Raw genomic sequence first — 70,739 nt, 5'->3', positions numbered from 1 at the left:
TGTCAAATAAAAGGTCTGGAATGCTACAAATAAAATTGCAGTGCCCGTTCCTAAGGGACTGGGGAAGTTGGAAGGATGTATTACAGTTTACTTTCAACTTAAAAAAAAAGCCACCCACACATTTCTTTTGTAATTTAAAAATATTTTTAAAAAAATAACTTAAAAGCAGGTACTTTGTTTAGTGATTACAATTTACAAAAGTCATACATTCTAAGTTTATAGTATAAGAAATCTTGCAATTCTTAGTTTTCATTTTAGTGATCAAATTCTTAAATTCAGTTTTCCAAGCCCATTTAACATTAAGTATACCAACTGGCAACTGACTTAACACCTAGTGGAGGCATGTTGAGTATTGCCCAAACTAAACAAAAGGGTCTACTTCAAGCAGGGTTGGGGTCCGGAGAGCTACCTTACCTCAGATCTTCCCTGTGAAATGATTGGGTGATTTGGGGTATTGGCTAGATGTTTTGCCTATTCTGTATTCTAAATGAAACAAGCTTCTGGACCCTAAGCCATACGAGGGACTTCCAAGAATATCTAATAATGCAATCTTCTCTGATATTTGTATCCTTTCTATAAAACTAAGTTCCTGAGTATCTCCAGGATACTCCATACCCAACAAAGAATCCTATTCCCTTTCAGACAGGTACTCCTAAATATTAGAAAGCTGGAACCCCAATGTCCCAGGACTCACAAAACTTCCTTTTTTTTTTTTTTTTTCTGCGGTACGTGGGCCTCTCACTGCTGTGGCCTCTCCTGTTGCGGAGCACAGGCTCCGGACGCGCAGGCTCAGCGGCCATGGCTCACGGGCCCAGCCGCTCTGCGGCACGTGGGATCCTTCCGGACCGGGGCACAAACCCGGGTCCCCTGCATCAGCAGGCGGACTCTCAACCACTGCGCCACCAGGGAAGCCCCACAACACTTCCTTTTAAGACTTGAATTTACAGCATAAGCCTCCCCTGGCCTGATTGCTGGGAATGTCCAAGCATACATCTTGTCCTTTCGTCCTCCATTTCTCTTTCAGTCAGTCACTTCGAATTCCCCTCCTGAGCTCAGTCCTTTATCAGGACTAGACTATGTGCAGCCCTATCCCGTTTCTCTAACCCCAGTTCTTTGCCTTATAAAAACCTGCAGCACGCTTCGGCAAATTATTCTTCCTAAGGGTCTGTTTTACTTCCCTGCTGCTACTGCAAGAGTAAAATCTAGGCCCAACGTTTGAGGCCCCTAGCTCTCTGGTCCTGATGTAACCTTCCAGCTTCATCTCCAGCCATCTCTAACCTTCTACTCACTCTTAAGCTCCTTCTTCGTCCCTTTTATAGACTGAAATTGTGCCCTTTCCAAATTCATATGTTGAGGTCCTAACCCTCAGTACCTCAGAATGTGACTGTATTTAGAGATAGGACCTTTAAAGAGACTATTAAATTAAAATAAGGCAATTAAAGTAGGTCCTAATGCAGTCTGACTGGTGTCCTTACATGAAAAACTTTGGACATACAAAGGGATACCGGGGGTGCATGTGAACAGACAAAAGACCATAAGGAACACAGCAAAAACGCAGCCATCTGCAAACAAAGGAGAGAGGACTCAGAATGAAATCAGCCCTGCTGACGCTTTGATCTTGGACTTCTAGCCGCCAGAACTTTGAGAAATAATTTTCTGTTGTTTAAGCCACCCAGTTTGTAGTATTTCGTTATGGCAGCCCTGGCAAACTAATACAATCCCTAACTCTACCCAACATTTTGTTTATACTACCGGGAATGTTCCCATCTGTCCATCTATGTCCATCTTTGAGCCCTCTCCTCATATATGACCTCCTGGGCTGCTTTCTCAGGCCAAGCACTTAATATTTACTGCTTGGTATTAGTTCTCTTTCAATGGCTCATCTCCCTCAAGTAGCTGGAAAACTTGTCGAGGTCAGGTTTAGGGTTTTGCACTTTGTGTTTCTAATAAAATATCTCAAACATACTAGATACTCAAGAAGTATCAGTCAGGGTGTTTTCAAGTATGATAACAGAAAACCATACTCATAATGGAAAATGTATTATTTCATATATTAAGTCCAGAGGTAGGAATTTGGGGGTTGGTTAATTCTTTAATTCAACAATATCATGATTGTTTCCATCTTTCTTCCAGCTCCCTTCACAGTGCCGAGATGGCTCTGCTGTTATAGGCAGGTGTACATGCAGAAACAGCATTATTAGAAGAAGGAAGGAAAATTTTCTTCCAATGCACGTCTTTTGGGAAGAAACCTTCCCTGAACACCACCACCCCAGGAAATTGTATGTCATTAGACAAAATTGTGCCATCTGCTTGTTCCAAAGCAGTCACTAGCCAGGGAAGTGGTTTGACTGGCTGCGAGAAGTAAGTACATGCCCATGTGCGGGAAAGTAGTCAGATGTACAAACTCCACACTGCCAGTTAGGAAAAAACCCTGGGGCTTCCCTGGCAGCGCAGTGGTTAAGAATCCGCCTGCCAATGCAGAGGACACAGGTTCAAGCCCTGGTCCAGGAAGATCCCACATGCCTCGGAGCAACTAAGCCCGTGCACCACAACTACTGAGCCTGCGCCCCAGAGCCCACGAGCCACAGCTACTGAGCCGGCGTGCCGCAACTACTGAAGCCCACACACCTAGAGCCCGTGCTCTGCAACAAGAGAAGCCACCGCAGTGAGAAGCCCGTGCACCACAACGAAGGGTCATCCCTGCTCACCACTAGAGAAAGCCCATGTTCAGCAACGAAGACCCAACACAGCCAAAAATAAATAAATAAATTTATTTTAAAAAAAAAAAAACCTGTGTAAGGCAGGGGCAGGGGTGGGGTAAGAGCTAATATTTATTGAGCACTTAACATATACCAGTCATTGTTATAAGCACTTCCGATGTGTTAACTCATTTAATATTCACCACACCCTATGAGGTAGGAAATATCTGCATTTTATAGATGAGGAAACTGAGGTATAGGATGAAGTAACTTGGCCCAAAGTCACACAGCTACCAAGTGGTAGAGCTGGGATTCGAACCTGGTCATCTGGCTTCACAACTCATGCTGTTAGGTATCATATATTTCCTCTGTCTCAACCAAAATTATCTGCCTAAAAATATGTTATGATTAAAACTGTGAACATCACTCTGAGTGACAGTGACCCTACTTCTGCCACCTACACATTCTGAGGTGTCAGTGTTTGCTCACTTTGGTGGATGACAGGCAGGACAGACGGAGATACTCATTGGTAGAAAATGGAATACAGAAGTCTTACTGGAAGAGTTTCAATATGAATACATTAGTATCTGCTCTTGGGCTCTCTCCTTTTCAATCTAGGGAGTTTCAGGCATAAAGAATGTGTAAAGTTTATTCATCTGAGATATTGCCCAAACTCAATTTTCACAGAAAACTACCTTGTTAATTGAATGCATGTGCCCATAGAACTTGTATTTTAAGTCCCTTTGGATTCTCAAGACTGTGAGGGCTGATAGCACGTAACCTCCACGTGTATTTCTTTGGACTCCCTCGTCTTCTATTTCTTCTCATCTCATGTGGTAAGTTTCTGCTTAAACTTTTTTTTTTTAATGAAATCACAGAAATGTATTTAGAATTATGTACTTTTCTTTGTAGTTACATTTTTTTAAACATCTTTATTGGAGTATAGTTGGTTTACAATAGTGTGTTAGTTTCTGCTGTATAACAAAGTGAATCAGCTATATGTATACATATATCCCCATATCCCCTCCCTCTTGTGTCTCCTTCCCACCCTCCCTATCCCACCCCTCTAGGTGGTCACAAAGCACCGAGCTGATCTCCCTGTGCTATGCAGCTGCTTCCCACTAGCTATCTATTTTACATTTGGTAGTGTATATATGTCCACACCACTCTCACTTTGTCCCAACTTACCCTTCCCCCTTCCCATGTCCTCAAGTCCATTCTCTACGTCTGCATCTTTATTCCTGTCCTGCCCTTACGTTCATCAGAGCCCCCCCTTTTTTTTTTTAGATTCTATATATATGTGTTATCTGCTTAAACTTAATCATAATGTTTTCATGTCCCCAGTTCTCTTACCACCTAAATAAGAGGAGCAGAATTTGAGGCCATGTCAAATCAAGTCGCCTCCATTTAAAGTCCCGAGTAAAAGCTACATAGTTAACTTCTAGATTCCTTGGACATATTTGTAAGTTCATATTCTTTCATTTAGGCTACTCTGCTAGGGACTTTAAAGTAGGAACAGTAGATGCAAACATTTGAAGCTGTAATGTAAAGAGTGGTACTTCTAAAGGTTAAAGCAGTTAACATTTCTGTTTTTCGCTGTTCACAAGACACCTTGAAGTTCAATGGCATTGTGGCTGAGATATGACGTTGGCTCATGTCCTTCAAAGCTGGAGGCAAGGAAGTGGTAAGGCAAGTCACCTAGCTGGTGGGTGAGCCTCGCCAATCCCCCAGCATATTCATCTCAGCACAGCTTTTTTGTTCTCTGTTCATTACTGCCTACTCATTAACTGTCGTGAAATGATTAAACGAAACAAAAACTATGTTTCTATATCTCTTGGGTAAAAATGGCCCCAAAAGCAATGCTGGTGATGGAAATGAAGAGGTTTAAGAAAATATTGGTTCTCAATGTCTTGTAATAACCTATAATTGAAAAGAATCTGAAAAAGAATATAGGGCTTCCCTGGTGGCACAGTGGTTGAGAGTCCGCCTGCCAATGCAGGGAACACGGGTTCGTGCCCCGGTCTGGGAGGATCCCACATGCCGCGGAGCGGCTGGGCCCATGAGCCATGGCCACTGAGCCTGCGCGTCCGGAGCCTGTGCTCCACAACGGGAGGGGCCGCGACAGTGAGAGGCCCGCGTACCTCAAAAAAAAAAAAAAATATATATATATATATATATACACATATATATACACATATATAATATATATTGTATATATTATATATATAATTCCTTGAAACTAATACACCATTATAAATCAACTATACTTCAATTTTTTTAAAAAGGAAAGAAAAAAAAATGTTGGTTCTCAGCCAAATAAAAAACCAGGGTGAAAAAAGGAGTAAACAGTGAAATTTGGAAGAGCTTAGCTCTGTGCCACGAATGATTATGTGTAGTAATGTAAACCAGAGAGCCCTAAGTCTCTGTAGCCGTGCATCTCCTTTTCCTTTAGAAGCCAAGTAGAATGACTTGAGTCCCTCAGTCAATGTACAGGGCAAAGCCCACCACCTCCCTGACTTTAGGTACCCCTGTTGTTCTACATTTTCCCAAGAATGGGCTCTCCCATTGTAGCTGCTTTCCTTTCTTTCTTTTTTTTAGATTTTTTTGATGTGGACCATTTTTTAAGTCTTTATTGAATCTGTTACAATATTGCTTCTATTTTATGTTTTCGTCTTTTGGCCCCGGAGGCATGTGGGATCTTAGCTCCCCAACCAGGGATCAAACCCGCACCCCGTGCGTTGGAAGGGGAAGTCCCAACCACTGGACCGCCGGGGAAGTCCCTGTAGCTGCTTTTCTCTGAAATTCGATCAGCAAGCCGGTCAGCTTGGTACCTGGGCATTGCTCGCAGCCACTAGTGCTGTCCTCACCCCCAAATCTCTCTACCGCATGCTAATCTCACCCCCCTGGTCCTTCCCCCAAAGCCCCACCCACCCCCGCTCTTGTGGCGCAGGCTTCACTGAAGGCTTGGTGGTAAAGGGAAAGGAGTGATAGCACAGCACAGCAAACAACCTAAGGTTGACTGGACATGACCCCTACCACAGGGAATTTCTCCTCAAGGATGTTCTCTTTAGACCCTGCTCTGGCTGAAGCAGTATAGGGCGGTGGGTATGAGCGCAGACTCACCTGACATCCTGGCTCCACCACTCACTGGTTATGGAACCTTGTGACCCTCCCTAGGTCTCACTCCATGTCTGAAATGGAGCTACCAAGGTGCCTCCCTCCTGAGATGTTCCTGAGAATTAAATGAGATAATCTGTGCAAAGCGGGCATCCCAGTGGCTGGCACATAGTAGCTTTTGTTTCTGTGAGGAGTAAGTTACCAGGCTCCCCCCTTTCTCTGTAAACCTCTGATTAACAACGCTGCTGCATCACACACACACACACACACACACACACACACACACACACACACACACACACACACACACACACACACACACACACACACACACACACACCACCCCTATATCCATAACAGCAGAATCTTTGAGAATGTCTGGGCATCAGTAATGACTTAAGCTCCCCAAGTGATTGTAATACGCAGCCAGGCTGAGACCTACATCTATAGACTCTTTCTACATCTTCCCCTTGGCTTTCTTTCCTGAGCCACCTATCACCTTTCTCCAGGCCCATGAGAGAAACTCAGTGTTCTCCTATGCTTTCCTCATTGTATTAGAAGCATAGCATTTGGGCTCTGTGACTCAATTCTGCCCATCTAGGCTCTGCTCAGGGCACCTTGGCTTTCTCACCATAAAAATATTCTTGTAGGTGTTTTCCACTCCAGCCATGAAGTATAAGAGATTACATTCAGTTGTTGCTTTAAATGACATTTTTTAAAAAACAAGAGCAAAAAGCTACTATAGTTCACCACAAATCGAGTTACACATGTCCCTTCCAGACTAGGAGATCAAGAGTTGCAGCTGAGGGATCCAAGAAGCTGGACACCACTGGAGCACAACCTAGCAATATACTTGGAGTACTGATAAAATCTTTCCACAGACCTTAGGGGGTTTTCAGCCTTGGCTGATCATGAAAATCACCTGAGGAACTTTAAAACTGGCCCAAATCCAGGACCCACTGGCAGAGATTCTAATTTCATTGATCTGGAATCTGTGCATCTCGGCATCAGTACTTTTTAAATCTCCCCCAGATGACTCCAATGAGCAGCCACTGACCTCGGGCACCTGCTCTTATCACTTCAGTTTTCTCTTTCCCACCATCAATCACTGCATTAACCTTGTGTTTCCAATGCTGCCCCATTAAAAGAGTCAACCTGGGATGCTTCTTTAAAATACAGATTCCTGGGCCCTACTCCAGGCTTACTGAATCAAAACCTTCAGGGAATTTTTTTGACAGCTGCATAGGTGATTCTTATAAGGCAAATGTGGGAAACACTACATTAATCCAAGTTATCTTAGCCCATTTTCAGTTGATTAATATGTATTTTATTCATTTATTTAACAAATATTTAATGAGCACCTAATGTGTGTTCAACATGGTTTTAGGTGCTAGGAATACAGCAAAGAACATGACAAATTCCATGTCCTCATGGTTATTATGTCTTGAGTATGTCTAGAGTAAACAAGCAAACATTTAATTTAATAATTAAATTCAAAAAAATTTAATTTCAGATAGTGATAAATGTCATAAAGCCATATCAGGATAAAGGGCTAGAAGGTGATATGGAGGTGGGGCAAGCCATTGTTTTTAAAAGGGGAGCCAGGAGGGCCTGGTTTTGAAAAGTTGCATCTGAACAGATAACTGAGTGATGAGAAACTGCTTACAAATCTCATTTGTAGTCTCACTTATACCATGTTTACTCTATATGTCTCATGTCTCCTAAATTAAATGGGATTTTCTTCAAGGTCAGGGACTGTCTTATATTTTTGTATTCTTCCATAGCAACCAGTGCGGCATTTTGCACAAGCAAGAATTCAGTGAATCACACTAGTTGCAAAAGAATTTCATCCTTAAATATACCTTTAAAGACTCAGCCAGAAGAGAATTTGGCAAGTTACCTGCTTGCTAAGTAAAGGAAAATCCAGGGAAACATATTAAGCATCAGACTTTCAGCCCAAGGCTAGACTTCCTGCTTGCTTCCAGTTGGTAGCCATAGTTACAAATTCTGATTAGAAAGGCTCCAAAACACACCAAGATCTGGTCATCTGTGTATGACTCCACGCTGGTGAGCCCAGACCCAGAGCTTCGATTATCAGTTTCTGCTGCCTTACCACCTTGTGATGTAATTTGTCTTTTGTACGCAACTTCCCCTCAACTTCTTACCAATGTCTCTGCATGCCTTCAAGTTCCAATTCAGCCCCTATTTCCTTAAGATAAACAGCTGAGTTCTGCAGAAGGCTACTGGATCATATAATGTTTCTGAAGGCCAAAGAAGGCTTTTTACTACATTAGAAATTCCTCAGAAGTTTTCGTGAAACCAATTCAGATGGCTTGGGAGGGTTTTTCACAATTCCAATTTGGGATTTATATGGCTTTTAGGAGCCTTTCTATTTCTTGCAGGATTACTCTGTTCTTCAAATGCTTTCCTTGGGCCAAGAACAACACAATCAGTACTGGAAGGTTGACCCAGGAGGCAACATCATTTCGTGGGGAAATTCCTGAATGAGGAATAGCGAGACCCGTGTGTTTCCTACCAGTTCTACAACTGATTTGCTGATTGACCTGGACAAGTTACTTGACCTTTGAGCCCCAGGATCCTTGGTTATATGATAACACTCAGGATTGTCATTTTGAAGACCAAATAAAATTAATGAACGAGAGGCCACTTCACAACATGCTAATTGCTGCAGCATTACAGCATACTATTATTATAGCCAAAGTAACTCACCATGTTCTTCTACTCCATATGGTAGTTATTTGCATCCTTTCAGCCTCTCATTTCTACAGCAAAACTTCAGAAGTAAGATTCTGCCAGGCACACCTTCCCCCTTGGAGCGGTGCTTTTGATAAGCCCTCCTTACTTATCTTTGCTTTTCCTACTTTTCCTTCAAGGATCTCCTTGGAACTCACCACCACCCGCCCTGCCCCTCTGAGTGAAATCTTTTAGTGGTGTCCTCAGTGACTGTGTCCCCTTGGCTGAATTCCTCTGGCATGGCTGCCATTTGGCCCCAGTCAGTTGACTCTAAGCATCCCCTATCTTGTTGGTGATTTATGTTCCGAGTGCAGGGACCACCTCTGTAACTACAGTGTCTTTCTTTGAGGGCAAGGTCTGTGATTTACGCCTCTTTGCATCCTTAGCTCAAGCAATGCATTTTCACTGATGATGACTTTTGGGGATTGGACTGGGTTGACTAGTGTCTCCTCAAAGTTCATGTCTTTGCATATGTATTGTAATCAAGTTAAGATGAGGTCATACTGGACTTAAGTGACCCTAAATCCAATGTCTGGTGTCCGTAAAGAAGAGAGAAACTTGGACACAGAGGAGACACAGGAAAAGAAGCTCATGTAATGACAGGGCAGAGATTGGAGTGATGCAGCTAAAAGCCAAGGAATGCCAAGGACTGCCAGCAACCACCAGAAGCTAGGAAGAGGCAGAGAAGGATTCTGTCCTAGATCCTTCAGAGGGATCACAGCCTTGCCAATGCCTTGATTTCAGGCTTTTAGCCTCCAAATTGTGAAAGAATAAATTTCTGCTGTTTTAAGTCACCCAGTTTGTGGTAATTTGTTAGGCAGCCCTGGGAAACTAATACCCTGGGGATGCTAAGTACACTGTAGAGTGTAGCAGAGGCCTTAGGGGGCCACCATCCAGCCTAGAGGCATCCTTTCTGAAGACCTAGGATGCTGATCAGGGCAAGGTTTTAAGGGAAGAGAGTAACTAACTGAAGGAGACAGGGAATGAGCTGAATATGGTCTGAGTAGGAAAAAAAAAAATTTGCAAACTTTATGGTAAAGGTATTTTTTTAAGGTCCCATCATAGAAACAATTTGCTTTATGACAAAAAGGTTGATCTGGGAGTTGGAAACAGGGGAGCAAGTAAGTGAATGGACAACTACTTTATGATATGATATATTCGAACTTTTCAATTGACCAACTTGGGAGGAATTGTGTGTGTATAGATTTCATAGCACCCCTTGCCTAGGTAACTGGAATCTATGGTGTGAGCCAGGCTGATGATGGCTGGTGGACTATTTGGATTCCAGCCCTGGAAGCCTCCATTTCCTCAGCTTTTAATGGCATGAACACTGAGAGAACAGACCCACCCGGGTCTGAGTTCTGGCTCTGTCCCTTACAGGTTCGTTATTACACCTCACTTACCTCTCTCTGGTCCTCCGTAAAATCAGAATAGAAATGGCCTCTCCCTCATAAAGTTGTGGGTATTGAAAGATGAATCTGCATAAACTGCTTAGAACAGTGCTCACAGTGGATAATAGAAGCCTTAGTTGTTTTTATCATCATCATCATCATGAGGGAGACCAGAAGGGTGAATAATGTGACCTTTAATGACCCTTCCAGAAAGAGGAGGTCGCACTAGAGAGAAGGAGATGAATGCAAAGCTGGTCATTTGCTTGAAAATAAGTCTGCAAGGTGGATGTTAAAATACTTGCTTTCCCGAACACAAGGGATGTTTTTTAAAGGCAGGGTGGCCTCAGAGTGTCTAGTACTGTGGGCAGACTGCAGATCCTGGGAGTAAAGGATATGGGGTCCCATGCAGCGCTCCCTCTTTGGGATTCCCTGGGTCTCAAGGCCTAACACGTTTTACCTGGTCCTCTCTGGCTCCTCACCAACGCATCTGGCATACAGCAGGCTGTCAGCCAACATGAGTTGACTGAGGACGGAAGGAAGAAACCGGCTGGGATTGACTTCCCTGGCGCATCCCCTGACTGTGAAGCGGGGCCCAGGAGCCTCTGGCCCCCAAGGACTTGGAGCGCCACGGGAGACGTCTGGAAGGTCGGGAATTACAAGCACAGCACAGGGCATCTACTTCACAGAGTTAGTATAGTCCCAAGAGCCCGCTACCAAGGCTGAGGCGTAGATATTGCCCAGTTGGTTAAGGAGGCGTGTGCTTGCTTTCAGGCAATTATTGGGTGAGCAGAATTGGGACCGGATACCGTGCCGGCACGGCCCGCCACCTTCACCCCCGCTTGAGGGTAAAGAGGAAGCTTTAGAATGTCTATTTGAAATGTAGGCACAGACTGAAACACAACTTCGTACTATTGGACATACAGCTCCCCCTTCCCACGCTGCTCCTAGATGATATTTCTCCAGGCTGCGTGGGACACTATCCTGGTCTTACCAATGAGAGCGAGGCGATTCCTGCAGGACCGGAGCCTCGCAGAGGGAAAAGCAAGGAGTCGCAGATGTGTTTGGTTTGTCACCGCCCCCTGAGCATCTCTGGGCAAGTCACTTAGCTCTCCAGACCTCGACTTTCTTGCTGTTTAATGTGGGGAGGGAACCGAACCTGGCTGACGCTCAGGGCAGCGGCAGAGAGCGGAACGCGCCGCCTGGGAACTTTGTCTCGAGCGCGAAGCCTAGACCCCCGAGTGCAGGGGCGGGAGCTCCCTCTGCGGGAGCGCGGCGGAGGCGGTCCTCCTTCCCCTCCACGTCACGGGGGCCGCTCGGCGCTCTCCAGTCCCCGGCCGAGGGAGAGCAACTGTCTAGCAGGGCGAGCCGCCGAGGTGGCGGCGGAGGACCAGGAGGAGGAGGAGGCGGGAGCCAGTCGCCGCCGCCGCCGCGGGACCCGGAGTCCGCAGCGCAGCTCGCGGCTCCGTCGCAGCGGCTCCTGCACCCGCGGGGACCCCGCGCTCGGGGCTCCCCCCGCTCCCTTTCGTAAGTCCACTTGGCCACGCAGTCCAGCAAGGAGCGCGCGGGGCCGGGGTGCGGGGCTCCTGGCCCAGCCGCGGATGGCCGGGACGCCCGGACCCCCTCCTCGCGACTTTCACTTTCCAGCGGGGGAAGACTTGGGCGCCGCGTCCCTTGCGAGGTGGGGGAGGGGGGAGGGAGGGAAGGACGGAGGGAGGCTGCCCGGGGCAGCCGCAGCGGGTTAGCGGGCTGAGCCTTGGCCTGGCTGCACGCCCTTTTTGACTTCGGGGCCCCGCCGGCGGCCGGACGCTGTAAAGTTGTCCGAGGTCCGCGGGCTGCCGGGCGACCAGCGCGTGTCAGCGTGAGGGTGTCCTGGGAGACGGAGCCACGGCGCCCGCATCCCGGGCTCTCGGGGCAGGGCGGGCGGGGAGGCCGGGAGCAGCGGGGCGAGGCCGGGAGCCCCGGGGCGCGTCCGCCCCAGGGTTTTCCTGGGACTCTCCCCGAGCGGTGAGAACGCGGCTCCCGGACGCGCCCTTTCCGGGGTCAGGGGTCCCGCTGTCTCGGTCTCCTGGCCACTTGGAGCCGCCCAGGTGAGGGGCGCAGAGGGGCGGGCTCCGCGAGGAACGTGCCGAGCCGGAATCGCGACGCCTGCTTCTCCGCAGCCCTGCACCCGCGGGGCCGGGCCACGCTGCCTGTGGGCGGCGGAGGCGAGTGTGCGGGAGCCGGACGCGTGGCGCGGGAACGGGCTGCTGGCGTGGCTTCTCCTTTAGGGCCAGGTGGGAGTGGGGTGTCTCTTAATAGTTTGGGGATCAGAAGCTGCGGAGCAGTCCCCCCGGCCGCGCCTTCCGCTGGGACGAGCTTCTGCGCTTTTTAAGGTCAAGTTTTCTGCCGCAGAGCTGGCCCGGATCGTCCCCCTGTGAGGTGGCGGCACCTCTTCCATCGAGCTGGGAGCCTCCGAGGATCCGAGCCACGAGGTCTGGGCTCTCGAGTCAGTTTACCATCTTAACTTAGGCTAGAAGTGCTAGTGGGTGGGTATTGTTTTGTAAATTTCAGAGCTTTCCTGCCTGGGGGAGGTTTTCCTTGTTTTAGCCGGGAACCGTGTATTTCCCTCTCTGGGTAAGGGAGAGTGGCCTTAGCCCTTAGGCACTTGTCTTTTCCTCTTCTCTTCCTTTAAACTGAAAAGCAGCAAACCAGAAGATTAAGGGAATTGGGGATGATATTAAATTAAGTGTCCATGTGATTTGGTAGACAGGAGTCACCCCTTCTGATCTTCCAGAAGCATGCCCTTATTATTAAACCACCTATCAGTCTAAGACAATCTAGAACCTAGCTGTCCGTTTTGATAGCTTTTGTTGATGGTGTCTTGAGGAAGTAAAATCTTTAAAAGTAAGTGGGTTGTTGCAGAGAGCAGTTCCTCTGCTGCACTTTCTAAGAATCAATTGTCTATGAGAAATGACCGATTAAGATGCTATTGAATCATATCTTATATCTTGTATTTGCAGAGAATCTATAGCCATAGAATCAGGTTGTGTGGCACTGAGTGAAAGGAGAGTTTCTTTGGGAGAGGAGGGTTGGTGAGAAGTGTTCCTTTGAGAAGCAGATTTACTAAATACTGCAATGTCTGCCCAGAGGGGTATAGGAGTGAATGGCGGAGTTGGGCAATAAGTCAAGTTGGCACTTGATGGCATCACATTAAGTACCCTTGGGATAGGCAGGCAGTAAATAGTTATCATCCTGACTTTGAATGAGCTCGGTCATGGGAGGGGGGGGCAGGTGGAGACTGTACGTGGCAGTGCCCAGTATCTGCTCCCTTCAGAATGACTGACAGCAGAGCCACCACTGTTGGGAGTATGACTTGGTGACCTGGGCCTTTGTAGGTTTGAATGCAGGAAGAAAGCAATAAGACAGATTGTATGATGTGAGGTTGAAAAGCCAATCCGTCCATCCAAATTTAGTGAGCACTTACTGTGTGCCAGGCCCGTACTAGGGTGCAGTGGGAGCACAGAGGTAGCTCACTGGTCTGGGGGGAGGCAGGAAGCCTTCTTGGGGAGATTTAAGGTGGACCCGAAGGATGAGTAGGAGCTGCATAAACTAAGCAGGCGGAGGCGAAAGGGCAAGTATTCTCACCCCGGGAAAGAGGGCACCCCAAGACCAGAGGAGGGCAGAGCAGGGAGAGTCCAAGGAAAGGAGAGGTCCAGTGTGACCTGAGGGGAGAATGGCGCCAGGCGAGGTCAGCAGGTGCCAGGGCTGCTTGATGCCAAGCCTTGGGGCCATTTTGTGGGCTTGATTCTCAAGACGGTTTCACACCTGAAAGTATCCTGATGAGTTTTAGATTCAAAACAAAACTGCAGGTGCTGTGTGGAGAATGGATTTGAGGAGCCCCTGAAGTAGGCACGGCTAGTTTGGGTGGGACGTATGAGGGGCCTGGAGGTCTCTCTGAGGCAGTGGCAGTGAGGATGACACAAGTGGGTAGATTCAGGATAGACTCTGGAGTGACTTGACTAGTTGACTGTAAGGTATGAGAGGGCAGGGGGACTCCCTCTAAGTTTGGACTTACAGCACTTGGGTAGGTGGGTGCTGCCATTCACAAAGGAATGTGGAGGAGGTGCAGCTTGGGGGAGGAAAGACACATTTGCTTTTGTTGAGTCTGAGCTGCTTTTGAGGCTCCTGAGCGAACATACTTAATAAGTGGCTGGAGAAAGCAGACCCTCCAAAGAAGCTGGGGGTCATCTGTATTGGGTGTTATTTTAAGGCTGGGGTAAATTGGGGGGGTGACCTGGAAAAGAGCCCCTATCTTTATGGGGAGAGGTGGGAGGAAAACCAGGGCAGCGGTGCTGAGTCTCAGCCCAAACCGTAGTGGGAGTGAGCACCTCGCGTGATGCCAGTGTGTGTGTGCTGGGGGGCTGAGGACTAACGGCGGCCACCGCACTTAACTCCCTGGAAGCAACTCCTCCAGTGAGAAGTGGGATGGAGGGATGGCTTTTTGAAGATGAGAGAGCCTCGTGCATATTTATATGTGAATGGGATGGAGCAAGTTAGGAGGAGAAGTGGAACACACAGGATATCTCTGGACCCACCCTTCCACTCGTGGAGTAGTAGGTAAAAAACGAGTATGATTGCGCTGCCTTTCTGATATCAAACTCATGTAACATAAACCATCACCATCTACTGAAACCATATTTTGAAGCCCAAATGACGGTGAAATTTGAAGTTTTACTTTGTAGATCGTGAAAATTTAATGATTAGGAGAAACATAGATGGAAATCATGAAACAGAGCTGCAGTGTAGCTAAGAGTGGCCCCTGGAGTGTGACTGCCGAGGGCCCCTGGCTCTGGCCCTGCCACTCCCTAGCTTATGACCTTGTGCAAGTTTCCTGTCCTTTTTCTGCCTTGGTTTCCTAGTCTCTGAAATGGCACCACATCTAAGGGGTACACGTTCTATGGTACCTTCCTGTGGGTGGTTGTGAGGATTGCCTGTGTGCACGATGTATGCACAAGGTAGGCATGTGTGCATCGTGTGTGCACAACATGTGTGTGTGCATCATTATGTATAGTGTGTGCCTGTGTGCATTGTACCTGGCACATAATGATGCTCAGTAAGCCTTAGTGCTGGTGGTTTTATGATGATGATGTCATTTCCATCATTTCCAGATGCAGAATCTGAGACTCAGAATTTTGAAAACCTGTCCAAGGCCTTAGAGCCAAATAGTGGCAAAGTTAAGGCCAGGATCCCGTTTGCCTGACTCACAGACAGGGTCACCTCCCACTTAGCATGTCAACAAGTGTCAGGTGCTGGATGCTGCATAACATTAACTGTAGTAAAAGGATCCAGTCACTGCTTGTCAGAGTACAAGAAGCGAAACAGATAATATCAATGTCAAGGCTTACAGCGTTTTCCCAAGCAATTTAGAGATGTATGTTTTATATTAATTTGCATTGCTTTGCATGTCATTTTATATGCATTTCCATATGCTGGTAATTTTCCTAGTGGGATCTAAAGGCTGAAGCTTCACGTATATAAGATCAAATTAAATTAATCAGGAATTGAATGTAGCTGCTTCAAAATCTAATGGGCCCCTGGGCACAGTGTGCTCAGGTGGGCTTTGGGGGAAAGGATTGGGTCGACATTTACTATTTTAGAAGATGTGGGAAATCAGATACCATTTGATAAAAGCAGGTCACATCTTAATATGTAATGAAGCTTGGTTTGCTGAACACAATAGAAAAATACAGGAAAAGTGGAAGAAGACCAGAGGGAAACTACCTATTATATAAAATGCCAGAAACGGAAGCAGAAGCAGAAGTCTGCTTTATGAAGCTGAACTAATAAGAAACACTAAGGGTCAGAAAGTAAAGGTGGAACTTCTGCTAAACAATATGAAATTTTAAAAAGAGCATAATCTTAAATACGAATGTGTGGTGTTTTAGAACCAATAAATTCTCCCTAATTTGGACTTACTGGGAAATAAGCCATTGTATCTTAGTAAAATCTTAGAAATATATGTATATTACAAAACAAAAACAATGATTTTGTTACTTAGAACAGTGATTCTCAAAGTGTGGTCCCTGGACCAGCTGCATGTCACCTGGGAACTTGTTAGAAATGCAAATTCTGCGACCATCAGACCTGCTGAAACAGAACCTCTGGGGATGGGGCCCAGCAGCCCACGATTTAATATTTGGAGCCAGCTTTCATTCCTGTTGAGTTTTCACCTCTTTCGTCTTAAACTTCCATTTCCATCCTGTGGTCACTCACTTCTCACTGTGCTGCTTACCTTCTGTGAGACAGTATCCTAGTAGAGGGTAGTACCCAGACACAGACCCATCCGGTCCTCTGTCCCACAGTCTACGCTGATGGAAGATGCTCTCTAAGATCCCTTTAGGCTCTCACGTTCTGCAACTCTGTGGTTCTCACGCTGTCCAGGACCACACTGGTTTGGTTTCTGGTTTGGTTTTTCTGCCTTTTAAAAATCTTTTGGGGCTTCCCTGGTGGCGCAGTGGTTGAGAGTCCGCCTGCCGATTCAGGGAACACGGGTTCGTGCCCCGGTCCAGGAAGATCCCACATGCTGCGGAGTGGCTGGGCCCGTGAGCCATGGCCGCTGAGCCTGCGCGTCCAGAGCCTGTGCTCCGCAACGGGAGAGGCGCAACAGTGAGAGGCCCGCGTACCGCAAAAAAAAAAAAAATCTTTTGGCAGTCTCATACCAAACGAACTGGGACTCCTCCCAAGCAGGGTCAGCCAGAACACTGGACTGTTCTCTCCAGATGCTCCTGTTAAATCACATTTCTCCATCTGGTGTGACGCAGTTAATTTCTTGGACCTAAGTGTTAGCCTTTGTATTTATCTCTGTTAAATTTCGTCTTACTAGATCCAAGTCTGTCCAGATCTATTTGAGTCCCATTTCTGTCCTTTTTCACGTAAACCTTTGAGTCCTCTGCCAATGTGTCTGCTGATGTCCTGGCCTGAGGAATTTAATAATATGAGCTTCTTTGTCAGAGGCCTTCGTCACAGTTAATGAGGCTTAAAAGCTTGGCATCTTTTGCAGACCTTGTGGGGCTAAAATCAGAAGAATAATTATCATCAGTCCCATCGTTGTTTGCATTTAAATTACTGCTGTTCTGATGTGCCCCTCGCACGGTTTCCCCGTGTGGCACCGTGTTCTCTAACTCCATCCTCAGTGCCCGTCACAGAACAACCTCCATAGCATGTCGGCAGGAGCAGTTGGACTGTGACGATTGCTTCTCTCTGTTATGTTTAATACCATCAGCTTGGGGTTTTTTTCGTAGGTGACACAGAGGTAAGTTTCATCTTATTTATGGTCAGATTAAGATGAATTCAGAAATTTCCAAATAATAGGAAGCAAAAATTGTGCCTTGTCGTTCCTCTCTGCCTCACAGCCCTTCCCAGCCAGGCTCTAGAACTCAAGAATTTTGTGCTCAAGTCCATATTTCACCAAGAGATTCGGGTTATTTAATGTTTTTTTTTTAATGTAAAATTGTGCTCATACGTGATTCTTAAAGGAGTACACTTAGATAATATAATCACACCAAAAAAAAGTTTAAAAAGTCAAAAAGCAAAACAATTTTATGGCAAGAATGCTCTTGAGCCATGATTGCTAGGGCATGAAAAAGTGCCTGGAATCCTGCACTTTTCCGTCATTCATGATCCTTATCCAATCCTACCCAAGCCCTCTCCCTCCTCCCTTACCCTGGTTTGAAAGACCAGGGTTAAACCAAACTGCAAAAAATCCCAATAAAATCCAAGCCGGGCTTTCCTGGTGGCACAGTGGTTGAGAGTCCGCCTGCCGATGCAGGGGGCACGGGTTCGTGCCCCGGTGCGGGAGGATCCCACATGCCACGGAGCGGCTGGGCCCGTGAGCCATGGCTGCTGAGCCTGCGCGTCCGGAGCCTGTGCTCCGCAAAGGGAGAGGCCACACAGTGAGAGGCCCGCGTACCGCAAAAAAAAAAAAAAAAAAAAAAAAAAAAAAAGTCCAAGCCTACTTTTCTCCTCCAGCATGCTACCAAACCGCTTTTGATGTGACATTCTCCCTTACCATGACAAGCAAAAACAAAAAAGTGCCGGGTGATAAGGGCACTTATTTTTGTAATTTATAAAATTTGTAATTTCTAGTAAATCTCCATGAACACTCTGTATTTCTGACTCTTTGATTGCTTTTCCTTCTCCCCCACCCCCTCTGTTTTTCTAATCTAGTTCAGGGGAGAATAGACGAGGTTGTCCCTTTGAAGGAGGGCTTCCTGGCTATGCTCAGACTCAGACAGTCAGCCTATCTGCTCTTGGATAGGTTGGACTTGTTTCCAAAGGCTCTGCAAAGCTTGGTATTTCTCCTGGTCATCTACCAGACGGCAGCAGAGGGCGAGCATGTGCCCCCAGGATCAGGAAGAACGAGGCCTAGCATAGCTCCTGTGCTTGCCAAGGTTGCTTTTCTCTTCCTTCTTCTCTGCATCACTGTGGCGTAGCTGGACTATTTGCACTGTGGCAGCCTTTCCCCACCTGCCCACATTCCGCCTGGGGGCAACAAGGGGGTCTCTCTCTGCCAGCCATCATCTTTTCCGGGTTCTCCCTTACTTCAGCCTTTATAGCCACCACCCTGCCCTACTCTCAGGCAGGTGGAGACAGAAAGATGTTGTATCAGATGGGTCGGGAGAGAGGAGCGGAGTGACACACAAGGTAGGCACCTTAATTAAGTTGCGAAGACTAGATCGTGGGACAATACTACTAGGGGGAAATGGAGATTGTGGAGCTGGCGGAACGGATGTGGAGCCAGAGGAGAGATGCTCAGGAAGGAGGAACATGAAAGGAACACGACGGCAAGAGAATCCCTAAAGAATAGAAACTTTTCCAAATGCTAACTAGTGACTTACCGTTTTGGGGAAGTTATCTCTAGATGATAAAATTCAAACTGAACTGTGCACTTAAAAATGGTTAAAATTTTAACCATGGATCCATCCATGTCCGTCTACCTCTCTGTCCATCCAACCACCCATCTTTCCATCTATCCAACCACTCACCCACCCATGATCTCTCTAACATTTATGGAATGGCTTTTCGAGGATAGACTAAGGAACAGAGACTTTTTAACACTACTGATTTTGTTTAAATGGTTAAAATGGTAAATTTTATATTATGTATATTTTACCACCATAAAATAATGGAATATTTTTATGATCATCAACTAATTCCTAAGTATGGAACAACAAAAGAAAAGTTATTTTTATAACAGAAGTGAACGGGGTAACACTTTGAAAGTATAGATTATAGAGAGAAGACAGCAATGACACGAGACTTCAAAAGATGTTTAAAACCATGCTACTAAAAACGTGTCTCCTGAATCCTCATATAAGGCAGGGACTTTCAAAGGCTTTTAGTCCTGCCCACTCCCTGTTGTCCCTATGATTCTCTCTTTAAAAGACAACAACTTTATTTTGGAAAAATGTCAAACCTATGGAAAAGTTGTAAAAATATTACAGTGAGCACCTGTCTGATTCCCTCTTGACCATGAGAATGTGGAAGGTTTTCATGTGGCCTCTGCATCATCCTGCCCGATGCAGACCCCCTGCTGCTGCCTCTGGAGGTGGTCTCTGGATGCAGGCGTGGGGCTGGCACGTGGCAGACAAAGCGCAGTCCATGTTTGCAGAGTAGCCCCTGGTCTGTGTTATCCTGTGCTCCTCCCTGGCTGTTGCCTGTTTAAATGCTCTTGACCCCTTACCATCAATGCACCCCAAGTGCCCGCTGGCTTTTCCTGCCGAAATATACCCAGAGCATGAGCTGAGTTAGTCGTCACCACATCCATGTGAGTGAGCGCCCCTGGCCCTCTTTCACAGATGGGGCGGCAGAGGGCTAACTAGATTAGTGACAGCTTGTTAGTGTAGTCAGAACTTAATTCAGAAACCTTGGCCTTAAATTCCAAACCATTATGCTGTATACAAAGGTAAAGCAGGAGGGTGAGATGGAGGGAGCCGAGGGGGTGGCAGGAAGGAGAGGAGGGAAGAACTGCGCCACACAGTTCACCCTACATGGTAGTGATATCTTTCTCTTGATGTATAACAAGTTTGTAACCAAGCAAGTTCTCAAGAAGGCAGCCAACCTGCAAGGTGACCTTCAGAGATTATATGGGGCTCCTGGCCAAAACCAAGAGGAGGTGTGCCGTAAGCTGAGTGGTGCTTACCTGAGGCCTGGTTAGCAGGCTGCTCTGTTCATGCCAATATCAGAGTTAAATTGGTAACTCTTGGAGTTTGCTTTTCTTCAGAGGTTTATCTAAAGCCACCATCTGCCTCTAAATCCAGACAGATGAGAATTTCAGCATCATGTGAGACACATTTGCACTTGACAATATACAGGATTATACTATTGTTCAAGTAGACACTTTAACCTGGTTTAAGCTTTATTTTGTGTGTGTGTGTGTGTGTGTGTGTGTGAGAGAGAGAGAGAGAGAGAGAGAGAGAAGCATTGCCATCTTCATACTGTCATCTTTCAAAGTCCATGTTTACAAAATTGCTTACACATATAAAGGCTTCTTCTCACGTAATAAGAATGCAGAGTGGGCATTTGCTGCCGGTGGTTCAGTGCTTTGAGGATTTTGGGGCTGAGGTTGCTAATATTCTCCTGGTCTGTTCTTCATGGTCCCAAGGTGGCTGCTACAATGTGAGCCATCATGTTGGAGTTCCAGGCAGAAAAGTGGATGAAGGGAAGAAAAAATGGCACACTTTCCACCGTGAATCAGGTTTTTTGTTTTTTTGCAGTACGCGGGCCTCTCACTATTGCGGCCTCTCCCGTTGCGGAGCACAGGCTCTGGACGCGCAGGCTTAGCAGCCATGGCTCACGGGCCCAGCCGCTCTGCGGCATGTGGGATCTTCCCGGACCGGGGCATGAACCCGTGTCCCCTGCATCGGCAGGCGGACTCTCAACCATTGCGCCACCAGGGAAGCCCGAATCAGGTTCTTTTGAAGAACTTTCCTAGATACCCCACATTGTATTTCCTTGACTGCTCCTCTACAATGGAGTCTGGGGAGGAAGCCTTTTAGAGGGGTATGTTACTGCCGCCAGCAATATAGAGATTCTCTTAGTAAAGAAGATAGGGAGGATGGATGTTCGGAGGCATTTGCCATCTCTACTAGAGCCATACATACAATCCTTACCTACTAGATCTGTTTCTGAATTTCATCCCACTGAACTCTGTCTATTCTGGCCACACTGTTTCAATGATTGTAACATTATAATACATTTGGAGATCTGAAGAGTCTTTTACTTTTGTATTCTGTACAGTTGGCATATAAATTTGCTGAGATGTTTAGTTTTTAACTAAATAATTTAAAAAATTTTTTATTATATTAGCCGAAAATAAAACCTACATGTTGAGACCTGTTATCTTAATTAAAACCATTACTAGAGGGACTTCCCTGGTGGCATAGTGGTTGAGAATCCACCTGCCAATGCAGGGGACACAGGTTCGTGCCCTGGGCCGGGAAGATCCCACATGCTGCAGAGCAACTAAGCCCGTGTGCCACAACTACTGAGCCTGCACTCCAGAGCCCCCAAGCCACAACTTCTGAGCCCGTGTGCTGCAACTACTGAAGCCCGCACGCCTAGAGCCCGTGCTCCAAAGCCCGCACACGGCAACGAAGAGTAGCCCCTGCTCACAGCAACTAGAGAAGTGTGCAGCAATGAAGACCCAACACAGCCAAAAATAAAATAAATAAATTTATTTTTAAAAAAGAAAAAACATTACTAGAGAATATAACAAAAAAGAAACAGATTCACAGATATAAAGAACAGACTGTGGGTTACCAGTGGAGAGAGGGAAGGGGGAGAAGCAAGATATGGGTAGAGGATTAAGAGGTACAAACTGCTATGTATAAAATAAATAAGTTAACATGGATATATAGTACAATACAGAGAATATAGCCAATATTTTATAATAGCTATAAATGGAGTATAACCTTTAAAAATTGTGAATCACTATGTTGTACACCTGAAACTTATGTTGGAAATCAACAATGCCTCAATAAAAGTATGAATAATAATAAAAACCATTACTAGAACGTCTCCTTGTAGGAGATGCCAGCTGGTTTTACACGAAACCTCTGCTTTTGAAATCCCTATTTTGGCAGAACCTTTAACTTAAGTTCCTGGGTCTTAACTTTATTGTGTCTCTGTGCACACAAACTCTTGGGACAATACCTCCATTTTAAACCAAGCAATACAGATCTTGACTCAATGGTAACATCATGACAGGGATGCCAGTCTAGAATTTTTTAGTGGAAGGGCAGAAGCATATTGAAACCTCCGGCTCAGCTCCCCACCACAGTGGCAGAACACAGAAGGTAAACAAAGGAGCCTTTCTGATGATTTAAAACTGAGTGTATCTAGTCCATTCATGGAGCGTGTGGCCTGGCTTTAAGCCATTTTTGCTGTTTGTACCCTTGATTCACCTCTGTGGGTCCCTGTGCTCCCTCTGATGTAGTTACAGCATTGGAAATTCTACTTTAAATGCAGGTGTAGAAATCAGTTACTGTGTCTCTTCAGTTGCTGCATAACCTTTGAGGAATTAATTTCGGCAGTGTAAAATAGAGAGTTAGCCATATAATACCAAAGAAGTGCTTCCAGAAATTTCTGGGGTGGGGTGAGATGGGGTGAAATCATATCATGTAGACCTTGGGCAGAGGAAGTTCTTTTTTCTTTATGGTGCACTAAACGTGATTGTTTTTTTAAAGGAGTTAAATGTTTTTCAATGCAGTTTTTCCTCTTTATAGAAAAAGAAGCCAAAATAAAGCCACACTTTTAAGTTAGAACATAAAACATAAACTATATATTGGTTCTGTATTGGGCTAGCTAAGTGTGGAAGGCAGAGAAGAGAACTGGAGAAAGGAATGTCACCTCTCTGTTTATAAAGCTTGGAAGATAACGATTGAATACATCAAGGAGCACCTTTTTTGTAACCTTTTTATATCTACAAAGAAGGAAACTGATTTAAGCTGTCGCCATCAGAGCTGAAATTTGAGGGCATAGGTATTTTTGAACCAACCTCACCGCCCCCCCACCAGCATTTTTGTTTTTGTTTTTATGGAAAAACAATGTTTTGCAACATAATGAGGGTCATAAATTGTTACAAAATAAAAAACTTTTCATTCAGTAGGATCATTTCTGGTCCTTTTGACTTCCTACTAAAGACTTCTTAGCCATATAGTTTGCCCAGCAGGATACACAATCAGCTTTTGAGGTTTGCCCTGTGGACCAGATGCAACAAAGCCCAGAATCGTTGGCTGTCTCCTAATTGGTGTGAGTATAAAAAGCTGGCTGAATTTGGCACTTTTTTTCTCTACTGCTGCAAGCCCAGATTTGCGATGACCTTGAGGGACCACCGTGGGTAAATACATCCTAATGTGGGTTGCTCGTTTTCCACGTGACTTTAAATGACCCTATAAATCTCCCCCAGACCAGAGAGGCTCCAGCCAAGTTACTATTTGGAAGAATTATAATCTAAAGAGGTGGTTGATAGACTGATATTACCGTCCGGGATTTTTATTCAGACCTCTGTTCTCAAATCTTGCAGGTTAGATAGACCTTCGTTTAAGGAAAGCGGTGACCATAGTCTTTGTACTTGTAAACAGAAGCCTGCTGCCTGTAGAGGAAGCTATCAGTTGTGACATGGTCCACAGGGACCTCAACCAGAGCCCCTTTGGAAGAGGGGCATCTTATTTCTCTGAGTGAGACAGTTTTAACTGGACATACGATCTGAGAAACTGAGCCGTTGGAGGCCCTGTTTGAGGGTATGTTTTGTGTACTCGCATCGCTGCAGATTCCTCACGACCACTTTCTTACATGGTCCCTGGGGATGGCTTTGCCTGACAGGGATGCTAGAACAAGTCATTGCAGTTTTGTACTTTCTAGAGAATTGCCCCCGAAGATAATGAACTCGGGAAAAGTTTACAGCTTCTGCAATGCATAAAGTTACAGAAACAGTTTAACTGGTTGTAAGTGCACAGAACTAGTTCCATTTGCTCTTCTTGGATGTCTTTTTTTTTTTTAATTTTATTTATTTATTTATTTATTTATGGCTGTGTTGGCTCTTCGTTTCTGTGCGAGGCTTTCTCCAGTTGCGGCAAGTGGGGGCCACTCCTCATCGCGGTGTGCGGGCCTCTCACTATCGCGGCCTCTCTTGTTGCGGAGCACAGGCTCCAGATGCGCAGGCTCAGTAATTATGGCTCACGGGGCTAGTTGCTCCACGGTATGTGGGATCTTCCCAGACCAGGGCTCGAACCCGTGTCCCCTGCATTGGCAGGCAGATTCTCAACCACTGCGCCACCAGGGAAGCCCTTGGATGTCTTTTAAAGGAATTCTTTGGCTCTCGATCTTCCAAAAAATATTGAGCAGACTGGGGAAAAAATTCTAAAGTTTAACTAGAGTAACCATCTTCCTACCTTTCAAAATCAAAGATAGGTGTATGTACATCTTCGGGAACAATATACTTCAGGCTTTAACAAAAAAGAATGTTGTCAGGAAGTGAAAAACATAATAATTAGAATGTCAGAATGAAGAGAACAATGAATGTACTATTTTAGAAATACAATGAATGCAATATTTAGAAAACTGGGAAAAAGTCAATATGTTGGTTTCCCAAAAAATCATTCATCTTGTAAAGGTCCTAGTACCTGACTTCTGCATACCACAGTTTTCCTTCCATAGCTATTTCACATGCATTGTATCATAAGACTTTCATAACAGCATTGTGGGATAGCAAAACTTATCCCCTTCAACATTTGGAAAGTAAAGACTTACCCAACATTAAATGACTTGCCAGGGACACTTGAGGCATTTTTGGTGGCGGAGCCCACATAGAACGTGGGTCTTCTGATTTTGTTCTGCTGAGCAACCACCCTGTGCCAGGTAGGTATGTACATGGGGCAGGGAGTAGAGCGTAAATGAGGCCTGTCCCAGAGATCGAAATAAACAAGTAAACAAAGTAACTGCTGCTGTGATGAGTGCTGAGAAGAAAACAAAGAGTGTGACAGTGAGGAAAGAGATTCGAGAAGGGTGATCAGAGACTATCAGAGGAAAGGATATTTCTCCTGTGACTTGAGGGATATGGAAGGGCCAGTCAGGCCAGGATTCAGGGAAAAATGATCTCAACATGAGAAGAGCAAGTGCAAAGGTCCTGAGGCAGGAAAGAGACTGTGGTGTTCTAGGAACTTGTAGAAAGGCTGGTATTGCTTAGAGCTTAATGAGCAAGAAAAAAGCAGAATAACATGAAGTTGGAGAGAATTCAGTGCAAACTGTGGAAGCAGACCCTCACCCTCTCACCTCAAGCCCCCGGGCTCCAGCACTACTAGGACTGTTATTGCATTTGAAGCAGAAAGTCGGGGGGGATCCAAAATAAGAGGATACGATAACCTACTTTATTTATGATGCTGGGTATTTTAATTTTTTTGTTTTTAAAGAAAAAAAGCACTTTTTTTTTTCTCGGCCATGTATGAAGTGTGAGTGTTACTGTCAACCCCCTGAGAAACTAGCCAATAAGCATTGTGCAGAACCTCCACGCAAGGATGTCAAAAAAAAAAAAGATGAAGTTGGAGAGGAAGGCAGGGGCAGGAACAGGCTGGGCCTCTGTCCATGGAAAGGATTTCTGATTTTACTGTAAGTGCAATGAAACCCAAGTGAAGGTGGTCTAAGTGTAAGGAGTGGGGTAGGGAGGGGGAGTGATGTGATTAATGGGTTTAAAAGATCCTTTTGGCTACAGTACAGAGAGTGGGTTAGAGCAGCGGTCCCCAACCGTTTTGGCACCAGGGACTGGTTTCGTGGAAGACAATTTTTCCATGGACCAGGGTGGCGGGGTGGGGGAAGGCTCAGGCAGTAATGCGAGCGACAGGGAGCGGCCGATGAAGCTTCACTCGCTGTCCCGTCGCCCACCTCCTGCTGTGCGGCCCGTGGACTGGGGGTTGGGGACCCCTGGGTTAGAGGGAAGCAAGGGAGGCTAGTGAGGAAGTTACTTCATATACAGGCAAGAGTTGATGCTGGCTTGGGTTACAGTGGAAAGGGATGGGTGGATTCCCCCTACATTTTGGATGCAGAACCAACAGGGTTTTTCTACTGCCAAGAGATTGGAATGGCAACCTCGCATTATGGTTAATAGCGTAGGCTCTGAAATCGGGCCACAGTTGAAAATCCTGGCTCCTCCACATACTAGCTACTAATCCTCTGTGACTCAGTTTCCTAATCTGAAAAATGGAGACAGTGATAGTACCTCCCTCACAGGTTTATTGAATGGAATTCATAAGATAATGTAAATGGTACTGGCGCTCAGCATAGACCATTAGAGAGCAACAGGTCTGTGTCCTCTGACGCTGGCAGCATGAAGATTTTTGTTGACTTTGGCCAGAACAGCCTCAGCTGAGGGGGCAGTGGAGCCAAGCTGGACTGAGTACCACCTGAGCGGGCCTGGGTAGGGGGAGTAGAGGTCCCCTCCTCTCCACTCCCTTAAGGGGGAGCAGCTGGATATACAAACATGTATGTAATGGGGGAACGTGTTCCCGGCATCCCAAGAGTAAAACAGGGTCTAATGATGGGTAGGTCTCTGCTTCCTCATTTAGAGAAGGAGGAATTTGGACTCAATCACCATGGAAGTTCTTGTCAGCTTTAGGATTTTCCTTCTAAGCTTCTTCAAGAATTATGGGATAATTAATTCAGCTTTGGTGGGGAAGGCCCAGAAAAGTCAATTCTATTCTTTCAATTGTTTTTCTCCTATAGAAAATTATGTTGACCTCAGAAATCGTTTACTTTCTAACAGTTCACAGACCCAGTTTAGAAGAGGACTCATTCACAGTATATTGTGAAATGAAAGAAACAGCTAAGACAGTGCCTAAGGAGTGAGGCTTCTTGTTAAAAAGCAAGCCGGGGGTGGGGGAGATCAATTGGGAGACTGGGATTGACATATACACACTACTATATAAAATAGATAACTGATAAGAACCTACTGTATAGCACAGGGAACTCTACTCAATACTCTATGGGAATAGAATCTAAGAAAGAGTGGATATGTGTATATGTATAACTGATTCACTTTGCCGTACACCTGAAACTAACACAACATTGTTAATCAGCTATATTCCAATAAAAATTAATTTAAAAAAGAAACCTAAAAAAACTTTTTTTAATTTAAAAAAAATTTTTTGTTTTTACCGAAGAAAAAAAAAGGAAGGCAAAACAGGCCTGTTTATTTATAACAGTCTGGATGGACATACTGCCACCGAATGCTATGGCCAGGTGGCAGATTCCTGGTGAGCTTTGTTTTCTTTTTTAGACTATTTTGACTTCCTGATTTAAGAAAAGAAAGAAGAAAGTTTACTTTTACAAACAGAGAATGGAAAACCTTTTTTTTTCCTTTTTGAAACTATAACCTCTTATTATTTGAGGACGTTCGTCCTCAATTTATATTGTATGGTATTAATGACCCAGGGACACCATTCTTACTGTTTAGCTGCACACAGTCCGATGATTATTTGCCTTTTGCAATCTTCCCTCTAGAACAATGAAGATGTAAGGTCATCAGAGCAAGAAACCTGCCTTTCTGCTCCTTTGCTGACTTCAGGTGCTATGGGGGCATTGAGGAAGTGCATCTCAGCTGAGTCATCCTCCCACGAATGGTCTTACTCCAAAACTTTCCTTGGGTTTGGTGATGAGCATGTCACCAAGGGGAGAATCAATGGCTTTATTGAAATCAGAGAGGTGCAGTAGGAGGACCTTGGCTTATTCAACTAGATCAGGATTTTTTTTTTTTTGAGTGAGTGAGCTCATCTCTATATTAGTGTTCTTAAGTGATTTCTCTTTGTAAGACCTTAGAAAGAAACAAAATTCTGACATTTCCAAATCAATAAACTCTTCAAAGCCTGTTTTTTACACTGACATACAATGATACAAACTTTAAGAATTTACAGGTGGCCCATAGAGGAAATATTCACCACGTAGAGAGAGATTGCACCCAGGCAGTTTTCTAAAGCAATTAGTAATTCTCAGCCCAATCTGTGTCACTGGTCACAACAAGAACAAGTGAATCAGTGAATAGTCAGCGACAGGATACAAGCGTAACTGATGGCAGAATTTCTTAGGAGGAGCTCGCTTTCTTTTCCTTTAGTGGATTTCACTGGCTGGGAGATTGACTGATCTCCTTCACTGGCATGTGGATTGGCACCAGCCTCTGATTGCAGGAACAGAACGTGTTCATCAGCCAGCATTCCTCCAGGCTGATTCTCTGTCTAGATAAGCCCTTAAACTGGGTGGAAGTTCTGAGGACTTCAAACGTGGTTTGATGTTCACTTCTGTTCCAACTTTAGGACAGCTAGATAAGACACAGTAATGAGAAATTTTAATCAAGGACTAAAACTTGTGGAAAATAAGGAGTATTTTTAGATTTATATTCCAAGAGACAGCATTGCCTAGAGGGTTCGTCCTTGGAGAAAGACTCTCTGGGTTCAAGTTCCAACTAAAGCACTTTCTAGTTCTGTATAACCTTGGGCAATTTCTTTATCTCCATGTGCCTCAGTTTCCTGTCTTGTAAAAGAGGGAGGCAGTACCTACCTCATTGGTCTGTGGAGGGAACTGAGTTATTACATACGGAGTACCTAGAACGATGCCCCGAGTAACAACTCTTTATTGAGTGATTCTACATTGAGAATAATGATATTACTAAATTAATAACGAGCATTACATGGATGCATTCAAGCATTGGTCCTAAAGTATTAAAGTCATACCTGCATTAACCAGGCAGTCAGGATCTGGACTGTGCCAACGCACTTTGCATGCATTACCTCACTTAACTTCAAAGGCCCTTTGAGGTAGTTACTATTATTAACGTCTTTTTACTGATGGGGACACAGAGATGGGGAGAGGTTGAGGGGCTTGTCCAGCGTCCAGTGCAGGGGCCTCCCGCAAGCTGAAGCCCGGCTGTGCCGCCAGGACCACGTGTGGCTGCCGCTTCTCCAGCTCAGCCCAGAGCAAGGTCTTATTTGCTCCCAGCCGCTTTATCCTTCCTTCTGCCCTTTCCACCTCCTCCTTTGGTCAGAAAAGTGAAGGTCATTTCCTTCACATTGCCCAAAATTGTTTAGTGGATTCTTTTCTTAAAAACAAACAAAACAAAACACACACCAGCACGTCCTGTGTACTACACTGGAAAAATCCCAAGATTTGGAGTCAGGCAAGCTGGGTGCCGGGAAAGAAAAGACCTGTAATGTGCCCTGAAGACCCCTGCGGGCAACTCCTTTCACCCAGGCTCCAGAGCCCTCACAGTCCCAGCGGGGGCACTTCTAATCCCCAAGTTGAGACCAGAAAACCAGTCTTAGTTTGATCGGTCTTAAAGCCACTGCTTCTCCAGGGATCCATGTCCGAATCTGGGGCATCCTGAAGCCCTTACACTACTTTCTCTTCTCCTCCCGGTGCCCCACCCCCCACACACACATACACACCTGTGTGAGCGCCTGGGAAGACGTGCAGGTGTGCAGGGAGGGAGCAGGACGGGCACGGGGGCGGGGGGGGGGGGCAGAGGCCACCTCATCTGCAACATGCACGGTGGGCCCCGCAGTCTTGGTGCCTAAGCTAAACCACGTGCCTTCCTCCAGGAAGGCTAAACCACAACCCTTCCTCCAGTTCGTTGGTGATTTACCATTCGCCCTCTTGCCCTGGGTTAGGAGTCACGTACCTCAGTGACAGCCGTGGGTTTTCAATTGCTGGCGAATTGCTGACGAACGAGAGTTCGTTGAAAAGCTGTTAATGGCTGGGGCCATTTAGCCCTGAACGCAATTATAGCCACTCAGCTGGGGTGTACCTTGGTGCGCCTGCTGTTTCCTTTAAGACTGTAAACAATGCCTGGGAGGGTAGAGGAAAAGAAGATGGTTTGGGGAAAATGCTGCATTCCGCATCCCTGTTGGGGTTTTATTGAATTATCCAAATAGACCTCATTTGATGTAGCGATCAACACTTGCTGCCATTTCCTTCTCGATTCTGCATCGTCACTAGGCACTCGCGCCCATGTGGGGATAACTCCCTAAGCAGGTCAGCTTCCTCGTCTGCTTGGGTGGGTGGGAGGGAAATACCCCTTCTGCCAGGGGTGGGGCATCATTCATAATGTAAGACTACCTCGTGGCAGCAAAACGCCTGCCTGCTCTCTGCCCATGAGCTTTTAAGGGGGAAAGAGTGGGTGGGGTGTTTGTAGAAGGTGACCTCGCTGCCCTGGTTTCCGCTTTAGAAAAGACGTGGCCGCGTAATTGCCAGTCTTAGCCCAGCCAGCTCCAGTCAGACCTGGGTCACGCCTCTGGAAATCATCCCCATCCCTCCACCCCTGGCCCCTGGTAGAAGAATACCCCAAGTAACAACTTTTTTTTTTTTTTTAAGATTTTTTCGATGTGGACCTTTTTAAAAGTCTTTATTGAATGTGTTACAATATTGCTTCTGTTTTATGCTGTGGCTTTTTGGCCGTGAGGAATGTGGGGTCTTAGCTTCCCGACCAGGGATCCTAGGGATTGAACCCGCACCCCCTGTATTGGAAGGCGAAGTCTTAACCACTGGACCACCAGGGGAGTTCCAACAACTCTTTATTGAGTGACTCTGCATTAATAATAATGATATTATTAAATTAACAAAGAACATTACATAGAAGCATGCAGGCATTCATTCTACAACACTGTATGTATGTCAACATCGTCTGTGCTGGGAGGGGCTGTGGGTATCATGCAGAGGTTGTGTCCTGAGAAAAGCTAAGGTTGAGAACTGTGATCTCTAACCTCCTGCACCCGCGCTTCCCTGCCCCTCCTGAGAAGGCTTGGAGCACACACTTCCCGACTCCAACTAGTGCGTGGACAGTCTGAGTTGAGCAAGGGGGCCATGGCTGCCTGCCCAGAGAGGGAGGGTCGCAGGGCACCGGGGAAGGAGAGGCGGCAGGCACGCTGTGAGGAGTCCTGGGAGAGCTAGCTCTGGGCCCTGTGTCTGAGCTTTGCCAGCCAGGGACAAGAATTAATTCTAAAGGTAGAAAGAGGAGGGAATTGGGACAGCCCAGAGGCCTTGCTTTCTGACTTTCTTCCCACGCCAGATATCTTTAAGCGGAAGAGCTCGTCTGTCTCCAGGACAGCCTTTAACATCAGGGCAAACAAGCAGCCCTCCCTATTCTGCCCTGTCCTAAGTCCAAGTGAAGCCCCTTCACCTACTCACCATGCCAGAATTGGTGCTTTGACTGAAAGCATTCCTTTCCCCAAGTTAGCAGGAACAAGGGGTGGAGGTGCAAGCCTTTTGCTGAGAATGAGCTTTTATCATATCCTGAAAGGGGCCCAGTCTGGGGAGATGTCATCAGGTTATCCGCAGGCACTGAAACCTTTGCCCTTTTATGTAAGTGTGATGCTGGTCAGCAAAGATGTTGTCTGGACCTGGTAATGGAGAAGGAGAAGAAGCGATGAATTTGAGGCGTATTTGTGAGATGATCCTGTGGGTGTACAGGAAATGGAAGAGTCGGGTGGCTTTCGAGTTTCGAACTTGGGTCATTGAGTGGATAAACTGAGACAGAAAACACAGGAGAGGTGAAGGTGTCCTGTTTGGCTGTGGACTCATTGATGTTGAGTGCCCGTGGGCTATCTAGTGGAGATGTCTATCAAGCAATTGGATGTTCACGTCAGAAGCTTGGGCAAGACGTAGGTCCTGAAGATAAAGGTGTTGGCAATGTATATACATGGAAGGTATACATGGAAATCCCGAAAGCAAGGAAGAGTGTTTGTGAGAAGAGCAGTAAGCTAAGAATAGGACCCCGGAGAAACCCACAGAGGAGAGACTGAGGTGTGGTGGGGAGGACCCAGATTCTACGGAACAGTTCAGCGTTGATAAATAAGGTATGGGTCTTTAAAGGAGGGTAATTCAAGTGAGGGTGAATGAGAGTATGGCATTCCTAGGAGAGCTTTTTCAATCAATCTGTATAAAAGAAAACTACAAAGTAAATCAGGTTCAAATGCCTTGCTACCTCTTCTAAGGAAATTGGGTACAATGATTATGTCCTCGTTTAAGATTTATTGAGATGTGTAGGGAAATTGTATGTGGGCTCCTCAGACCTCCCCAGTTCTCAGTAACTGAACCTCCTGGAAGCAGGTCTAGGAGCTTGGTCAGCCCTCCTGTCCTCGAGCCTCTGGGTAATACTCCCTGGATTTCCCCATTTCCTGCTGCTTCCCAAATAAGCACATGTAATGCCCTTCTGTTGGGTAGCCCATTTTTATCTGTTAAAGTAATATAATCATTTTCAACATCCTAATAGTCCAAAAGGCTATTCAGTGATAAGTAAATCCCCCTCCTTCCCAGGCTCCAGATCCTTAGTCCTTCTGGAAGTATTGGCCTGTGGGCCAGATCCAGCCAGCTGTCTGTTTTCGTAAATAAAGTTTTATTGGAGCCCAGCCACACCCAGTCATTTGCACACAGTCTATGGCTGCTTTCCCACTACAGCAGCAGAGGTGAGTAGTTGTGACAGAGAAAGAAAAAGTTTGGCAACGTGTGCTCTTTGTGTCTAGGCTTCTGGGTGTATATAGTCTTTTTGAACACATATGTGAGCTCGCTCTACACTGTTTGTTATTTCCGTTTCACAGTCTACAGTGGGGACTGTTCCACAGGGATATGTGCAGATTCTTCTCAGGCTTTTTCACCCGGTGTGGGTGCAATTAATCAATGCCCCGTAGGGCATTTTAGTGCTTTTCAGTCTTTAGCCTTAACTTCAGGGAAGCTTCTCATTACACACCTTCTTTGCGCACACATGAGCTCTTCTGGATGGGTTCGTAAAACTGACAGATTCTGCCAAACTGACCCCTGGCCCCCACCTTCTCTCAATGCGTCAGGTTCTTTTCATCTTAAGGGCTAAATTTCTAATCCCTGTGAGGAAATGGGGCCTAACAAAATAAATAAGTGAAATGTGCAAGTTTACCAAATTTGTATAATCTATATAAAATTTTAGTGTCTAATACTTACTATAGCTCCTTTGGGGGTCTGCCCACTGCTCTTATTTCTGAAGGTGGGTGTCTTAGTCCACGCAGGCAGCTATGATAAGATACCACAGACTGGGAGGCTTATCGACAACAGAAATGTATTTCTCACCGTTCTAGTGGCTGGGAAGTCCAAGATCAAGGCTCCAGCAGTTGCTGTGCCTGACGAAAGCTTGCTTCCCAGTTCATAGACAACAAGCTTCGCACCGTGTCCTCACATGGCGGAAGGGGCAAGGGAGCTTCCTGGGGTCTCTTTTGTAAGGGCACCAATCCTATTTATGCGGACTTCACCCTCATGACCTAAAAATTTCCCCAAAAGCCCACCTCCGAATACAATCACATTGGCAATTAAGTTTCAACTTAAACTTTGGGGCGGGGGATGCAAACATTCAGTTTATAGCAGTGATTTACTGGGCTTTCCCCATTTGACATCAGATCTAGATCTCATCAGGATCTGAAGGTAGAATCAAGATGGATATTCCTGTTAGCCTCAGGTGGGTCATTTGCATTTCTAATGACCTCTTGACAACATCCAATTCTCTAGGCCTCTGCCCAAACCAGAGCAATCCCTCCCCAAATATGCTAAGCACAAATACAGTCAATTAAGATACTTAGTACCTATATTTTAGGAGTTAACATTATTTTTCATTCTATTTGGTAACCAACATCTCTCAAAATTAGGTATAGTTAACACAGACTACGACAAAATACAACCATTGTACCTATTTCCATTTCCTTGTTTCTGGATTCTTTTAAGGACAAGAATCTTGTTTTAATCATCTTTGGGCCCAGCATTCTGCCTGGTGTGTGGTAGGCACCCAGTGGATGTTGGTTGAACTGAACTAATTTTCTCTTCCTATTTCAACGGAAGTATTCCTTTGTTCTCTTACAGAATGAAGACATTCAAATGTTGTTTTAAATACCACCTAAAGCAGAAAGTTTTCATCCTGTTTCTAACCCTATGGCTGTTCTCCTTGTTGAAGCTTCTAAACGTGAAACGCCTCCTCTTCCCTGAAAGAGGCATTTACTTGGTTGAGTACTCGCTAAGTACCTCGCCTTTTGTAAAGAACAGATACACCCATGTTAAGAATGAAATCGGGTATGAGATTAACTGTTCAGGTGTCTATGAACAGGAGCCTTTGGAAATCGGCAAGAGTCTGGAAATAAGAAGAAGAACCATCATCGACTTGGATGATGATGATGTTGTGGCAATGACCAGTGATTGTGACATTTATCAGGCCCTACGGAGCTACCACGAAAAGCTTGTTTCAAGGGAGGAGAAAAGCTTCCCAATAGCCTATTCTTTGGTTGTTCACAAAGATGCAATTATGGTTGAAAGGCTAATCCATGCTATATACAACCAGCACAATATTTACTGCATCCATTATGACCGTAAATCATCTGATACCTTCAAAGTTGCCATGAACAATTTAGCTAAGTGCTTCTCTAATATTTTCATTGCTTCCAAATTAGAGGTTGTGCAATATGCGCACATTTCCAGACTCCAGGCTGATTTAAATTGCTTGTCAGACCTTCTGAAGTCTTCAGTTCAGTGGAAATATGTTATCAACCTGTGTGGGCAGGATTTTCCTTTGAAATCAAACTTCGAATTAGTGTCAGAGTTGAAGAAACTCAATGGATCAAATATGTTAGAGACAGTGAAACCCCCTAACACTAAGATGGAAAGATTCACTTATCACCATGAACTCAGACAGGTGCCTTATGAATATGTGAAACTACCAGTGAGGACAAACGTCTCCAAGGAAGCCCCCCCTCATGACATCGAGATATTTGTTGGCAGTGCTTATTTTGTTGTAAGTCGAGCATTTGTTAAATATGTTCTCAACAGCTCCCTCGTTAAAGACTTTTTTGCCTGGTCTAAAGATACATACTCGCCCGATGAGCACTTTTGGGCTACCTTAATTCGGGTACCAGGAATCCCCGGGGAGATTCCTAGGACAGCCCAGGATGTGTCTGACCTACAGAGTAAGACCCGCCTGGTCAAATGGAACTATCTAGAAGGCCTTTTCTATCCCAGTTGTACTGGCTCTCACCTCCGAAGTGTGTGTATCTATGGAGCCGCAGAACTAAGGTGGCTTATGAAAGATGGACATTGGTTTGCTAATAAATTTGATTCTAAGGTGGACCCTGTCTTGATTCAATGCTTGGCGGAAAAGCTTGAAGAACAGCAGAGAGAGTGGATCACTTTATCTTCAGAAAAGTTATTTATGGCTAAAACAGCCACAACCACATTAGGATAAAGTCATGATGGAAATAAGGTTAATATGGAATTGCATGCTGTACCATGGCCAGTACCATTTGCGTTTAACCTTCTCATAGTCTGAAAGGTGTCTACAGTTCCACACACAAGGGAAAGTGACCTGGCCTTTAGTGACAATTAGTCTGTGGTTGGTTGGGTGTTTTTATGTATGTTTTTGCTTGTAATCTCACTGAGCTAAATGGGAGATTTTCAACAGTCAGTAATACGATATCTATTGAGTTCCTGCTATATGCCAGGCACTTTTTTTAGAAACATGTAGGAATTGCATCCAAGTTGTGATGAGTTATACAGTGCCCTCAAGGAGCTGTGGCTTACCCCAATCACACAGCAACCTTAATATCTTAAGTTGTCCACCTAACAGGGTCCCACTGAAGAAGCTGTGGAGTGTGCGGTAATTATATAACCATAATAACCACCAGTTTCAGAGCAGTGTTGACGTACAGTGACCAACATTCCACTTGCCTCTTAATTCAGCTCCCTAGACTTTTCTTAACCATTAGAATATTAGAAGGAGAGACTCTACTACCTCAGAAGAACTAAAAGAATTGTCCAATTTCCTGCTTGCCAAAAGCATAACTTACCTTATGGTACCTCGCTTATTCAATTCAGGGTTGGGTGACTCTGTTGGGGGGGCATTTCCAGTGTATGGATGTTAGGGAGGGGGTGAAGTTAAGTCGGAGGATTGGGACGGGTGGTGCCTGAGGAGGAACAAAGGGATTTGGGTGACTTTTCCATCATGTTACGCAATGGTGTCATGAATGACCTCCTTTGTAATTCAGCTGTTTCTTTAATACATTTACTGATTAAAGTTAAAAACTGATTAACAGTTCAAAGTGTCACTCTCCAGAACATTGAACCTAAGTCTTTCTGTTCATAGATTATCATTATATGTAAGTTTTTTTTACAATGGAATAGTATAATTTTGTTTTGTGGAACTGTCAAGCTAAGAATCACTAAATTTTCTTGAAAAGGTTGTGTGAAATATGACAGCTTACTAAATTAACTATTAGTCATTAAAATAATGTACTTACTTCTCTGGCAACTGTCAAGTGGAGTCCAAACGTAAACTTATAAAAGCTCTAAGTTCGTTGCAGTCTTCTCAGCTTCAATCCAAGAGAGAAAAAGCTAATTTTCCTAAGGACATAGCAAGAATAATCACTAATGATATTTTATGAAAACTACACCGTAGAAAACTACCAAAATCAGTCAAAATATACATATATTTTCATGTAACTATTGTGCTGGAGGTGAAATGGGACAGGAGTGGGGTCCTCAGAACAGGCTATAATATTTTTCTGTCTCCTGGGAAATAATGGAACTCATGTAAGAAATTCTCCATGATCTTATGTTTCAATGTCAGCCTCAATAACTACCTAAAGATGTAGTAATCAAGACCAGTATGAGACTGTTGGAAGACAAGTATTTAAATGTTTTCAAATGTCTGTGTTCTACATGTGAAATGCCTTTTGCTTGTTTTAAAGTTTATGATACGATCTGCCAAGTGGCACCATTTCTCTGTTCCTTTCTTTTTATCCTGAACTTGTTTGTTTTCCCTTTTTTCCCCCTACCCCTTTCAAATTACCAGTTTGTCCATGTGTGTGACCGTGACAATCTAATCACTATGATTCCAGGAGCCTCAGTTTTCTTGGTCTATAAAGTGAACAGTTGGATGTGTCCTTGGCTTCCTCACACATTTCTGGGTGAGAATCAATTGAGATAATATATAAAGTGGTTTGAAAATGAGGACAAACTATTGAAATATCAGCGAGCAGTCTTACTATGAGGCAAACGTAGGTCTAACCCCATTGTGACACTTAACCATTTACCTTTTCTAAAAAACCTTCGCAATACAAAAAGAAGCCACAAGTGCAGGGGCAACTTTTATAACAGATTCCAGCAACTAAGAAACCCCTGTCACCACATCTGGGGCTCCTTTTAAACGAATAAGATTAGCAAATTGGTCCAGTGGCTTAGATCAGGAGTAGGGGTAGAAATACTTTTCCTACTATCCAGGCTTAAATACACAAAGCCCTGTTGAAATCTTGTTTTCTATGCCTTTGGTCGTCAGAATAAATGAAAATGATGAAACATAAATATCGACCTCCTGGTCTAGTGTCTTGCCTCCTGGTGAGAAATGATTCTATCCCTTGTTTATTGGGAAATTTTCCAGTGGTTAATCACTTTAATGCCATATTCAAATGAAACATGGCACCAGGAAGAGGCGGCAGTGCCTTCTCCACATGGACATATTTCTCAGGATTCAATTCCTGACATTCCAGGGAGCTTGTCAGATCATTCTCTCTTGCCTTGGAAATCCTGCAGATTCCCTGCATGTCTTCAAACCTCCATCAAACCTGATTCTTCCCTAAAGCAATTTGGTATGATTCTCTCTAGTCTGGACAATGTTCTGCAGTCTGTGTTTTATAATTATTCTTTGCATAGTATTTATTGAATCTAGATTATCATTTGGCAATGAGACCAGGACCTTGGAGTTTGTAAATTATATTAGATAATATTAATAGTGAAAGAGCTACCCAAATGTATCTACATTATGTGAATAATCTACTGTAATAATATTTAAAGACCAGTGTTGCTGCTATTTTTAATGTTTTGGTTATTTTAAGTGAAATATATGTAATGTTTTAAACTTAGGGAATTAAATTTGAAGATTTTTCTTGCCTTCCAGAATGTGAATATTATACATAAATATATATATATATATATATAGACATATTGCAGAGAAAACAAAATGACAATCTTTTTTGAGAATGTAAAGTGAATGTACTCCATTTATGCTATAACTGTTGTTGTTGATGATGGAATGAGTTTTGATTTTTGTTAACATTTTTATCAACTGGTCTCTAAATCTCCTAATTTTTTTTCTGTTTTTTGTTTGTTTGTTTGAAAGCCATATTTCTCATTGTATGAGTTTTAAGTAGATTGGTTTTGCATTTTTGTATTATGCTGCTACTAGATGTTAACTCTCCGGTACTGTCCAATAAAATGTGCTCCCAAAACCAAGGCCTTGGAATCTTTGATGCTTCCTTTTTCAGGTTGTGCTGGTTCCCCACAAAGATTCTTTCCGTTGATGACACTTGCCCAGTATTTGAAGAGCACAGTTAATTTCACATCAGAGTAAAGAAATTCGGTGTGTGCACTATACACAGAACATAGGCACACAAACTTGAATTTAATTTGGTAACATCTCAAAGAATCTTTCAGAATTTCTCTGTTTTCATTCTCCTTCAAGTTGGTTTCTCCTCTAAGATTAACTATCTAGATAAATATTCTTGTTTCCTTGATTACTTTATGGAAGTTTCTTCTCAATAGAGTAGGGTGAGCTCTTTATCTCACATCCCTCAATCCCTGGAAAATCAACTCTTTCTGCACCAGAATGCCTGCCTTGGTTGTAAAGCCCCATGAACATGAGGACCCTGGCTCCGCCAGTATCCTCAGGCTCGGTTGGTGAGTGATTCTGGATGAGTTTCCCTGTGTCCTGAATAACACCATCTTTTCCAGCTCTACTGAGCAGAGGAGCATTTGTCATCGCTGATCCCCGCGCTCCCACCCCTACTCTGAAAATCCCCCTGGTCAGTTAGTTTTCTTCTATCACACTTCTAAAGCTGTAACAGTTCCCAGCCTCCCTAGCTGACAAGGAGTATGCATGTCACACTCATAAATCACAGTCCATCTCAAGGAGTAGGGCCATTTTAGGAAGCTTCCAGATAAAAAAAAATTAACATCTACTTTAACCTAAAGTTAATTCTAGGTCTTGCCAAACTGGACAACTATGTAATCCCATGAAAGAAGTTGGACTGCTTTTGGTAGTGGCAGTGGTAGGATGGGTAGGTATACAGCATCACATTGAAGACCCATAGGCTTGATTCCCAGATTAGCAATTCCATATATTTTTAATTCCCTTGGGTGCCTACAAATCTGCATCTAAACTAGGACAACTGGCTTCTAGTTTCATGAAACCGATTATGAAGAAATCTTGGCAAGGGAAAGGAGATGATTGCAAATTTATTCCTACTACTTGGAAAAAATTTTCTATGATGATGCATAATAAACAGCTTGAGCTGTGCTTCAGAGACAGATGATCAGTGTGTCAACCCACGAGGATGCATAAGAGCCACAGGAAGACTATTCACCTGACCTCAGGTATGGCCTTCACGCGGAGTAGCACTGTCCTTCCTGGGAGCATCGTGGACAAAGTCATGCAGAGGACAAATAGGAAAGAATCTGAGGAAAAATCTTGGTCAATGACCTGGGTACATTTATTTTACTTTTTTGTTGTTGATATTGCTGTTGTTTTCTATAGAACAATAAAGGAAATCTAAACAGAAATCATTCATATTCATAATTCTAACATCCTGACAAAACCATTATAGTTCTCTGAATGCCCTTCTAATCTTATCCGTACCCATATCCATTTTTTGTTTCTTCCCACTACCAGTATATTTTCAATCACTTTCCCATGTTGCTGCATGACCTTTATGGCTATCTAATGGTCATACCATAATTTACTCAGTCCTTCCTTTATTGTAGGACATTTGGATTGTAAACTCCTTTTATCTTTCTGTCATAAATAATGGAGCTGTGAACAGCTTTATACATAAATCTTTTTCTTTCCTTGAATCACTTCCTTATTTCTGAGCGAGGAATGACAATCCTGAAGAGAATGGATTTTTCAAAATTTATTGGTTTTTATATATGTTGCAAATCTCCCTCTCAAGGAATTGTATAGGACAGTCGGTTGGTGTCTATCAACTACAGCCTCAACCTATGTGAAATACATTGTATTTATTTATTCTGATGAATGGCTAGTCCGATTCTCAAAGGTAAGCAAAGACCTTTGCCTAAAGCAAGGATGCAGCCAGTCCTCTAACAGATCAAAGAAGGTGTTTAATGTATGGTTAGTAAAGAGCTCTTTCAGAACAGTATTATTCTCGAAGTTTAAATTTTGATGACTGCTCCATTCCAGGAAGGATCTAAAGGCTGCTAGTTCCTTCTAGGATCCATTCTCCCTGGCTTCTGTGGTTTAATTCTGAGCAACAATATGACCAACTGTTAATTCCCAGCCTTCCTTTTGTTAACTAAAATTTCAGAAAAGGAGACCTGACTGAAATAAGTAGGCATTTACTGGGGAGTTGTTAAGACTGCATCCAGGGAGACAGTTTCAAGAAGCACTTGAATTATGTTCCCTGGGACTACAAAATGGGGGAGGCTTAAAAAGGCAAAACCCCACAAGGTTAGATAAATTGTCATGAATTAGAATTGAAGCTGGCAAGAAGTAAGAGTGTTTGTTAAGCAAGAGTTGGTTGAGATCTGAAATGATTACACAGTTGCAAAGAGGGAGAGAACTTTGAAGCTACAAGTCTGCAGCTAGCAGATATTGTTTTAAAAATGGCTGGTGGTGTCCTTGCATTTGATATAATTCAGAGAAGATTCAAATTCTCAGTGATGTAGGAAAGTGTCTGAAACCACATCCAAAATGGCCATCCAGCTCCATTTTGGATGCCTGAACCATAGTTCCTCTCTTTTGATCTTCAAATGAACTTAAATATGCAGTCACTTTCAACTAATGGTGGCAAATGAGAAAAAGAAGTCATTGTACAGGGAAGCTGAAAACACACTTGAAAGGTGGGTTACCTAGCTTGCCTTTCCCCCACCTCCCTTACTTTTTCATACTCCCTGGAATGTGTTTGTAATAGCTGGAATTTCAGCAGCCATTTTAAAGCCATGAGGGTGTAAGTTATAAGGCAAGGATAGAAAAAAAATATGCCACTTGAACCACCCCAAACTACCTACCTCCAGTCTTTTTTTATGGGAGAAAAAAACTGACATGTACCTTAAGCTACTGTTACCTCACTTCTCTATTACTAACAGCAGAACATGATCCCTAGCTTAAATGATGTTTTTCTAGGACATTGCAATCATTCACCCATTATTTAATTTTGTCTTAATGGCTACTAATTATTTTTTTATTCAGGGTTATTATTAATCCAGTTTTACAGGTAGTTTCACTCACTGTTGTTGAGAAGACCACTTGTGCAGGAAATATGGAATCCAATATGCAAAGAGGAGAAAGGGATCCCTAGGGTGATGGTGAAGGGACATCCTAGGATGAAAGGTGGGTACCAATGGAAATGGCAACCAGTTCAGACCGGAGTAGGTCAGAAAGCTTTAGAGATTTCTTCAGGATGATGAATATAATGAATACCTCGTAAATCTGAGTGTATTTATTTAGAAGCAAATTAGACCATCGAGAATTAAGGACTGAATAAATGTCTGTGGGAAAAAATTATGAACTCAAAGGAGAAACATGAGTGGTACAGCTGTGGCTTAACTGGAGGTACTGTTTTCCTAGTCATAATCATATGATGTTAATCATGTACTATTTAAATGTTGATCTAATCAACACGATGCTGATATAATTTATTGGGAACTTGGGGAGATCAAAAGTGTGAACACATGGGGTGGGGAGTGTGGGTGTGTGTGAAAGATATCAAAACCATCTCCCATGGTGGTGATCAATAGGTAATGCCTAAGACTGAAACATCAAGTGTAGGAGTATAAGGATGTCTTTCAGAAACGTGCAAGTAAAGCCAAAGAACCAGTTCAGAGAACTGAAACTAGTCTCCTCCGAGGAAGGGAAACAGGGGGAGAGATGGAAACTGCTGATTTTTTTTCAACAAGCCTTGCAACCAGCTCCACAAACCTTAAAATAAAAACTGGGGGTGGGAGAGACAGACACTGGAAAGGAAAAAGACATGATCTGTGATCAAAGGATGATTGTAATCTAAAAACTAGTGCAAATAACCAGAAACCTTAGAAAGGTAGCTACTGTTTCTGTCTGCTCAGCCCTTGTCCCACCACCCATCCCTCCCAAGTCTTCAGAAAACAGCCCTCCTGGCTACGGAGGTGGTCAGGTGACCCAGGGTGGGCCAATTATAGTCCCTCACAGCCACAGTGAGTGGTCTGAGTGGGCACATGACCTAAACTAAGCCAATCGGGGCTCCTGGGACTTTTCAAATTACTACCCAGGGATAAGAACCTCTTGTTCCTCTCTGATCACAAAACCCAAGGATATACCTCAAGGGCAGTTCTCCACCCCACCACCTGGCCAAGTTTGTACCAGCCAACGAAGTGAATGTGCCAGAAGCAACAGAGAAGAAATAGAGAAGGACAAAGAGAAGGTATTCAAGGCAGTGAATCCAGCCTTCCCTGAGACCAGCTCTATGCTGCCCTCCGGTCAGTTAAATCCCAGCCCAGTCAAATCCCTTCTTTTGTTTAAGCAAGGTTAAATTGGGTTTCTTTCCATTGTAGTCAAAAATACTAATACACAGTCAAAAACCGTCAAACAAACAACAACAAAAAAGAAACCATCAAACAAAACTTTAAAATAATTTTATTATGGAAAGTTGCAAACAAACACGAAAGTAGACAGTCTGGCATAATGAATTCCCACAGTCCATCACCCAGCCTCACAATTATTCACATTTTGACAATCTTGTTTCATCTGTCTATCTCTCCACCGTTTTTTCCTTAGAAATATTTCAAAAGAAAATCCCAGACGTTATATTATTTCACTTAGCCCCTGTGCTTTATGCACTGGTCCTGGTAAAAAGTAAGGTGTCAGACAAATGCCTGTTTTGTCCATATTTAAGCTATATGGTCAAATATTGGCAATGTGAGATGGCTTGATCTAATACTTCGATATGAACGTAATCTAACTGCTAAGGATCTTTTTTTTGACATAACCTCCACGCCATTATCATACCTAACAAAATTAAGAATAATTCCTTAATATCTAACACCAAGTCCATTTTCAAAATTTCCCAGTTGTATCAAATATTTGTATCCACCGTTTGCTTAAATCAGGATCCAAACAAGGTCTGCACAGTGATTTGGTTAAAATAACTTTTTGAGTGTTCTCTCATTTAGCACTCTTGAAGGAACCTAGAGAGGTGACACCAAATGGTGGGCAATCCTCAAACAGAAGAAGTCAGAAGAATTAGGTCCCAACTCCTTGTTTATATTATTTAATATACACATATATCACATTAAATAATATACCATATATGTGTGTGTACATGTTCTGTTTGCTTCACATCCATTCTCATTTACCCTTATAAGGCTGGTTGCCATTATCACCCTTATTTTGTAGATGAGGAAGGAGGTCAGCTGACTTGCCCAATATCATCAGCTAGTAAGTAGCAGAGCTGAGGTTGGAATTCAGGCCATGTGGCTCCAAAGTCTAAGCTCTTAGCCCCTGCACCCTGCCTGTACTTTATACTCCAGTCCTTGTGAGCAGTAAAGTGCCAGGCACATGCCTATTATTATTTTATTCCACAAAGTACTGAGATCCTGTAGGGAAGAAGGCGACAAGAGCTTACGAAGTAAACGCTTGAAGGACTACATCCATGTGGCTCAGGTAGAGTAGGGATTTGGGACCGATCTCTTGCATTTCCCCTCTCTAGTCATCCACTCCCAGGCATTCCTGTTTGAGTCCACGAGCCTCACTGCCGTGCTCCTCCCCCGCGAAACTGATGACCTCTAGTCTTCCTTCCCTCACCTGGACCCAGTGGTCATTCCTCTTGGCCTCCTGCTTTATTTACTTTTCTGCTCAGTCCCTTTTGCCTGCTTCCAACCCTGGCCTCCAAGCTAACCCCAACTCTTCAACTATAACATATTCAATTAGAACGATTTGACTCTGGTGGGCCCAGAAGTTAATGAACCCAGCGTTGGTGTTTCAGACTAAAGGGCCCAAGCCCCTCCTGCTGCTGGGCGATCTAATTCTCTCCGTTTCAAATATATTAGCCTTGGGGAATCACAGCAGGCAGCTTTGGACTTCTCCACTGCTATGATACGATCAGCAGGATGCCTAGTTCACGTAGCACTTCCCAGGGAGCTGGCTGCTTCATGAGGACAACCAGAAGCACAGGTGTAGGAGGATCACCTCGTCATTTCTTCTCAAACATGCATATAAATCCCACATGGATCTTGTTAAAATGCAACTTCTGATTCGGTAGGTCTAGGGTAGCTCCCAAGATGCTGCCTTTCTAACAAGCTAACAGGTGGTGCCAATGCTGCTGGTCCGTGGACCACCCTTTGAGTAGCAAGAATCTAGATCACTGGTTCTCAAAACCAATTGCACATTACAGCCACCTAAGGTGCTTCTAATTAGGGGAGAGGTAGGTGCAGGGAGTTATAAAAGCTCCCCAGCTGATTCTAATGAACAGTCAGCGTTGAAAAATACTACTTTGGAGGCTGAAGCAGCAGCAGGAATCGGGTGGTCAGTTGCATGAATCCCTGGCCAGATGGAGGAAGTGAGGTGGTCACAGGAAGGTGGGGCTCCTGGCTTGTAAGCATCTTCCTTCCTTGTGCTTCCTGCCTCTCCTTGCTGTCACTTGCGTTTTCTCTCTCTTTTATTTTCCTCCTACCAATCCTTCCACTTCCCAAATCCTCATCTCAAAAAGAAAAAAGCTGAGCAAACTGAAAATCAACAACTCTTCCTACATCCCTCAGAAAACTGAGGTCACAAGGCAACCATCACCCTGAAAATTGGAGAGACAAGAAAAAACAGAGAATCACAACCCACCAGGAGCACAAGTCCACAGCGGGAGCCAATACCAGTGGGGACACTTCAATGTAAGTGACAAATTGCCGGAGGCTCAGGGTGGACTAGCTTGAGAGTTAAAAATTCCAAGGGTGGGGGTGGGAATGGGGGTACTTCTAGGGGACCTCTACTCTTTTGTTTATTTCCTGAAGCTGCATCAGATTCTCAGAGTGAAGACTAGAGAAAAGTCCCCTTATACTTCCAGCAAGTAGAGGGGAAAAGAAGGTGTGGCTTCTAGGAAATAAATCTTTGTGAAAAAGATGTTGGAATTAGTAAACAACCTTAAAATTGAGCAAGTAGGTAACTAACACACAATCAATGATGGGGTTATTAGATGCTAGATGCTGGGGATTGAGGATAAAACTGGCTCCCTCTCCTCCAGGAGCTCGTGTTCTAGTGGGAAATGCATATGTGCAGACAACTGAAATCGCACAACGTGGCCTCTCCCGTTGCGGAGCACAGGCTCCGGACGCGCAGGCTCAGCGGCCATGGCTTACGGGCCCAGCCGCTCCGCGGCATGTAGGATCTTCCCGGACCGGGGCACAAACCCGCGTCCCCCGCATCGGCAGGCGGACTCTCAACCACTGCGCCACGAGGGAAGCCCGAACCCGCGGTCTTTTAATTGATATCACACACCTGGTCTCAGGACTTGATGAAGCTCAGGTTCTTTATGTCTCATCCCAGAAAGAATTCAGTGAGAGATAAAGTGATAGGTAAGAAGTGGACTTATTTAGAAAGAGATGTGTGGTTAGTTTTTATGGACTCGGTAATTTCATAGGCTAGTGAGTGGGAGGATTATTCCAACTATTTTGGGTAAAGGATGGGGATTTCCAGAAATTGGGCCACTGCCCAATTTTTGGCCTTTTATGATAAGCCTCAGAGCTGTCATTTAGCATGCTAACATATTAAACAAGTGTATAATGAGGCTTCAGGTCTACTAGAAGTCGAATCTTCCACCATCTTGGACCTAGTTTGTTCTAATCAGTCTTTGTCATATCCTCAATGGCTATGTGGTTCTTTTAAAGGTTGTGCCCTGCCCCCTTCCCTTCTGTTTCACAATTGCTGCCCCTTACATCTTACCTCTGCTTCTTCCATAGGAATAGAACTCTCCTTTTTAGCTGAGCACATGCTCCCCAGAATAAAGATTATATTTCCCAGCCTCTCTTGCAAGGTAGATGTGGTCTTATGACAGAGTACTAGCCAGTGGGGTGTAGTGTCCTTACTTCAAGCAGGTGTCTAAGCCCTCACCCCCGTAACTGTGACTATGACCTCATTTGGAAAAAAGGGTTTCGCAAAGGTAATTAAGGATCTGGCTGTGAGCTCGCCCTGGATATGAGGGGCAGCGGCTCTCCATCTCCCCTTTTCTCTTGCCTACTGGCTGGAAAGCAGATATAATAGCTGGATCAAAGTAGACATCTTAGACAATGAGGTGGAAGCCTCAACCGATAGCCTGGGTTCCTGATGACTGTAGAGTCATCATAGTGTTACCGAGTTAAGTCTTATGGTCCCTGCTCAGGCCCTAGCCCGAGAGCTGAGGCTCTCTGCCTTGGCAGAGAAGAGTTCTTTTTCCTTTCGTGTTCGAGCAGCCAAATAATGACAGAAGCTGAGATCAACACGGCACAAGCTTTATTCAGTGACCAAAGAATGGAGAAACGGGAACTAAGTTCAGATCAACTTCTCACCCCGCTGGTGAGAGGGATTTAATTTTAAAGAGTAAAGGGAGGAGGAGGGAGGCTAATGATGGCGAAGCATATGAATTAGTTTACCGGGAAAGGCTTCTTCCAAGGGAATGGGTTGCCACCACCTTTTTACCCTTTTTCGGTCCTTAACGTCCAGTTATGGTCGCTGGTAGGTATGCCATTTAATATGCTAATGTAGTAAAATCAAGGTGTAATGAGACTCAGGGTCTGTTAGAGGTCAGATTCGTGGTCATCTTCGTCCCAGGTGGTTCCACCTGGTTTTTTGTCTGTAGGTTCCTTCTTATCTCTGGGCCCTTTAACTTGAAGATTTATGTTAACTCCTGCCCAAGGTGGGAGTTGGCAGGTTTTGAGCAAGGACACTCCTGCTAAAGGTGAGGGTTGGGGGGTTGTGAGCAAATACCTGGAGCAGCTCTCGTAACGACAGCAGCCGACATTTACGTAAACTAAGAGAAAAATAGATTTCTAATTTGCTGAAGCCTTTGTGACTTTTGGATTTCTGTCTCTTGTAGCAGAACGTTTTACTAACAAATATACCAACTAACCACAATAAATCTGCTTCTTTTTAGGCCTCTCATAAATATTCAAAGTACAAAGCAATATATTGGGCAAGTTCTATTTCACTTAGAATAAAATATAGACTCCTTTATTTATTTATTTGCGGTATGCGGGCCTCTCACTGTTGTGGCCTCTCCCGTTGCGGAGCACAGGCTCCGGACGCGCAGGCTCAGCGGCCGTGGCTCACTGGTCCAGCCGCTCCGTGGCATGTGGGATCTTCCCGGACCGGGACACGAACCTGCGTCCCCTGCATCGGCAGGCGGACTCTCAACCACTGCGCCACCAGGGAAGCCCTAGACTCCTTTAAATGGTCAGAAAGGCCCCGGTGTGATCTGACCCGTCTACTTGTCCAATCTCATACCACTCTTCTCTGGCCTGGCACAGGGTATACTGCAGCGTTATGCCTGTGTCCCTTCATAACATACATACCTTGTGAGGACGTATTATGAGCCACACGTGCAGTGGGCACACAGCATCAGACCTAGCCCTTACAGCCAACTTTTTTTCTATTTTGCCTATAAGCTAATTTATTTTCCAGCTCAGAGCCTTGACCCATGCTCTTCCCTCAGTCTAGGGCAGGGCTGTCCAATAGCACCTCCTGCATGATGGAAATGTTCTTATCTGTGTTGTCCGATATGATAGCCACTAGCCACAAGTACTGAACACTTGAAATGTGGCTGGTATGTCTGAGAATATAAATTGCTAATTTTACTTAATTTTAGATTAATTTATGTTTTAAACAGCTACACGTGACTAGCAGCTGCCAGGATGGACAGTACAGGTCTCGACCCCTCTGCTCCCCGGGACACATAACTTACTCGTTGAGGTGGTTTTAGAACGTGGTCGCTGATTCTTTGACACACCTCTAACTGAGAGATGGGGTCTATATCCCCTCTCTTTCAATTTGGTTGGGCTTGTGACTATATGACAGAAGTGATTTTTTGTTGTTGTTGTTTTTAGATGTTGGGGGTAGGAGTTTAGTTATTTATTTTTGCTGTGTTGGGTCTTCGTTTCTGTGCGAGGGCTTTCTCTAGTTGTGGCAAGCGGGGGCCACTCTTCATCGCGGTGCGCGGGCCTCTCACTATCGCGGCCTCTCTTGTTGCGGAGCACAGGCTCCAGACGCGCAGGTTCAGTAGTTGCGGCTCATGGGCCCAGTTGCTCCGCGGCATGTGGGATCTTCTCAGACCAGGGCTCGAACCCGTGTCCCCTGCATCAGCAGGCAGACTCTCAACCACTGTGCCACCAGGGAAGCCCGACAGAAGTCATTTTAATGTGACCTCTGAGGCTAGGTAAGAAGAAACCTTGCAGCTTCTGCCCTGGTCTCTTTAAGGTCATGGTCCTAGGACACTTGCTTTCAGGAAGCTCCATCACAGAACCTACTCACCATCCTATGAGAAGCCAAAGCCACATAAAGAGGCCCACATGTAGCTGCTTCATCCTTTGAGTCATCCCAGCCTAGGTACCATACTAGTTTCCTGTGGCTGCCATAATGAATTACTACCAACCTGGGGGCTTAAAACAACAGAAATCCACTCCCTTGCAGTTCTGAAATCTGCCAGAAATCTGAAATCAAGGTGTCGGCAGGTGTTGCCGCGCTCTGAGTCTCTAAGAGAGAATCTGTTCCATTCCTCTCCCCTAATTTCTGGTGGTATCTGACAATCCTTGCCGTTCCCTGGCTTGTTGACACATCAGCCCAATCTCTGCCTCCACCTTCACATCACTTTCCCCCATGTTTCTCCTCTTCTCAATTCTCTCCTTTCTCTTAAAGGACAACAGTTATTGGCTTTAGGGCCCACTCTAAACCCAGAATGATAGCATTTCAAGATCCTTAACTGTGATTACATCTTCAAAGACCCTTTTTTCAAATAAGGCCAAATTCACAGGTACTGGGGATTAGGACTTGACATATCTCTTTGGGAACCACTGTTCAGCCCAATACAGCCCCAGCCATGTGCATGAGGTGGCCTAGAGATGATTCCAGCCCCCGGTTGTTTGAGTTACTGCCAGACCCTCACATTTTCCTGGCTCAGACCCTACACATTGTAGAACAGACATAAGCCACAATCACCATGCCTTGTTTGAAATCCTGACCTATAGAACTTCTGAGCATAATAAAATGGGATTCTAAGTCACTGAGTTTGGGATGGTTTATCACACAGTAATAGATAACTGGAAATTCCTGTTCATCTTTTAAGGGCCTGATCAAGTAACATTTCTTCAAAGAGGCCTCCTGAGATACCTCCTCCAAGTCTAAATTACATTCCCCTCTTTACTTTTCCTTTCTGGCACATATCACAATTTATAGTTGTAAATGTCGTTAGGTGTTTTTCCTTTTTTTTGATTTTTGGCTGCATTGGGTCTTCATTGCTGTGCGCAGGCTTTCTCTAGTTGTGGCAAGCAGGGGCTGCTCTTCGTTGTGGTGCACGGGCTCTAGGTGCACGGGCTTCAGTAATTGTGGCACGTGGGCTTAGTAGTTGTGGCTTGCAGGCTCTAGAGTGCAGGCTCAGTAGTTGTGGCACACGGGCTTTGTTGCTCCGCGGCATGTGGGATCTTCTGGGACCAGGGCTTGAACCCGTGTCCCCTGCATTGGCAGGCAGATTCTTAACCACTGCGCCACAAGGGAAGTCCTGTTTTTCCTTTTTAAATGTCTCCCCCACTAGACCTAAGTTCCATGAGGCCAGGGACCATGTTTGTTTCATTCAACACTACGTCCTCTGTGTGTACCAGGCACACAGTAAATGCCCAACCGATACCTGCCAAATGAATCAAATTCTGAGCTTTCTGTGACTGAATCTACAACTGACGCTTCTTTGTCATCTGAACTGAGGCAGCTCTAGGAAGACATTATTTATTTAGCCTTTTTGCTCTCAGCAGATGAAATAAGCCAGCATGCAGCAAGTGGGAAGCAAAGTGTTCATTTTCCAAGGCTCAAACCTCAGTTCTTGCCGTTACGGTTCTTTGCATTTGAATAATTGCTGTGGTTTTTAATTGTGGTGGAAACAAATGAACAAAAGACAAAGCTGGTCAGACAGCCAGGCTTTGAGAGACATCTTTAATTTTTTTAAGAAGCATCTGTAAGTTCACAAATGAACCTTAAATTGTCCTTGTATGTGAGTGTGAATCTCATGATACATTCTTCCATGAAATGAAAGCTTAATGGCAAATCATACAGCATAGGCTCTCCCTGGCATCTTTGCCATCATCCGTCTTGTTCTAGAAAGTGCATGGGTACAAATTCTGCTGTTACTTTTCTTGGAACAGAAAGAAAAATAGGACTTGGAACAGAAAAAAAAAAAAAAAAAGCCAGAAAGAAAAAGCAAAATGTGCTAAATAATACCAAGAATGGTCAGCTAAAACTTGTAAGCAGCTGTACAAGTGAGTGTAGGGATAGAGCCTAAGATAAGTCAGGAGGTAGTAAGCATCTTAAAAACTGAGTATAAGCAGTTGGCGCTCACCCTTGTCACTCTCACACAGGTCACTGGTGATTGGAAGGACTCCTGACTCTCCCAGATGCATCCATCTTCCCCACGGTAGGAATTTTAACATGATCTGCAAGACCCTACATGATAATGTTCTGTGTTTTCTCGGATTCTGTATTTGTCTATCTGGCATCCGTTAAGCACAGCACCAAAGCTCAAAGTTGCTTACCCTTCGCTGTGATCTGGAGCCCACGCTCTGAACCACTTCCTTGTCTACCTCTCACACACCAAGCCGATGTTTTCCTTGCCCTAAATCACCTCAGGGCCAGTGCCCACCTCTATAGCCAGAGCCCGCCTACATGACTCAGACTAGCCACGCCTCTGCTGATTCCTCTGCCTTTGCTGTGGAAACCCCATTCAAGGCTGTGGCAGGGAGGCTTTCCCCTCACTCCACTTCTGCCTTGTGACCGAACCCGGTTCCTCCCGGTGTGGCCCTGTGTGGCGTGGCACGCACCATCCCCCCAGGAACTGTAAGCAATACATTTTTCTTTCAATGGCATTAGCATTTCCACGTCATCACTTGGTCACCTACATAAATTGAAATCCATGGTGGGTACAACTGAGACTGATCAGCCCTTGGGGCCTTTTACAGTCGTTGTTTCCTCTGCCCGGGAGCCCTCTTCCCCTGTGTCCACATGGCTCCTCTCTCACTGCATTGAAGTCTCTGCTCAGACATCACGACATCCAAGCAAGGCTTCCCTGAGCACGCATCTAACTAGCATGCCTATCTAGCCTAACTAGCTGTCTATCCTTTTTTTTGTTTTGCTTTGTGTTTTTTGTCTTTTTAATTAATTAATTTATTTATTTTTGACTGTGTTGGGTCTTCATTGCTGCATGCGGGCTATCTCCAGTTGTGGTGAGCGGGGGCTACTCTTTGTTGCAGTGCATGGGCTTCTCATTGCAGTGGCTTCTCTGTGTTGTGGAGCACAGGCTCTAGGGCTTCAGTAGTTGTGGCACACAGGCTCAGCAATTGTGGTGCACGGGCTTAGTTGCTCCGCAGCATGTGGGATCTTCCCGGACCAGGGCTCCAACCTGTGTCCCCTGCATTGGCAGGTGGATTCTTAACCACTGCGCCACCAGGGAAGTCCACCCCCCTCCTTTTTTTAGTTTGTTTTTGTGGTGCGCTGGGCCTTCGTTAGGGCGCACGGGCTCTTCACTGCAGGCTTCTCTCTAGTTGTAGTGCATGGTTATGTGGGATCTTAGTTCTCAGATTCTGTATTTGTCTATTTGGCATCCATTAATCCCTTGGACTTGGAACAGAAAAGTTCCAAGATCCCCTGACCAGGGATCAAACCTGTGTCCCCTGCATTGGAAGGTGGATTCTTAACCACTGGACCACCAGGGAAGTCCCTAGATGTCTATCCTTTTGTCCTACTTTATTTTTGTTACTAGCTCTCATCACCACCTGACTCGTTTGTGTGTTCCCTCACTCTGCACCACACAGAACTTAAGTTTTCCTAGAGCGAGGCACAGATTTTTGTTTTGTTAACAGCGAAGTTCCTACCACTTAGAACAGTGCCTGGCACACAGAGGGTGTAAAATATTTCCTAAATGATGAAATTTTATTTTTCCAGAGCAGCTGGCCTGTTAATGAGTACATGAATGGCCGAAATCTCCTTCAACTTTATAACTCTCGTTGGGCCCGGAGATCCGTGAGAAGCCAGTGCTCTGGATCAATAAGACATGAATTTCTAAAAGGGAGTAAGTGGTTCAAAAACATATCCTGGGGAATCGCAGGATAAAACCCCAAGCAAGCTGGTTAGTGGAATTAATACTGGGGGTTAGGACAAGTGAGCAATTACCATTCCGGAATTATCAGGCCCTCCGCCATTCCTCTGAAAATGTGCCTGGCATTGGGTTATGGGCTCTGTAACTCCTAGGGATTAAGGAAAATACTTTCCTTTATCATTTAGGAATAGCGTCATGCCCCCCCATGAGGTTGAAGCAGGGTCTAGGAAGCATCTTAGCAAGGGTTGGCCCAGACACCCTTCAGTGTGTGCCGTGTGCTTTCCCTCCAGAAGGAGCCTAAATGACTGTGAACGCAGCTCACCAGTTGTACAACTCAGCTCAACACTGGTTCACACTTGATACTGGCAGCCTTTTCTCCCAATGAGCACATTTCAGAGGAAAGCTGCTTATCACACGGTGCTTATAATGATGTATCTCAAAAAGATCTGTATACCATGTAGGTAAAGAAAAGTCTAGCAATACTGACCAAAACTATAGAGGCTTAAAACAAGGGAGGGGAGGTGGAGGGAAGAGAGGAAGGAAGGAATTTCTGCTCTCTGAAAGACAGGAGAACTTACATTCTCACTGGTATGCCCCATTGCCTCTGTGAAAAACGTCCCCCAAATAACTTTGATGCAAGCTGATGTGGAGGCTGATCCACTACTGACCTTAAGATGTTTCCTTTACCTAACCCAGAGGCTATCATTTAGAACTAAAACTAGATCAATTTTTCTCTAGTCTCAGAGGTTAAAGACATTATGAGATTATTGACATGAAGAAAGTTAAAGAAAGGAGAATCAGAGAATAAGAATTTGTAAGTCTCCTTTTTCCGGTAAGCGGCCTGAGGTTACCTCTAAAAATGGAAAACCCCACAAAATCATGCAAGTCAAGAGGTTCAAATCTCCATGTTCACTTTAAGAACACTCGTGAAACTGCCCAGGCCATTAAGGGTATGCATATTTGAAAAACCACCAAGTATCTGAAGGACGTCACTTTAAAGAGGCAACGTGTGCCATTCCGTCGTTACAATGGTGGGGTTGGTAGGTGTACCCAGGCCAAACAGTGGGGCTGGACGTACGGGTCAGTGGCCCAAAAAGAGTGCTGAATTTTTACTGCACATGCTCAGAAATGCAGAGAGTAATGCTGAACTTAAGGGCTTAGATGTAGATTCTCTGGTCATTGAGCACATCCAGGTGAATAAAGCCCCCAAGATGTGGCTCAGGACTTCCAGAGCTCGTGGTCGGATTAACCCATACATGAGCTCTCCCTGCCACATTGAGATGATCCTTACTGAAAAAGAGCAGGTTGTTACTAAACCCAAAGAAGAGGTTGCCCAGAAGAAAAAGATATCCCAGAAGAAACTGAAGAAATAAAACCTTATGGCCCGGGAATAAATGTCACAAAAAATAAATGCAAATAAAAGTAAAAAAAAGAAAAAGAATTTGTAAGTCTCTCAGACTGTCAGGGGACAGAGGTCTAACAGGCGGGGCTAACCAAGTTCTCGTCTGCATGGACCCAGATAAAGTTGGGCCACAGCCACGCTGTTGTTTACTTGCCATCTGTGGTTCCTCTGTAACCGTCGCATTAACTGTTTGCAGCAGAGATGGTCTGCAAAGCTGAAAACATTGAATATCTGGCCCTTTACAGAAACAGTTCGCTGATCTTTGGTAGCTGTTAAAGGAGCAGCGTGACTTACCAGGCTATCGTGATCTTACTGAAATATTTCTGAGGACTGTGTAACGCCCTTCACTTTGAGTCCCTCTTTATCGAGCAACGTTCTGAATGTAATTGGGCTTCTGGAGTATGTTTCTCTATTAAAGAAAGAGGATGTGCAGACTTGCTACACGGATTTCCAAACATCCTGGACAATTGTATTTCTCACTATAGACTACTAAACTGGGCTTCTGCCACAGTCTCTCATAAATTCACATGGTATGCAAGTTTTCAGGGGGTCTAGCATCCCTTTATATTAGGTCCAGACCTGCAGGGCTGGAAGACTGTGCTCTGGACCTGAGGTGACCCCTCGGCATCCGAGCCCCACGCCCACGCTCTGACCTCACACAGCAATCACACTCACATCCCTTAGCATATCAGGGAAGAATTTGAGCCAGGAGTAGCTTTGGTATTTGTGAACTTCAATTTCTAGGCCTCTTACCTTTTACTTTTTTTTTTTTTTTTTTTGGCTGTATTGAAGTAATTACATGAATACAATTTTAAAAATCAAATAGAAATACAGGATTAAAACAAAAATAATAGTCACCTCCCCGAGGTCCTCCTGATCTCCAATTCCCACTATCCAGAAGAACAGTTTTCAAATCTTCTCATTGTACTTTTTCATATTTGCCTTCATAATTCTAAATAACATGCTAAATCATGCTCTTTGCAGGACAGTCATATCAAGTAAATAATGGGTCCCCCACGTTTTTTTAAACAATCCTTTGGAGTTGTCCTACTCTGTGACCTGCACTGACTGATCTCTCGGCTTCTGTACAACTGCAACCCTGTAGCTTCCGTTCAGCATTGTTTGGGGGTTCCTACAGTCTCCTGTTTGAGTTTCTCATTTTCTAGACCCTGTGTCTTTTCACTCTGAGTTGATGGAGCACATCTTTCTGTTGCTTCCTGAGAAAGAATGAATAGAAGATAAAATTTTCATTGCCTTGCCTGTTTGAAAAAGTCTTCATTATACTCTCACATGTGACTGGTAGTTTATCAGGGTATGAAATTCCAGGTGACAATCCTGTCCTCTCAGAAGCTGTAGGCATTTGCCCATTGTCCTCTAACTTCCTGTCTCTCTGTGCCATTCTAATTCCTGATCTTTTGTATGCTTTTGAGGGCTTCTCTTTTGCTCAGGTGTCCTGAAATTTTATCACAATTTATGTTGGTGTGGATCATTTTTTTAATTCATTGAACTGGGCAGTTAGTGGTCCTTTTAAATCTAGAGGTCCATACGCCTCAGTTTGGGAAATTTTCTTTTCCTTTTTCATGATATCCTGTCCTTTTTTTTTTTTGATTCTTTTTCTGGAGGTCCTCTTGATTGACAATTTGGGCTCTCTTGATCAGTCTCGTAACAGTTTTGTCTCTTACATTTCTATCTCCTTGTCATTTTGTTCAGCTGTCTGAAACATTTCCTCTATTGTATTTTTGATACAATACTTGTCACCTTCTAGTGATAGTCTTATTTCTGCTAGCATGTTTTTAATTCTAAAAACCTTATTCTCGGGCTTCCCTGGTGGCACAGTGGTTAAGAATCCACCTGCCAATGCAGGGGACACGGGTTTGAGCCCTGGTCTGGGAAGATCCCATGTGCAGCAGAGCAACTAAGCCCATGCGCCACAGCTACTGAGCCTGCGCTCTAGAGCCTGCAAGCCACAACTACTAAGCCCATGTGGCACAATGACTGAAGCCCGCACACCTAGAGCCCACGCAACGAATAGCAGCCCCCGCTTGCCGCAACTAGAGAAAGCGTGCGCACAGCATCGAAGACCCAATGCGGCCAAAAATAAATAAATAAATAAAAGAAAAGAAATCAACTCCTTTTAAAAATAAAAATAATAAAAACCTTATTCTCTAAATTAAAAAAAAATTTTATGGCATTCTGTGGTTTCAGCAATGGAGTATCTTCTCAGATCCCTTTGAGGGTTTTAATTATAAATTTTTTAACATTTTCTTCTGTTCCCTGCATTGTGTGCTTTCTTTGGTTCCTTTTCTCCCTTTATTTTAGTCTCTGTTTCATAGTGGATGTTCCCTCAATCTGGTAATGCATTGCTGGAAACTCAAACTTAAGAGTGAGGCAACTACTTGTTCTTACCTTTTGATAATAAAGGAAGATGATCCAGAAGTACTTTTCCACCAAAACAATTAGAAAACTGGAAAAAAAAATAGGAAAAAACTACTTCCAGACATTGGACAACAGGCAGCACAGAACTGTGATCCCTGTGGAAAGGGGAACAAGTGGGGTAAACCTCACTACCATCTTGGTTTTCTGCCTGGAGACAATGCCCAGACTTGGGACAGGAAGGAGAAACCTAAACAGAGACTGGAGTCTGGAGAGGTCAAGGTGGCTAAAATTTTCAGGGCAGAGTACTTAAAAGGTAGGAATTACACGGCCATCCAGAAATCTGCATAGGGTCTCTCTTGATAGACTGAGCACCAATCTGCTTACGCATATGGTGAAATTCCACTGGACAACAATGGCAAAGAATAATTGAAATAGAGCTATGACATAAATCTCAGATCTCACAGGGCTGAAATCCTTTCAAGTACCCACCAGAGTGGAGAGGTCTCATTGCATACCTACCTACCCGGAGCATTCCGTAGAGATCCCAAAAGGACCTTGACTTAAAAGTGGGGCTAAATTGGCTTTAGGATAATGGTTACTCTAGAACTCCCTTAAAAGAACGAAAAAACAAATTTCAAAGGGATCAAACTAATCCACAAGTAACTTAAACTGCCTACCATAAAAAGTTCAACATGCTTTGAAAGAAAATAAAACCAGCACTTGGTGACATAAAATTCACAATGTTTTGGCATCCTGTCAAAAATGACCAGCCATATGAAGGAGCAGGAAAATGGGGCCCTTAACTAGAAGAAAAATCAGTTATTAAAAACAGACTAAGAAATGATAGAGGTGATGGAATGAGCAGCAAGTACATTAAAACAGCTGTTATAAATACGTCCCATATGCTCAAGGATATAACAGAAAATCTGGATCTGATGGGAAGAGAAATGAAAGGTATATAAAGATCAATGGGAGTTTTTTAGAGATGAAAAATATCTGAAATAAAAAATATACTGGTTGGGATTAACTGATTAGATACTGCAGAAGAAAAGATCAGTGAACTTGAGGATGTAGCAATAGAAACTACCCAAATTGAAACACAGAGTGGAAAAAAAAGAAAACATTGAACAGAGCCTCAGTGAACCATGGGACAATATCAAGCTAACATACATGCAATGGGGGAAGGGGTTACAAGAGAAATATTTGAGGAAAGAATAGTCAAAAAAGTTTCAGATTTGATTAAAACTATAAACACACTGATCCAAGAATCTCAATGAAATCTAAGTAAAAGAAACAAAGAAAATCAATCAAATTGCCAAAAATCAATAAAAAAGAGAGAATCTTCAAAGCAACCAGAGGAGAAAAGCAAACTGTACACACAGAACAAAGATAAAATTTAAAGCAGACTTCTCATTAGAAACTGCACAAGCCACACCGAAAGAAAGAAAAGTTCAACCTAGAATTTTACATCTATCAGAAATACCTTTTTAAAACTACAAATAGAACTACCATATGACCCAGCAATCCCACTACTGGGCATATACCCTGAGAAAACCATAATTCAAAAAGAGTCATGTACCAAAATGTTCATTGCAGCTCTATTTACAATAGCCCAGAGATGGAAACAACCTAAGTGCCCATCATCGGGTGAATGGATAAAGAAGATGTGGCACATATATACAATGGAATATTACTCAGCCATAAAAAGAAATGAAATTGAGCTATTTGTAATGAGGTGGATAGACTTAGAGTCTGTCATACAGAGTGAAGTAAGTCAGAAAGATAAAGACAAATACAGTATGCTAACACATATATATGGAATTTAAGAAAAAAAAATGTCATGAAGAACCTAGGGGTAAGACAGGAATAAAGACACAGACCTACTGGAGAACGGACTTGAGGATATGGGGAGGGGGAAGGGTGAGCTGTGACAGGGCAAGAGAGAGGCATGGACATATATACACTAACAAATGTAAGGTAGATAGCTAGTGGGAAGCAGCCGCATAGCACAGGGGTATCGGCTCAGTGCTTTGTGACCGCCTGGAGGGGTGGGATAGGGAGGGTGGGAGGGAGGGAGACGCAAGAGGGAAGAGGTATGGGAACATATGTATATGTATAACTGATTCACTTTGTTATAAAGCAGAAACTAACACACCATTGTAAAGCAATTAGACCCCAATAAAGATGTTTAAAAAAAAAAGAAATACCTTTTTAAAATAAAGGCTTTTCAAACAACCAAAAGTTGAGAGAATTCATTGCCAGCAGACCTGCAATACAAAAGAATGTTCAAAGAAGATCTTCAAGTAGAAGTAAATTGACACCAAATGAAAACTTGGATTTACACAAAAGAATGAAGAATGCTGGAAACTGTAAATACGTAGATAATTATAGAAGACATGGTTTGCTTATTTAAAATTTTTCTTTAAAAGATAATTATTTAAATTTCTAAAAATTGAAACATATCGTGGGGTTTAAAACATCATTAAAGTAGAATCTATGACAGTAGCGTAAAGAATGGGTGGTTTTCTGGAGAATGGAAGTATTCTGTTTTAAGTTTCTTAAAATATACTTTTATTTGAATGGAGGCTGTGATAGATTAAAGACATAAACTGTAAACCCTAGGGCAAATATTTAAAAATTAAAAACAACAAAGAGGTATATCTATTAAACCAATGGTGGAGATTAAATGGAATCATAGAACATACTAAATTAAAAGGAGGCAGGAAAAGAGAGAAAAGGGAACAAATAACAATGTAGAAAACAAATGACAAGGGACTTCCCTGGAGGTCCAGTGGTTAAGACTTTGCCTTGCAATGCAGGGGGTGCGGGTTCAATCCCTGGTCAGGAGCTAAGATCCCACATGCCTGGTGGCCAAAAAACAGAAACATTATTGTAACAAATTCAATAAAGACTTTAAAAATGGTCCACATCAAAAAATCTTAAAAAAAAATGACAAGATAATAGATTTAAACCGAATTATAATAATAATCAAATTACGTGAAAATTAGCTAAACACCCCAATTAAATGTAGACATTATCACACTTGATTGTGAGGGGAGGAAGAAAAATCCATGTCATATAGCTTTTTTTTTTTTAATGCTGTCTTGACCCAATCTTGAGACCCTGGCTAGAGGCCAGTCAGTTCCCCTTCTTGAGCAGCTGATAAAATCCACACCCCAATCACTTCCTTTTTCGGGGCTTTCACACTCCTGGCCACCATACACCAGCCCTAATTGACCAGCAGCCAGACACCAGACAAATTGGGACAGCCCCTGTGCCCCAGAGCCCTTGAAATTATTTCAAGTAGCCAGTCCACTGGGAACCTGAAAACCCTAGCTAACCCCATGCAACTTACCATACGTAAACTGTCTTCTACAGCTCCAGCTTGCCGTTACCCCTGGTGCAGATCCCTGTGTGGCACTGACTGGCAGCCTGCTCTCCTTTGGACCTGTAAGTAACAGAGTTCTGGCTTTCAGCTCTCTGAATGTCACTGTGTTGTGTCATGCCATCAAAAGAATCTTTAAATCTTATGAAACAACCCATCTATATGCTGTCTATAAGAAACCTACTTACAGTATAGAAACAAATAGATTAAAAGTAAAGTCATGGGAGGGCTTCCCTGGTGGCACAGTGGTTACGAATCCGCCTGCCAGTGCAGGGGACACAGGTCTGAGCCCTGGTCTGGGAAATCCCACATGCCGCGGAGCAACTAAGCCCGGGCACCACAACTACTGAGACTGCGCTCTGGAGTCCATGAGACACAACTACTGAGCCCACGTGCCACAACTACTGAAGCCCGCGTGCCTAGAGCCCATGCTCCGCAACAAGAGAAGTCACTGCAATGAGAATCCTGCGCATCGCAACAAAGAGTAGCCCCTGCTCACTGCAACTAGAGAAATCCCACATGCAGCAACGAAGACCCAACACAGCCAAAATTAATTAATTAATTAATTATTTTAAAAAAGTAAAATCATGGGAAAAGGTAGGCCATGCAATTACTAATCATAAGAAAGCTGGGGGGGCTGTATTGGAGTATATTCAGATAAAATAATATCCTTTGAACAAAGAATATTAGAGACAAAAGATATATTTCATAATGATAAAGGGAACAGTTTGTCAAGAAGACATAACAATTCCAAGTTATTGGCACACAATAACATAGCTTCAAAATACATGAGACAAAAACTTTTGGAAATTCCAGGAGAAGTAGACAAAGTTAAAACTTTTGTTGAAGATTTTAATATTTTCTCAATAATGAATAGTTGAAGTTGGCAGAAAATGAGTCAGCGTATAAACAATTTTATAATACTCTCAACTGATTTGACCTAATTGATGTTTATGGAATAGTCCACCCGACAACAGAGTACACATTCTTTTCAAATGAACATAGAACATTCACCAAAGTAGAACATATTGTGGGCCATAAGACAAGTCTCAATGGATTTAAAAGGATCAAAATGCCACAAAGCATAGTCTCTGCTCAATAGAATTAAATTTAAAGTCAGTAGCAGAAAGGTACCTGGAAAAAAAATCCCAAATAGTTGAAAATTAAGCAGCATATTTCTAAATAAGAAGTCAAAGAAGAAATCACAAGAGAAATTGGAAATATTTCGAACAGAATGAAAATGAAAACCCATATATCGACATTTGTGGGACACAGCTATATAGCAGTGCTTTAAGGGAAATTTATAGCATTAAATGCTTCTTTGAGGAAAAAAGAAAGGTCTAAAATCAGTGCTCTACATTTCCACTTAAGAAACTAGAAAAAGAAGGGCAAATTAAACCCAAAATAAGCAGAAGAAGGGAAATAAGATGACAAATCAATGAAATAAGTAGGAAATGGGCAAAGAATAGAGAAAATCAAACCTAAAACTTGGTTTGTGAAAAGATCAGAAATGAAGCTCTTCAAAGAAGCTATTGACCCACAGGTTTCATTGGTGTTTCTGTCTTGGCTGAGCATTAAAGTCCCCTGGGGGAACGTAAAAAAGCTCTGATCCTGAGCTGTCATTCTGACCCATTACATTAGATCTCTGGAAGTGGAGCCTAGGTATCTGTATATACTAAAGGTTCCAAGTGATTCGGGTGTGCAGCCAAGTTTGAGAGCCACGGCTGAGAGATCAGGCAAAGCCCTACCCTGTCATACACTTGTCAGTATCCGTCTTGGGCTGGTCAGTCTCTGGATTAGAAACCTCTCATCTCTTGCATGGATTATGTGTCTGGCTGCTGGTGTTCTAAGAGTGAAGCAGGAGAAGGAGGCTGGGATCTCTCCCATTTCATCTGCAGACCTTCACCCAGTTTCAATATGGTGTCTCAGCCCTACTTGGGTCCCCTAAGCCAGGTCCTCTCTGATTCAGTTTCAGGAGTCAATCTTGAGTTTCCTGCCAAGCTGCAGAGAGGCCATCATCTGGCTGTGCTGGGTGAGGAAGGGAATCTAGGAGGCTCACTGGGCCCGTGTATTCAATCCATCTTCCAGTCTCAGCCCTATTCTTCACCCCTGCTTTCAGATTCCTAAGGCTTTTCAGGGTTCTGAGCAAATGAACTACTTTCTTGCTGGCTTCCCCCACTGCAGGCTTTGGTTTCTGTTTTCTTTGGTCTGATAAGTCAGTTAACATACTCCAGCTCCCCCAAACTTTTTTCTTTTGATTTATCGTGTCTCAGTTACCTCCATTTCCATTCTCTTGAATGGCAATCAAGAGATTTATGGCTCTCATTTATGGCTTTTTTTCCTCCTTTACTATTATTTTAGTGGGATTCCAGAAGACAGTGGAGATAAAACCAAGTGTGGAATCTGCAAAGTTTAACCGGAAATTTTCCAGAGTCTTTTTTAAAAATCAGAGTACATAATTATGGTAATCACTTCCAATCAATTACCCTCACAGGAGTGTAGAATGTGAGCTGTATGGCCCCTGGGATTTAGGAGTACTAGCACGGAGTATGATAACGGCTCTCCTGCTCAGAGTTCACAATGTATAATTTATCTTAAGCCTCTACATACCGTGAAATTGCATCACAGAACTCAGATTTGACTGGTGACAGTGTGCTGGTAAATGTTAACACTGGCACTCCAAAAAAAAGACCTGATCTGTAGCCTTTGCTCAAATACTCCCACCATGACAGTCAAGCTATCCCTGTCATCAAGGAAAAGTTGGGAGAAGATGAACAATAGCAGACCATGACATTCTATTTCCATGTAGAGAATTTCCTCAAGAGCATATAGATAATAGTAAATGTAAAAAGAAATTAGTTCCAAGTGTAATGAGTTCCAAGTGTTTATTACATTTGTTTTTAATATAATTTATTTAATTGCGTTTACATAATTCCATTTCTAATCATGGCTGTTTAACAACCAGCTTGCAAAACTCCACCTCTCACAGGCTGGAACAAGTTTGGGGCCAAGGGGTTAAGGAAGGCTTTCCTGAGGAGGTGACATTGAACCTGAAGGATGACTTGGAATTAGCAAAATTAGCTATACAGAAGGGATGAGGATACCTGCTCCAGGCAGGAACATTAGCACGTAAGCAAGTCCTGGGACTAAAGAGGGCCTGTCATACTTGAGAAACAGAAGGCAAAGAAAGTGAGGAAAAATGTGGGAAAATGAGATTAAAGAGAAAGACAGGGACCCAATGATGCAGAACCTTGTAGCCCATGGAGAGGATTTGGGACTTTATCCTAAGTGCAATGGGAAATTATTGAAGGTTTAAGCAGGGGAGTGAAAATCAGATTTAAGTGTTTAAAATATTATTCTTTTCTGGGCATGGGTTAAAGGACTCAAGAGTGGATGAAAGACATGAAAAGCACAAGGAACAAAAGAAAAACATAGATCAATTGGTCTTCATCAAAATTAACAACTTTTGTCCATCAAAGGATGCTACCAAGAGAGTGAAGAGACAACCCACAGAATGGAGAAAATATTCAAAGTCATATATCTGATAAGGGCCCAGTATCCAGAATATATAAAGGACTCTCACAGCTCATCAACAAGAAACCAAACAAGCCAATGAAAAAATGGGCAAATGGCTTGAATAGACATTTCGGCAAGAAGGTATACACATGGCCAACAAGCACTTGAAAAGATGCTCAACGTCATTAGTCACTAGGGAAATATAAGTCAAAATTAAGTGAGATACTACTTCACAACCATTAGGATGGCTATAATTAAAACAAAACAGAAAATAACATGTGTGGTGAGGATGGAGAAATTGGAACCCTCCAGTTTCTGGTGGGGATGTAAAATTGTACAGCCACTATTAGAAAATTTTGGCAGTTCCTCAGTACGTTAAACATAGATTACCACATGAGCCAGCAATTCCACTCTTAGGAATATATACTGCCCAAAATTGAAAACAGGTGTTATAACACTTGTACATAAGTGTTCATAGCAGCACTATTTACAGTAGCCAAAGGTAGAAACAATCCAAATGTCCCTCAACTGATGAATGGTCCAACAAAATGTGGTATATGGACACACTTGAATTTATTTGGCCATGAAAAGGAATACAGTACTGATACATGCTGCAACATGGATGGACCTTGAAAACATTAAGCTGAGTGAAAGGAGCCAGGTACAAAAAGCCATGTATTGTATGATTTCATTTATATGAAATATTCAGAATAGACAAATTCATAGAGACCATAGGTAAGTTGTTGCCAGGAGCCAAGGGTAGGGGAGAATAAGAATTATTGCCCGATGAGCCTGGGGTTTCTTTGGGGATGGGGGTGATGAAAACTTTCTAGAACTAGATAATGATGATGCTTGCACAACTCTGTGAGTGTGCTAAATGTCACTGAACTTACACTTTAAAATGGTTAAAATGGTAAATTTTATGTGTACTTTGTCACAATGAGAAAAACAATTGAAAGCAAGGACCCCGTTCGAAAAAAAAATGTCTGGTTGGGGGAATTCCCTGGCCGGCCAGTGGTTAGGAATTGGCTCTTTCACTGCCAGGGGGCCCAGGTTCAATCTTTGGTTGGGGAACTAGGATCCCGCAAAAACAAAAAGGAAATGTTTGGTTGGTAGAATTATGGGGACTTGGGCTTGAGGGGAGTGAGTCAAGGATAACGTCCAGGGTTTTGACAATCGTAACAGCAGGAGTGGTGATGCCATTTACCAAAATAGGAAATCCTAAAGGTCAAAATGGAAAGATCCCGAGTTCCCCTTTGGGCACGTTGAGATTGAGATGCCTGAGAAACAGCAGAATTTCAGGAAGGCAGTTGGCTACCTGTTATGTCTTCCTTCTGCTGGTTACCTGTATCTCCAGGTAGCTGCTGTGCCTCCAGCCTTCCTGTCCATGTGTCATAAAAGCAGGTGTGGAGGATTGGGAAAATAGCTTTCCCAGAAACTCCCAGCTCAGTTCTCGTTAGTCAGATGAGGGTCACATGGGTACCCTTTGCTGCAAGGGAATGTGAAGAGTAATTTTGCTGGGCACATTGCCACACCTTAACAAAAGGCGATTCTGTTTATGAGGAAGAAACTGGAATGGATGTCGAGTGGGCAGATATCAGTGTCTACCATACGGTGTAATTAATGTCATGAGCAATTCCAGCAGGAGCTGGACAGGAAGGCTGGGAGATAATACCAGGTGGAGATTCAATATCCTCTGAACTTGTCATGGAGGCCGAGTGATTGCAATTCCTTTCATCTTTCCTCAGAGTTCATTTATGATTTTCAAAATTTAATCATTCTAATAACTTTTCCCCAAGTCACTATGCCTCTCTAATATCTCCTGTGAGCCCAGATTTGAAGTCACTTTTCTGGTAAAGGAAGAATAGTGAGTAGAAATCATCCTCCCTCCACTGGGAAGTTCTATGCAATATGTGCATTGGTGCTATGCTCTAGAGAAATAAAGTTAACCACACAGATAGTTAGGCTAAGGTTCCTAACTTTTGTTTGAGACATAGGATATTGATAGCACGTGGAGCCAGGAAGGTTCTCAGTCACCCATGATTTGGTGAAATACTCATGTTCCTCCTCTACCTCAGTTAGAATTTTCATTGTTTGGCCTTTGCTCAAAGATGGGAACATCTAAGGAACAAAATAAACTTTCCACTCTTCATGAGTAAGCCTAATCTAAAACAAATTTAGTTTTAAGTTACAAAAAAAAAAAAAAGCCATGCCATTTTAAAAATGTCAACTAACACAAAATGACTGAATTTTTACACTTCACTTTCAACATGTGAGTACCCTTGGAAACCTCAGGACTGAAATGTCGGATGCTATTCCAGCCAGGCGAGCTCAGAGGGGCAGTTAGGCAGACGCTGACTCCTGGGAGTGAGTCTGCACTTGAGAATTACTGTTGGGGCAGGTGATGTCATTTTCCTTTACTTGCTTCAAGAGACCAGTGTTTAATTAATGTTTGCTCTGTGACTCTAGGAGAAAATATCACCTTTCTTTCCTGTTCCACAAGGCTCTGTTGCCTCATTTATAAAACATACAACCGTTCCTTTAGGTAATTTCACTTGTAAGCATTAAATTCCACTCTGGTTTTTTTTTCCTCTTTGTGGTTTTAAGGAAACAAAATCTAGAAAGTAAAAAATTGAAACAGCAGACCACAGTATGGCATCCTGGAAAGAGCCCCAGTTGGGGACTCAGAATACTGTGGTTCTTGTCATGGATCTCCTAACAGATCTGAGCAAGTCCCTTCGTGTTTCTGGGTTTCTAACTCCTTTAGCTGAAAAAAAAAAAAAGGGGGGGCTGGTTGTTGGGAAGACTTTAATGGCTAATCCCCAAAGTCCTTTAAGCTTTAATATGCTGTAAATTTTATTCTGTAAGCCAAGGTGTTGGGTAGATATAGTAGTAAATTTTGCTTCCAGCTTCAAGTACAGGAAAAGTTACTTATTTTGGGTTAATTATTTAGATGTTTTTCATAATCGATGATTTGGAGATAAGCGGCCATTGACTAAATGGCTTAACGACATCAGGGATAGCATCTTTTTTTCCCCCCAGCTTTCTAGAGGTATAATTGACATAGAGTCCACATAATTTAAATGTACAATATGATGAATTTTGACATTTGTATATATCCATGAAACCATCACAACTCTCAAGATAGTGAACATGTCCATCACCCTCAAAAGCTTCCTCCTTCCCCTGTATAATCCTTCCTTCCTGTCTCTCCCCACACTCCTCAGGCAACCATTAATCTGCTTTCTGTCCGTATAGATTAGTTTGTATTTTCTAGAATTTTATATAAATAGAATCAACAGTATGTACTCTTTTCATCTGACTTCTTTCACTCAGCATAATTATTTTGAGGTCCATCCATGTTGTAGCGTTATAGCAATAGTTCATTCCTTTCATTTCTGAGTAGTGTTCCATTGTATGGATGCATCACAGATGGTTTATCCATTTACTTCCTGAAGGGCATTTGGTATGGTGTCAGTTTGTTTATCCATTTACTTCCTAAAGGGCATTTGGTATGGTGTCAGTTTTTGACTATTACAAATAAAGTTGCTATGAATCTTTGTGTAAAAATCTCTGTGTGGACATATATTTCTTTTTCTCTTGGGTAAATACCTAGAAATAGAATGGCTGGATCATATGGTAAGTAAATGTTAAATTTTTTTTTTTTTAAGGAAGTTGCCAAGCTGTTTCCAACATGGCTCCACCAGTTTACCTTCTCACCAGCACAGTATGAGAGTTCCAGCTCTTCATCCTTTAGCCAACACTTGGTATGGTCATTTTTTTTTTTTTTTTAATCTTAGCCTTCCTAATAGCTGTATAGTGGTATCACACTGTGGTTTTAATTTGCATTTCCCTAACAGTGTTCTCTTTATGTGTTTATTTCCGTGTATTTTCTTGGTGAAGTGTCTGTCCAAAATGTTGCCCATTTCTTTATTGGATTTTTGTTTTCTTTTTATCAAGTTTTGAAAGTTCTTTCTCTACTCTGGAAACAAGTTTTTTATCAGATATGTGATTTGCAAATATCTTCTCCCAGTATGTGGCTTACCTATTCATTCTCTTTACTGTGTTGTTCAAAAAGCAGACATTTTTTATTTTGATAAGTTTCAATTTATAAATTATTTCTTTTATGAATTATGCTTTTAGTGTCGTATCTAGAAATCTTTGTGTAACCCAAAGTCACAAAGATTTTCTACACTTTCTTCTAGAAGTTATTATTTTTAATGTAGCTTTAAATTTTACATTTAGATCTATGATCTATTTTGATTTTTGAGTTAATTTTGTATATAGTATGAAGTATGGCTCAGACTCCACTTTTTTTTCTTTTTGTATATGGATATTCAATTATTCCAGCATAATTTGTTTGTTTAATGTTTTTTATTGTGGTAAAAGTCACATAATATAAAACATACTATTTTAACTGAATTTAACTGTGCAGTTCAGTGGCACTAAGTACATTCACATTGTTATGCAACTCTCACCATCTCCTGAATTTTTCACCTTCCTAAACTGAAACTCTGCCCCCATTAAACACTAACTCCCCATTCCCCCTCCTCACCTCCTTCCACCACTGGGCCCCCGGGATCTACCAATGTACTTTCTGACTCTATGGATTTGACTATTCTATGTACCTCATATAAGTGGAATCAAACAGTATTTGTCTGTACCTACTGTATATTGGAATGCATTTTTTTTTTGGAATGCATTTTTAAGGTTAACTTAATACATGTCCTACAACCAGATTGTACCTTCTTTTTTTTTTTTTTGCCCTGTGCTATACAGTAGGTTCTCATTAGTTATCTATTTTATACATAGTAATGTCTATATGTCAATCCCAATCTCCCAATTTATCCCACCCCCCGTTTCCCCGCCTTGGTGTCCATATGTTTGTTCTACATCTGTGTCTCTATTTCTGCTTTGCAAATAGGTTCATCTGTACTATTTTTCTAGATTCCACATATATGTGTTAATATACAATATTTGTTTTGCTCTTTCTGACTTGCTTCACTCTGTATGACAGTCTCTAGGTCCATCCACATCTCTGCAAATGGCACAATTTTGTTCCTTTTTATGGCTGAGTAATATTCCATTGTATATATGTACCACATCTTTTTTATCCATTCCTCTGTTGATAGACATTTAGGTTTCTTCCATGTCCTGGTTATTGTAAATAGTGCTGCAATGAACATAGGGGTGCATGTATCTTTTGGAATTATACTCCTAGGTATATGCCTAGGAGTCTGCATTATTTGTTGAAAAGATTATCCTTCTATAGTGAACTGCTTTTGTAATTTTGTGAAAAATAAGTTATCAATATATGTGTGGACTTATTTCTGGTATCTCTATCCAATTTTATTCATCTCTTTATCTGTGTCAGTATCATCCTGTCTTTTTATAATTTATTGATTTTTTGGCCACACTGCACAGCATGTGGGATCTTAGTTCCCCGATCAGGGATCGAACCCACACCCCCTGCAGTGGAAGCACAGAGTGTTAACCACTGGACCACCAGGGAAGTCCAGTATCACCCTGTCTTGATTATTGTAGCTTTGTAATGTCTTGAAATCAGGTAATTTAATTCCAACAATTTTTTTCAAAGACAGTTGGCTACTTTTGGTCCTTTGCAGTACAATATGAATTTTAGAATCAGTTTGTCAATTTCTACAAAACAGCTTCCTGGGATTTTGGTTGAGATTCATGAAATCTACAGACTGGGGAGGAATGGCATTGTAACAGACCCATAAATGCAGTTGATCCATCCATTTATTTGTGTCTTAAATTTTCTTTCAATAATGTTTGCAGTGTACAGATGTTGAACATTTTTGTTAGATTAATCTTTAAGTATTTTGTAAATTTTGTGCTATTGTAATTGGTATTATTTTTAAAATTTTCAATATCTGGTTGTCCATTGCTAGTATATAGAAATATAGTCGACTTTTATAGGGTGTGCATGTGTCTTGCAACCTTGCCAAACTCACTTACTCATTTTAGAAGCTTTTTTGTAGATTACACTGGGTTTTCTACAGATCATGTCATATGTAAATAGTTTTATTTATTTCTTTCCAATCGGTATGCTTTTTATTTCTTTTCTGTTTGATTTGTTTGTTTTTGCCTGATTGCACTGCCCTCAAGGGCAATGTTGAATAGAAGTGTTGAGAGTCATCTTCTTTGCCCTGTTCCTGATCTTAGGAAGAAAGCATTCAGTCTTTCATCAAGTATGATGTTAGCTGTACATTTTTATAAATGTCTTTTATCAGGTTAAGGAAAATTCCTTCTATTCCTAGTTTGCTGAGAGTTTATATCAGGAATGGATGCTGAATTTTGTTAAATGTTTTCTTCATTTATTGAGATGATCATATAAAGTTGTTTGGTTTTTTGTTTGTTTATATGGTGAATTATATTGACAGATTTTTCAAATGTTAAATCAATCTTGCATTTCTAATGTCTGTTTAGAATTTTTGCATCTATATTCAGGGGGGATATTAGACTTTAGTTTTCTTTTCTTGTAATGTCTTTATCTGGTTTTAGTCTCAGGGTAATACGGCCTCATAAACGGAGTTAGGAAGTATTTTCCTCACCATCAATTTTGGGGGGAGAGTTTCTGTAGGATTAGTTTTCTTAGAGTTATAGTAACATTATCTAGGATTAATATTCCTTAAATGTTTGGTAGAATTTATGAGCAATGCCACGTGGACCATGTTTAAATTCAATTTCTTGATATAGAACTATTCAGGTTATCTATTTCTTTTTTTTTTTTTTTTTGCGATACGCGGGCCTCTCACTGCTGTGGCCCCTCCCGTCGCAGAGCGCAGACTCAGCGGCCATGGCTCACGGGCGCAGCCGCTCCGCGGCATGTGGGATCTTCCCGGACCGGGGCACGAACCCGTGTCCCCTGCATTGGCAGGCAGACTCTCTACCACTGTGCCACCACGGAAGCCCTATTTCTTTTTTTTTTTTTAAATAAATTTATTTACTTATTTTTGGCTGAGTTGGGTCTTTGCTGCTGCGTGCGGGCTTTCTCTAGTTGCGGCGAGCAGGGGCTACTCTTTGTTGTGGTGCGCGGGCTTCTCATTGCGGTGGTTTCTCTTGTTGCGGAGCATGAGCTTTATGCATATAGGCTTCAGTAGTTGTGGCTCGTGGGCTCTAGAGCACAGGCTCAGTAGTTGTGGCCCACGGGCTTAGTTGCTCCACGGCATGTGGGATCTTCCCAGACCAGGGCTCGAGCCCGTGTCCCCTGCATTGGCAGATGGATTCTTAACCACTGCGCCACTAGGGAAGCCTCTCTGTTTCTTTTTGAGTGAGCTTTTCTGTGGGTCTTTCAAAGAATTTTTCCATTTCATCTAAGATATCAAGCTTACTCCATAAAATTATTCATAATATTCCACTATTATCCTTTTAATATCTGTAGAATCTGTGGTGATATTACTTTTATTATTCCTGACATTGGTAACTTTTGTCTTCTTTCTTTTTTTCCTATTAACATTTATCAGTTACATATATTGATCTGCCCCGAGGACTGGCTTTTGGTTTCATTGATCTCTTTTTTCTGTGTTCTATTTCATTGATTTCTGCTCTTATGTTTATTATTTCCTTTCTGCTGCTTATTTTGGGTCTCACTGGCTCTTTTTCTAGGTTTTTTTTTCTTTTTTTTTGAGATGGAAGCTTAGACCACTGATTTGAGATCATTTATTTTAAAATCTTTCTTCTTTGCTAATATAGATACTTAGTGATATG

At 43.2% G+C, this 70,739-nt stretch overlaps 1 protein-coding gene and 1 pseudogene across 2 annotated transcripts; both read left to right on the top strand.

The window, feature by feature from the left end:
* The first annotated feature begins 11,154 nt into the window (after positions 1 to 11,154).
* Positions 11,155 to 35,873, top strand: GCNT4 (glucosaminyl (N-acetyl) transferase 4). Its single transcript, XM_079917441.1, has 2 exons — positions 11,155 to 11,485; positions 33,857 to 35,873. Exon 2 carries the CDS (start codon positions 33,858 to 33,860, stop codon positions 35,223 to 35,225), a length of 1,368 nt encoding a protein of 455 aa, XP_079773567.1. The 5' UTR covers positions 11,155 to 11,485; position 33,857; the 3' UTR covers positions 35,226 to 35,873.
* Positions 35,874 to 53,188: 17,315 nt separating this feature from the next.
* Positions 53,189 to 53,749, top strand: LOC307184846 (large ribosomal subunit protein uL22-like; annotated as a pseudogene). The gene has a single exon. The product of its transcript is annotated as a large ribosomal subunit protein uL22-like (transcript).
* The last annotated feature ends 16,990 nt before the right edge of the window (positions 53,750 to 70,739 follow it).

Source organism: Stenella coeruleoalba (genome assembly GCF_951394435.1).
Source record: "Stenella coeruleoalba genome assembly, chromosome: 3".
In the NCBI taxonomy this organism is placed as follows: Eukaryota; Metazoa; Chordata; class Mammalia; order Artiodactyla; family Delphinidae; genus Stenella; species Stenella coeruleoalba.
Note: the sequence above shows the minus strand (reverse complement) of the source record. Positions and strands in the feature narration are given on the sequence as shown.

Bases quoted from the DNA above. Each gene is read 5' to 3' on its own strand.
- GCNT4 (XM_079917441.1), top strand. From the start codon at position 33,858: ATGAAGACATTCAAATGTTGTTTTAAATACCACCTAAAGCAGAAAGTT.